The sequence below is a fragment of the Schistocerca piceifrons genome, chromosome 10 (assembly GCF_021461385.2).
Source record: "Schistocerca piceifrons isolate TAMUIC-IGC-003096 chromosome 10, iqSchPice1.1, whole genome shotgun sequence".
NCBI lineage: Eukaryota > Metazoa > Arthropoda > Insecta > Orthoptera > Acrididae > Schistocerca > Schistocerca piceifrons.
The window spans coordinates 53,741,287-53,813,375 of record NC_060147.1 but is presented as its reverse complement, the minus strand read 5'-3'; positions in this window follow the sequence as shown (position 1 = coordinate 53,813,375).

Sequence of the window (72,089 nt, the reverse complement as noted above, 5' to 3'; positions counted from 1 at the left end):
AAGCATTCTAACACAACTCAGTAACTATGTCAACAAAGAAGAACTAAAAGATCATTCTACATAAGCTGATATGAAAATATTTTAACACAATTGAATAAAAGAAACAATTTCTGATAGTGCTATAGAAGATTATCATAAAAAGTTACATAACATCAATATAGCTCTTAATAATGCTTTAGATAGATGTGGTGTACTGGAAAGAAATGCATATGATAATCAAGTACTTGAATTTACATTAACTTAGAAAGTAAGGTATACAAATGTAGATTTCAGTATGTTTTCATATTTGAAGAAATTTGTATTTCTAGAATTGATGTAGACAGAGAATTAACATTTAATAACTTGTTAATTGCTGTAAGTGGTGATAAGCAACAGGAGATAAATAATAGTCATCAGTCAATAATAGTATATACATCAAGTTTTCTAACTGTAAGATTGAAAAAAGATGCAATTAAAGCACTACCCACAGGTGTAAAAATAATTTTATTGAGTGAAATATATTAAGCTTATTAATATGGGTAACCATATCTGGTGCTTGAAGAGTAAAAAAAAATACTGAAATGCATCATCCACATAGAACAACAAAAAATGGAAGACAAAGTAGTGATCTTGTGTAACATATGAAACTAAGAACAGTATATTTGTTTAAAAAAATTTGTAGGTGATTGGACACAGTCTGAAGACTGATTCAGCAGTCGCTATCTGCATATTCATAAAGAAATTATTAATGAATTACGTAAACTGTTGAGAAAAAATTTTGAAAGGAGAAAAGTGATCCTCTGGGTATAGATGATTTATGGAAAGCTGATCTAGTAGAAATGGATTCTGGTAAACTGAAAGGAATTTCAAAAGTAAATAAAGGATATAAATGTTACTTGCAGCCAGCCGAAGTGGCCGTGCGGTTAAAGGCGCTGCAGTCTGGAACCGCAAGACTGCTACGGTCGCAGGTTCGAATCCTGCCTCGGGCATGGATGTTTGTGATGTCCTTAGGTTAGTTAGGTTTAACTAGTTCTAAGTTCTAGGGGACTAATGACCTCAGCAGTTGAGTCCCATAGTGCTCAAAGCCATTTGAACCTTTTTTTTGTTAATTGCAATCAATGTTATTCCGAAATTAGCTTGGGCTATTCCAGGTAAAATAAAACAGGTAAAAACGTAGATCATACTTTTTAAAAATTATTTAGAGAGAACCCCAAGGAATTTACGAACATATAATGGAAAAAATCTATTATAAAGATTTTCAAGAACTTATGAAAAAATATAATATTAATTACTGTTGAATTTTTACTGAAATAAACCTCAACTAACATGTATAATATCTCTCTTTTATCATGTTTTAGTCTGTTAGACCTCAAACGTTTATTTGAAATTAATATGAGCCATCTTTGCTGAAAGCTACTTTATTACCAAATAGTTATTATCAAGAAAAAAATATTACACATTGAATAAGAACGGGCACTTTAAACTTAAGTCTGACTGAATAAAAACACTTATTTTTCCGTTTCAAAGCACATTTTACACAGATTTTGTGCACATTGAAGACAAATTTCACATTCACACTGTTGACAAGGATACTTAATCCTCCTCTTCAGCTTTGGAGGGAAAAAGTTACAGGGTTTTCTTCTTTCAAAAGTGTCCTCAAGAGCCTGAAGTTGTAAATATTCATTATCTGGTATCTGCAGTCTTTAAATGCTTGAAACAATACGATCCCTTGGAAGACTTGTTATCTGCAGTCAGTGTGTAGAAGGGACTTGTTAGTCCCTTTGCTAACGATTTCATGAAATCAAGAAGTGTTATGTCTGGAGTCTTCTTGAAAGATTAGTATAGGCGATAAGCATTTATTCTGCAGGCAATATGTAATAGGTCCAAAAAAATTGCTATGGGCCATCTTCTTGTCCTTTGGCTTGCAGTATAAGCTGCATATTTTTGATCCACAGAATCCACACCGCCTATTGTTATGTTACAGAAAGTGATAATTTCTGATTTACCATTTTCTGGATAGAGGCTCCCACAGTGATACATACTGGAGACCAGGATTACAGCTTTCCCCTTCTTAGGAATATGTCAGTGCCGACAAATGTCAGTCCCATCTTAAGAAGTTGTTGAATCATGTCTATTGTATGGATCCAAACCAGTTATCTGCCATCAGATTTCTATGAGTTTCTTCTATTGGTTTCAACAGTCTCATTACAGCTTGAGTTGTTATTCTCGCCCTTTTATCTTCATTTGACAAAGTCAAACTGTCAGTCCCTCTTCCATAGTAAATGTATGCCTTACAAAGATAGTGAGTTCTTACCTCAGCCACACATATTACTTTTATGCTGTATCTTGCTGGTTTCTTTGGCATGTACACAATAAAGTTTCAACGTCCACTGAATGGTACCAATGTCTAATTCAGTCACTGTAGCCTCCAAGGAGTTGGCTGTTTTCAATAAACAGTTTAAAAATCTTTGAAATGATGCATCAAAATCTTCCTTCTTTCTTTCCTCCCTATCTTTTGGGTTATCAAACCTAAGAACAGCCAAAAGCAACATCATCCTAAATTTTGTCATGGTGCATGGGAAAAGTCATGTCTTGTCCTATCAGTTGCAAGGAGACAGACTAGGGACTCGGTTCCCGATTTGAAAATCAGTTGCATACACAAGAAGACCATTAATGATTTTGGTTTGGTCATATAAAGGTCATGAAGATAAATCAATCATTCATAGTTCTCATAATTTATTCTCACTTATGATAGTTACATTTGTCCATGTGATTACCTCTGATAGAATAATTTCAGAAAACAGAAGTTCCCAGATGGATTTTATTTCTGGATTTTCCCCACATATCTAGTCAGTGACTGAAGTCCAGGGACTTTAACGATTATGTTATGATGCACTGTCCTTACAGTCAATGGAGGCTATTCCTTCCTCCAGTTGAAGCACTTTTTTTCATAAAAATATGTACAGGAGTCAACATTCCTACTATAACTGTCAGTATTTTCGTCATCACTGCCATTATCATTACCATCAGTGGGCCTATATTTGATGTTTGAAAAGTTATCTAACTCTTCCTCCGAATCTGAGCTTCACTGCTTTCAATTTTGCAAGATTCTTCCATGTCACTATTATTGTCTAGACATTCAGCAAGCCAAGCCTGAAGACGAACCTCAAAATTAGGGTCATTTCCCTTTAGAATGCTCAATGTAGATTGTCTTTCTGCCAACATCTCTATAATGAATGTATTTGGAGCTGCGTTTCCACATTACACGATGTTTGAAGCTAAAGAAATAACATATGATTCAAGTATATAGAAAACAAATTACCTGAGAAAATTACGTAACTGCTACACCACAGTCTCACAGACCACTCCACACAATGAGAAAACTAACAATGGTAGAAACATAAGCCCTTCACTGCGTGGCCTCCACACTCAAAATGACAGGTAGGGAGAGTGCAAAGGTTGTAGTTCGAATATTTCAACAAAGGGAAGCAATAATAAAATTGTGTTGGTCTATGAGACTGCTGCATGTTAAAACCAACTGTTGTAGAAAGATTAAATAGAAAACTTAAGAAAATATGGTGAAAAACTTCACTCTTCAAGGGAATTTTGAATTGACTGGACACTGTCTGAAGTCTGCTTCAGCTGATGCTGAACTACTTGAAAAATTCGTGACTGAATACAGTAATATAAAACATTCAACATTAAAAATGAAGCCAATAGAAGTTAATAACAGAAATTATTAGCTAGCTGTCATTGTATGTAATGCAAAACCTAAACAGAAAGTTGGTGATAAAGTTAGAATCAACAAATTTAAAGGAGGTTTTGATAAAAGTTATACAACTAATTTGTCATCAGAAATTTTGAAATTGATGATGTTACTCATTCTGAACCAACTGCATACAAATTAAAGGCATAGGATGGAGAAAAATAAAAGGAAAGTTCTACGAGTATGAACTGGAGTAAACAAAACATCCAGATGTATATCTCGCTGAGAAAGTTTTAAGAAAGAAAGTCAATCAGCTATATATTAAATAATTGGGATTTGATAATTAACAAAGTAGTTGGGTGAGTAAGGATAATGTTACTTTATAAACTGTTTTATTAAAGTTTCTATATATAAAGGTATCATAAAATACGAATGAGAAAATTAACACTTTGAAGTGTTCTATCTGTATGTTATCCTGATAATTTATCTGGATTCATAGATCAATTAACTGATGAGAATGTAAAGTACGTATATAATCTGAGAGGAGCAGTAGTACATATTGTCCATGAATACTTTAAAAACAGAAGTAAAATTTGTATGCCACTACATACCCAAATATGACTTCAGTAAAATTTATGTCTATTTATCATGAATAATGAATGCATTTTTTCCAAATTTTAGTTTTATATGTTTCTAACAAAAAAGGTTTCTTATAAATGAACAGCCTAAAAATAAGTGAATTGAAACTTACAGAAAAACAGTTAGCAATAAGAGGTTATGCTAAACTTACAAAGTAATTTATTGATCTTATTTACAACAGAAAATGCATACAGTGTGGAGAATGCTTCTAATATAAAGCAACTAAAAGATAAAGAGAAAGAACTAGGAATTTAAGGATATTCTGTTCTAAGAAAGGAAAAATTTACTACACTGAATAATTATAATTTTGAAAATTTGTGTTTCGATTAATTAAAAAAATTACAGTCAACAACTGAAAAATATAGAAACAAAATTATTGGTTACATTAAAAGGGATAATCTGTATAATAACATAATAGAAATATATATCAGGACATTTTGCATTAGCTAGAGATTTTATGAGAGAATGTCAAGGTAAATTGGATTGGGAATTTAAATTATCACTATGCGAAGCTTTATCTGGAGATTTTATTACAGAACTTAAAATTAATTGATGTACTTTATCACAGACACAAAATTTATCTGAAGATTTTATGAGAGAATTTCAAGACAAATTAGATTTGAATGCAATATCATATCAAAAATAAAACTTTCAAAGGGATTTTCAAGATAAATCAGACTGGAGTACTATATCAAATAAAGAAAAATTATTTGTAGATATAAGAAAATTTCAACATAAAATTAAAAAATTAGAAACACTCAGCAAAAATTATATATTCAAAAAAAACTGTATCTGCCGAAAATTTCAATTCAGATATTTATCATCATCCTGATAAAGCAATAAAAATAAATATGTATAAAAATTGCCCGTATTTTGATGTAATTAACAGTTCATCATTTTTAGGATCATCATGTGTCTGTGATATATGTAACAAAACATATAACAGCAAGAACATAAACACAAGCAAGAGAGAAAAACATGTGCAGTATCAATGGTACAGAAGAAAAAAATATTGTTGAAAATAAGATATATTGTGAAAAATATATATTGTTACAATTAAGAACACTTAAGCTATCACCAAAAAGTTTATGAAAGAGCTTATAAATGTGAAGAATGTGAAAGGATATGTTTCAGATCTAATGAACATACGTGTGGCTTTGAAAAATGTAAAAACCAGAATCTAGTAGCAGAAATTAAATATCATAAATGTTACATACAATACAAAATACATACATATGAAAGAAACTTCACTGAAGAACATGTAGGAAAAGGTTGTCAACAATATGGTAAAAATAATGGTTATGTTAATGGAGAATTAATAGATTATAATGTTTTCCAGTGCTTCATATGCAAAAAAAATTTTTTCAGGAAGAGTTTAAATATTGTGAAAAAGAATTCACAAAGTAAATTCCTTGTACCTATATTGAAAATTATATATTGTTTGATTATAAACCTCAACAAGAAACAGGAATAATATTTGAAATCTAATAATAGCTCATAATTTTGTCATACTGTTTATAATTTTAAAATGATGAGTACTGTAGGTGGATGATATCTAATAAACATGATTATTGTACATTTATTGCTTTTTATCCTAAAGATTATGATTCAAAATTAATTCTGAAGTACTATGTTAAAATAATTAGGCCTAAAATTATAGGTAGCAGTAATTTTATACAAGGGAAACCTTTTGATTTCCTGAAACATTCAATACACAGAAAAATGCAAATTGTGTAGAACCAGTTCCTGATAGCAAATATTACTGTGATGATACCATGAAACTGAAACATGGGAAAATATTTCTCAAATGGCACTGTCAAAAAAAAAATATTGTGTGCAAAATAACACAGCTACAAATATTTTATAGCAGCATTCACTGCATCAAATGCAATGCTTACTTTATAGGAAATGTTAGGTAAGTGAGGAAAAGATTTTATATATTTTGATAGACAGTATAGTGTATGCTTAGAAAGATGAAAATGCTGTGGAAACAGGTTTTATGCTGGGTTAATGGACAGGTGAATTAAGGTACAACTGGATGACAGATTGGGCTTCAGCTGGACCTAACAGTTATTTTTTTCAGGAATAATGATAAAAATAAAGGGATTCGCTTTAAACTATGAGACTATTCAAAAGCTGAATGGAGAATCTATGATAAGGATAAAGTGAAAGAAAACCAAATAACAAGAATATTAATAATGAAACTTAAATAAACAAGACAGTTAAGAATGAATTCTAATTACAATATGATAAAACAATAGTTGTAGAAAATTATGATAGAGAACCATATGGATTTTAAATTTTATTAATAAATTTTATTCTGTACAAATGGAACCCTTACTGCAGGAGGTCAACAACAATAAGAATACTACTTTGCTTCTAAAGATTAGTGAGATACAAGTAAATTTTTTGTACGGTTTGAATACTAGACGTGGAGTTAAAATATGCTTGGACTAAATAACGAATTTAAAATTATTTTTCCAGACAAATATTTGAAATTAATTATTAGATGGGATTTTCAAGTTTTGAAAGAGGGCATATGAAACTCAGATATAAAGGAAAGAAGAAACTTAAAAATAACAGTAATGAATTCTATGATCTGAAATTTTAGCTCTGATTTTTTCTGAGCAATCTAGTATGAGATGACTATCCAACACTGAATAAAATGTAAAATATTAAATTCGTTTTAATTAATAATTGCTCAAAGCCTGTCCATCCTCCATTGAATTTGGCACACCAAAATAATTCTAGTGTGAGCAAAATGCCTATTTTCAGCTAAAATTATATTTCATTCAAGTATGTTCAAATTTGGCTTGAATTTTTATATATAGCAGTAAGTGGGTATTATGGGTGCACTTCACATAATTTAATTAATTATATGATATTAATAAAGATTTTTGGTACAAAGTTTCTTATAAAATAAAAAATCTTCCATGTTTTTTCTTATGAAAGTTTTCATACCGAAAACCTTCATAAATGTAATAAAATACATTGCCAAACAGAGGCTCCAACAGGTTGGTCCAGAAATTTATCGTGCGGGTATACACGCGCTGGTTCCAAGATGGCGTGAGGCAGTTGAGAGGGATGGAAATTATGTGGAGAAATGAAAATATTTTTCCTAAAAGATGTATCTACACACTGTAAAACTTTCAAACAAGTAGAACAAAAGATAGATTTTTTTTTTAAAATAGTGTGCATTTCTTTTGGAGTGACCCTTGTATAATTAATGTAATTAATCTGTAAAAAAGTTGTGCATTAAAAACATGCAAAGTGCACTCAATGTACCCACTTACTATTCGCGTAGAAAGCGTCAGATGCCCTTTAAGACTGTTCGCATATGCTGCGGTTGTCAAAAGTAGCGACACCAGAAGACAGTATGAATCTGCAGAATGCCCAGAATGACTGGTGCAGGCTCTGACAGTAAATAAATGTAACACATTGCATAAATGTAGCAAGAGAAACCCGCTCTGCACAACTACACTACTGACGAGCACAGTATCCACAGTAAAATATCTGGGATTAACTGTCCATAGCCGGCCGGAGTGGCCGTGCGGTTCTAGGTGCTACAGTCTGGAACCGAGCGGCCGCTACGGTCGCAGGTTCGAATCCTGCCTCGGGCATTGATGTGTGTGATGTCCTTAGGTTAGTTAGGTTTAATTAGTTCTAAGTTCTAGGCGACTGATGGCCTCAGAAGTTAAGTCACATAGTGCTCAGGGCCATTTGAAGCCAACTGTCCATAGTCACCTTAAGTGGAATGACTACATAAAAGAAACAGTAGGAAATGAAGATGTATGATAGATTCATGGGAAGATTCTTAAGAAAATTTAACTCAACTAAAAGAAGTGGCGCTTGTTCGACCGATTTCTGAGTATTGTTCCTACCAAGAACGGATCGTTTGGTCACGAGATCGCTTAGTCGGCGCGAGAGCGTTACAGAGATGCTCGACAAACTCCGGTGGCAGACGTTACAAGAGAGGCGTTGGGCATCACGGAAATTTACTGTTGGAATTTGGAGCGAATACGTTCCGGGAAGAGTCGAACAAAATATTACTTCCTCTCACACACACCCCGCGTAATGACCACGACGAGAAAATTCTTGAAATTAGAGCCAATATAGAGGATTATCGACAGTCGCTCTTCCCCCGCGCCATTCGCGAGTGGCACACGAGGGGGATGGATAAGCTCGTGGTGCCAGAAGTACCCTCTGCCATGCATCACTAGGTTGGCTTGCAGAGTGTGATGTAGAGGTAATCACTTTACGTAGTCCATTTTCGAAATATGAAAATTACAACATTCGAACTAACACCAGAAACTAGAAGGAAGTACTGTTAAGGACAGACTAATTTGTTATCTTTCGAGTGCGGGTAGGAGCATTACTGCGCACTATAGCACATACGTAATAAAAATTGATTCAGTTTATTTATTAGAAGAAATGGGTGCTGAAACCAACAGTATCCTCTGAAAAGGTTATAGAAAAACAAATTTTTCTACGTTCACGTGTTACTGCTTGCAACTATCAACAACCACCATCAAAAGGGAGCAATTAGTGCCATACTGACATCGCTATTCAGACCAACACACACAGTCGCTTCATAGGCTCAGTGGAGCATTCAAGTGTCAGATTCTTGTCAGTTACGTACAAAACGTAGCATTGCGAATATGGATGGCAGTTTCCAGTGTTAAATTTCGAGGACAACGATGAAAAGAGAGTTGAAACTTTGCTTTGCACATCTGCGAAGCAAAGCAGTGAAGCAAGAAATTTCTGAGAATAACACTGCATGGACATGAAACGGACTGTGCAAAAACTTGTGAAGAAGGTAACTGAAGAATTTGAGATATGGTGTTACAGAAAAATTTTGTATATTAGGCGGACAAACAAGGTGGTAAATGATGAGACTGTCAACAGAATCGCCGAGAAGAAGAACATGTTAAAGACACTGACATGAAGAAGGGAGATGAAGATAGGAGATGTGTATCTATCAAGGAATAACATCCATGGCACCTGAGTGAAATAGAGAGGCTAAAAACTGTGGGGGGAGACAGGGATTGGAATAAATTCAACAAGTAAGAGAGGACGTTCGGTGCAAGTGCTACTCCGACATGAAGAGTTTAGCAATGGAGAGGAATTCTTGGTTGGCCGCATCAGTCGCATCAGAAGACTGACAACCCAATTTTTATAAAAGCTAATGGTGATCTATCCTCAAGGTAGTCATAGTGGCAAAGGTGTCATAAGATATCATTCAACGTGTTTTAGTTGCTATTTATTTAGCGTATGGCTTACCGAATAGTATTTTATAAGCACATACATTGAAGTTGATACAAGGTAAGGTAAAATAATATGAATCAGTGCAAGTAGATATATGTCCATACACGGTGATTGAAGTGACGCTATTGACAGATTTGTTCAATGTGAAACGCCTTCAAAACCACACGTGAGATTTTCATATTCTCTAGCTAGGTACACGTAAACTGTTAGTACTACAGAGAAAATGAAGTTTTTCGTAGGAAATTTCATGTAGTCATATTTTGTACTTGGATATGTTTTTGCTGGTTTTTGAATTACTCAATAAAAATGATTTTGATGGTTACTTTTGTGCGTCTTTCTTCAGTAATTCGGAAGCTATGGCCTATAGTGAAAACGTATCCCAGTACAAAATTTATCTACATTAAATTTTCTACAAAAAAACTTGTATTCATTTTTTCTGTAGGACTAATGGTCTGCACGTAGCGAGTGAGAGAATATGAAAATCTTGCACAACGTATCTGACGGCGTTGCAGGTTGCATAAAACCTATGGGTAGCGACAGCAGGACCTCTATGCATAGTTGATAATGAAAGCTGGAGAGCCTGTAGTAGTTGAAAAATTTGAGATATCCATTTCCCATCATAGCTGAATGTCCAAAGACTCCATCCAGTTGATTGCCGCACCTGTTTTATCTACAAAGTCTTTCCACGTTTCCATGATTTTTTTTTTTTTTTTTTTTTTTTTTAGGGCAGTCGTGCAAAGGTTGATCCAGCATTTGTTCCGGTGTTTCTCAGTCGCATATGTCATCATCGGTAATGCCGATGCGCTGTTCTCGTCGGTGTGGCTAGTTCTGAGACGGTTGAGGGGGCTCCAAATTCTGCTTGGTTGGTTCGCCCCCGGGAATTCAGGGTCCGATCCGTTTTACCTGACTTCTTATGCCAGTGGACGTCCACTGGTTTATCCATTCAGCTCTTAGATTATAGCTTTCTAGAGCGAGTTTTCCCCTGTTTACCCAGATCGGTACTCTAGATTTGTGTCAGATGCTTTATTTTGTTTTGTTATGCTTTATGGCGCAAAAACAACTGGGGTCATACGCTGCCAAGTCAAAACTACAGAACACAGAGTTAAAAAACGCCTGTACGTCAATTTCAATTGACATAATAGAAGACAACTAAAAACAGGCACGTGGAAAAAGGGCTAAAAGAGACACCATACAGAACCGAAGGTCCAAAACTAAAAATTAAATGGCCTACGCCGTATTGCTTTGGCGCATAAAAGGTAAAACGCGGTCAACAGCCCGCGCGTCATTTGCCAAAGCGGCCGATAACTCTGAAGGCAAACCAAAGCGGGAACGTAAGCGGTTAAAAAATGGGCATCCATGACGAAGTGGCGGACAGCTAAAACTTGGGCTCAATGTGTACATTGTGGTAGGGTAGCACCACTTAGAAAATGACTGTGGTCAAAAAGGCAGTGCCCAATAATGCAGCCGAGTTAAAACAACCTCCTCCCGGTGGGAGGGCCGAGAGGAAGTAGTCCAAGCCGCTGGGAATTACCCGGATGCGTGATAGGTTATTCAGCGGTAAGTCCTTGGATCTCTTGACTTTCGTCAATTCTTGTATTACCGCTTGCTGCCGTCGGAGGTTACGGGGGGGGGGGGGGGGCAGTATAAGCGAGTACTGACAGCAATGGTATTGGTGGGATTTAAGATCCTTGTCACTATCCTCATCGCGTCATTTACTTGGATATCTTTTTGTTGACATGGCTGCTTCTGCTCCACACAGGAGACCATTATTCGTCGAGAGGATACCACCGTGCTTGTGCTGTAGTTCTTAGGGTGCATCACATCTCGAAAGGTGATCACGGTCGTAAGAATCAGTATTATATAAAGATGTGCTTTAGTGTCCATATTATACATCCATATTCAAGCGATAGCTCTGTTTTACAATGCAGCAATTCTGGTTATTCCTTAATACTGATTTTAGGCACTCCTTAATTATATCTCTAGCTACGTTTACAGTGCAATATGCTCAAGATGTACTGCGATTCTCGGCGTGTTTCGTCTCCTGTAGCATGAAGTCTTTTATTCCATCTTTCATTTCTTTTTTCTCTCACGAAAAGATGTGTTTCAAGCTATTGTGCGATCGCTGTAACTATATACATATGACCGTTGTCGAATCAGGTACGATGTTTGGCTAGGTTTACAGCACGATACCAATACAAACCGCATCGGTCCGTCCATGTCGACCGACTGCGGAGCTTAGCACGCGAGGCGGAAGAATGCATTCTGGGAGAAGGAACTCTTAGAAATGCTGGAATGGAAAGGAAAAATTAATTAAATTCTTGTCCTCAGAAAGCATTTCTCTCTCTCTCTCTCTCTCTCTCTCTCTCTCTCTCTGCCTCCCTTACTGCTGCTTTTCTTGTACGCATTCATCTGAAATAGAGCATTTTTTTATTCTGCCTCGCCCCACCTCTACTGGACCGTCGTGCACTTAATCAGATTTTAATTTGCGAAAAGCTAATAGCTTTCTATAAATGGCGGGGACGAGGGTGGTCCCATTCAGTGGGCGAACAGAACAGTTCGCTAAAAAGCACCAATATTAATCCTCGGGGAGTTTGACGAAATTTTTGTATATTTTATTCATGATCCAGTAACAAGAGGCCCCTCCCCTTCTCTTTTTTTGTCGCTGAGTCCTCTCGGTAAACCCTCGCGCTTCTGTCTTTGAGGAGTGTTTACCCTCACCCCCCCCCCCCCCCCCCCCGCCACCACTTCTCAGTCCCCCACCCCAACTTTTGCATTTCTCCCTCTTTCACTTTCCTCGCCGTCGACTCTGCTTTGTTCTATTACGATCAACGAAGCCTGTCGCATAGCTATGTTTCTCTAAAGCGCAGCCTTGGTGGAGCTGGTTCCAGCTGTCACGATCAGGTATTGGAATAACTCTTTCTACTCCGTTAATTACATTTTCAACCAACAATTCAGGACGGATAGTACTGTAGAAATAAAATTCACATAATATATCCTGTATTATTATTATTATTATTATTATTATTATTGTTATTATTATTATTATTATTATTAATCCTGCTATTTTCCGACTTTGGCCTTCTATGGACTACGTGAATAACTGTTCCTGACTGAACCTCCAATTTATCCATTACTCTTCACCAAACATAAAATTTTCGGTATTGGACGCACACTGCTAGTTCTGGTTGTGATTGATTACCCGTTTCGGCTGTCATAATCGTATCGGATACTTTAAAACATCCACGAAATGTATGTCAGATAATACGTAATAGTATGAAATGCTGCACGCACAAATCACACGAGTATGTACAGTCTGATGATATATGCTGTATTAATGTTTTAAAGTATTTGATCCGATGATGACAATTACCCGAAATGGATAATGTTGTGACTTGGCAAGACAGCCAAGTCACTATGCGAGGATGCCGAAAGGCACGCATTAAGCTCACGCAGACTGGTGTGAGGTCTGGAACAGTTAAGGGAATTTATAGCAGCAAATAAAGTACGTAATTGATGTAATACTTAACTTTAATCCATAATTGGAGAACATCGCTCTTGTTGATACATTAATAACAATCTCAATATAAACAGGTAATGGCGCCTTGCTAGGTCGTAGCAAATGACGTAGCTGAAGGCTATGCTAACTATCGTCTCGGCAAATGAGAGCGTATTTGTCAGTGAACCTTTCCTAGCCAAGTCGGCTGTACAACTGGGGCGAGTGCTAGGACGTCTCTTTATACCTGCCGTGTGGCGGCGCTCGGTCTGCAATCACTGACAGTGGCGACACGCGGGTCCGACTAATACTAATGGACCGCGGCCGATTTAAAGGCTACCACCTAGCAAGTGTGGTGTCTGGCGGTGACACCACAGATAATTTATCAAAATATGAAATAATGAAGTGTAGCCACGACTGAAAATTGTGTGCGTTTTTCATGATTATGGCCCTTGAAAAGTATCAAGACTTCCTGTCTGCCATTTCATTACTCTTCATTTGATCAAAATGTTCACCATTCGGGTCTTCTGCCCATAGACTTCTTCCAGTTTTCTTCGATCTTCTTTCACCATCTTGCAGCGTTATGTTTCCTTGAAATTTTTCGTAGTTGCTGCCAATCTTGCTTTTAAATTTCCCGCCTCCGATTCTTTAAAGAATCTAACTCCCATGTATAAAATATCCGATAACGTCTGATTACATATGAGTTAATATGTTGGATGCTTGACGTTAGGGGGATATGGAGGGCTGCATGTTTTCCTTGCTAAAACTACAAGTTTTAACTACTTTTTCTTGAAAACTACTTAAGATATTATGATATAATTTTTACAGGTTGTTAAAAACATTTTATTCAGTATTTAAAAACGTTCGGAGAGCAATGGACTGTAATATGAAAAATTAATTTTTTTATCTGAATACTAATATTTTAACAAAACAAATCACATAGAAATCTCATGCCATTTTTTCTGTAACATGATATTTAGCAGAAACATTTTAAAATGGTAAACACATATTACAACAAGCTGTGAAAGTTTGAGCCACGTGTGTATTAAAGTTTCAATGAAAATGGTACTTATAGTTTTAAAAAATGTAAATTTGAGAAACGAAGTTTTAAAATGTGTTACCTGTTTAGAACATGCCACCTGCATAGGATGGATTGTCAAGGTATTCAATCTCATCTAACAGTTTTCTTTTTACACTTTTTTCTGTTGAAGTTTGCTCTCACAAACATTTTGCCCCTTTTCAGGATTTCTTATTCTTTCAGAGTCTATCACAACCGTAGACTGAATTGTGAAGCATCCTGGTTTTATTCCTAGTCTCTTCAGAACTTCACACTTCATCACATTTCCTCTATAATAAACAGCTACTGCAGCCTAGACTCCAAAATGTAGATTGCTAATTTAAACAAAAACCCTTTCGGGAAAGCGACTCCAAATTACATTATTCACACTTTCATTGCAATGTTGTGTTTTTGCATGTAGAGATTTCTCCAATAATGTTCCATTTGATAATCGGCTTAATTTCTTCCATAATTGCTGCAGATAAAATGTGTTTGTGGTTACAGATTTCTCTTGTATTTTCCAAGTTATTGTACTTACACCACGACGAAGAACCAGATGGACATAAACTGTGCCCAGGTTTTGTATCTGTCGACATCCTATGAAAAAATACTCAAATTGCCTTTCTCATATCACTTACACATTTGGTATTCTGCCTTATACAAAGCCCATAATATCTCTGCAATATGTCTATGACATCGTCTGTCAGCCTGTTCCATCAGCAAGTTGCTTTATTCCCAATTTTGTTTTGAGCTGCCTCAGTGTTGACCCCTTTTTCTTATGAATTTGTTCAATACAATTTTTACTTGAATGTCATTACCAAAAGGTTTCAATTCTTCAGTCGTTTTGAAACTTTTTCCGTAACCATCATATAGAAAACTGACATGAGACAGACTTTTCAAAAATTTTCTTCACGCCTTCAACTTGCATACTAACACTGCTTCCATTATAATTTGCTTGACACCTTTCAGAATGTTTATTTTTAATTCTGTCAAGGCATCTGCAATATTTTGATGAAATTACATCATCAGTCATCTTTGCAGTGTCTCCACTGCTGGCTGTTACCACACCATTGAGTGACTGATGCCCTCTGTTTTGCTCAAGAGCTTCTTGGTTACATTTCTTACACCTGATACAGTTTCTCAAAATATCTGATAGTACATTAATATCAAATATTTCGTTTACATTGTTTTGATCTGTTTCCTGAGACATTTTATTGCTTCACTAGTACTCAGTTTTCTCTCGGATGCACTGCATTGAGTGGAAGAAGCCTCCCTACCTGCTTCAGACCTAACCTCTACATGTGCAGAAACGTTCTTCCAAACATGCTTCTTCCCTCTGTCTTTCCGTTTTTTTTAAATGTTCTATTACTCACTTGCGGGATTTTGGCTCAAGAAATGGTATTCAGACACGAATGCACCAACTCTGTCTACTTACTCAATACACTTCAGAACAAGACATTCAAGACCGCGCTCGAAAATTACTCAACAATAAACCTCGATGTGCAACTGTCTTATTTTCTGCCAGAGCTGTCAACCTCTGAATCCACATAACGCAAAAGCTCTATCCCTATCGACGAAGAAAATAGAAGTAAGTTTAAAAGTTGCAAAAATCTTTCTGAGACAAACAAAAACCTGTCAAACGGGTCCGGAAATGCCCAAAACAGCAGCGCAGGCCCTATTTATTTATTTATTTTTAAATACTTAGAAGTAAGGTAGATGTGACGGAAATAAAGTGAAATTTTAACACACAAAAAGCAAAAATTTCATATTTTTCAAGTTTTTCACCTTCCGGAGCTCTTAAGCAAGTAATAGAGAAAATGTTTGAAAAGCTTCCAATAATGTTTGAAATATATTGGAAGTCGTTAAGTCCTATCGTTAGAAGACGCTGGATAAGTGTAGTCTGGGTAATTTGCGCTCCATTTTAAGGAAAAACGGTTTTTCACCAATCTCACTCTTTATGTCGTCGTACTATGTGCCCTGCAAAGATGTCATTTTGCAGATATATAGGCTCGGTACTTGCGCAGCCTGAGTTTCGCATGCTCAAGACATATAGGGACCCAAACATTCTCGAACTATAACACATGACTGAGGTAAAATATTTAACGCATGATTACAGTTCTTAATGAGTACATTATGACAGCATTTTAACTTTTTAAATTCGGTCTATAATTATATGAAGTATTCAACTGACGCTGGGTGACTTTTACCAAGTTATTCGTTTAGTAATATAGACCATGCAAATGTGCACTACAACAGACTCGTTAACAGCTGCAAATGCTTTCAGTTTTCGTATTCCTTTTTAAAAGTTTTTATTCCTTTAATTTTTGCATTATGTTCAATGTGCCTAACTATACCTCTTTATGAACGAACCTTTTTAGTGGATTAACCACATCCGAAGATAGAAACTACTTGCCGAAACCGATAACGTGATTATTTCTTATATATCCAAGCGTTCGTGGCGTAATAAATTAAATTATTCCGCAAAAAAAAAAAAAAAAAAAAAAAAAAAAAAAAAAAAAAAAAAAAAAAAAAACGCTGAGTTTATCTTTGCTTCTCCAGAAAATATAGGTGGCGTTCGTCGTTTCAATTTCTTGTGGTTGCGCTGAAACGTTGATCCACGTATGTCAAGCATCCAGGTACGCTTCATTCCAGTTTGACGTTTATCGCTTGTCACCTTCCTTTTGTTGCAGTTTTAATGGTCAGCAGTACATATTAAAATCTGCACCACTATTCGTGCGACACAACAAGCGAGGTGTGTCTGAAATCACGCGGAGGCGTGCCACAGAAAACACGGCCGTGCGTGTGCCACGCAGTTCGTGGCTAGAATAGCAGCCGGCCGCCGGCGCAGTCCGTGCACCGTACATGATCAGCATGCATGCTAAGGCTGCTCGCACGCGCCACGGCACCACCCTGACTCTGCCACTAATTGTTATACGTACGTGCGCCGGCGATTGCAGATTCCCTAGCGGACATAAATGGCGACTTACAATCAGATTCAAAGTCAGTCTGTGAACGATGACTACACATCACTTTGCTGTCTGACTTTGTCCCTAAGTCATCAAACATACAGAGATACCGGAACGCGTCATAACAAGCGACGAAAAATGGCTTTATGGATATGAGCAGAGGCACGCACTCGTCCCAGTGGCGCTCTTGGTCGCCAAGAGCGACAGAAACTTGGCAAGTGCGGTCAAGTGTGAAGGTAAACTCACTGTGTTCTTCGATTTTAAGGGCATAGCGCACCATGAGTTATCGCCATAAAGTCGAAAGATCGGTACGGACAACCACTTACAAGTTTTACACCCTCTGCGTGGAGGAATCTGAAATAAACATCTGGATTTTTGGCGAAACAATTAATTGGTTTTGCACCATAATAATGCACCTGCTGACACGTCGTAGCTTATTGTTTTGTCCCAAAACAATATCATAATGATGACCTTAGTCTCGCTACTCGCAAGACATGGCCCCGTGTGACTTTTTGCTACAAAAAGTGAAGAATAATTTGAAGAGCCGTCGATTTTACAAGAATAGAAGAGATTAAAAGCGCATCGTTAAGGCAACTAATCCCAAGATTGAGTTCTAGAAGTGTTTTGGGGCTTTCAAAAATCTCTGGCATGCATTTGTATTACCTAATGAGGACCATTTATAAGGAGAACATTAATTTAGCGGAGTAAATAAAATTCTTTCGAAGAAAACTTTCGTTATTTTTTGAACACGCCTCGTATTTGCATATAAGGTCTGTGCCCTCTTCGACTATAGTCTCATACGACTATTTATCGATTTTCTGTTGCCAGATATACGTTTAAAAATATGATAGGGTCGATCAAATGTAATCACAAAAGCCAAACTTTTTGATCCAGGAAGGCAGCTTTGCCACCGCGTATTACAAGATTCTGTAGATTACAGGTCATCTTAAATATGTAACAGACTGACAGTTTTTGGCAGTTTGCAGTCACTTCTCTCATCTCCGTTCTGGTAACCTCATCCGGCAAGATGGGTCTCACATCTTGGAATTTCTCCCCTTGGTGGACTAATTGTTTTCAATTATTATGCAGCTCACTTTGTACACCAATGAATGACCCATATCACTTGTAACTTAAGTGAGCCGCGCGGTCTAGGGCGCTGCAGTCATGGACTGTGCGGCTGGTCCCGGCGGAGGTTCGAGTCCTCCCTCGGGCATGGGTGTGTGTGTTTGTCCTTAGGATGGCTGGTTCAAATGGCTCTGAGCACTATGGGACTTAACAGCTGTGGTCATCAGTCCCCTAGAACTTAGAACTACTTAAACCTAACTAACCTAAGGACATCACACACATCCATGCCCGAGGCAGGATTCGAACCTGCGACCGTAGCAGTCGCACGGTTCCGGACTGCGCGCCTAGAACCGCGAGACCACCGCGGCCGGCGTGTCCTTAGGATAATTTAGGTTAAGTAGTGTGTAAGCTTAGGGACTGATGACCTTAGCAGTTAAGTCCCATAAGATTTCACACAACTTAAGTGATATAGCATTAACTAAGAAAAAATCAATAAATTTTCTGATTATTAAAATATTGTTCCCTTGTCTTGTTGTATCTATATTAGGACTTATCAGCAAACTTCAGTATCTCTAAATCAGGGCAAAACGGGCGGTCGATTATACATACAATAACAAGTAGGAATTTCAATATCGAACCCTTTGAAACACCTGGAGTAATCTCCTTGAATATTTCATTTATTGTGTCTCCTGATGTTACACATTTATTCACACTGATTATGATGCGTTATTAGGAAAAGAGCTCCACTTCTTTTCCAGCAGTGTAAGACGGGATGAAGAGCAGGAGAGCTCCCAATATTGAACCTCGTGAAACCCAAGTAAACATTTTTCTGAATATGTCGCAATTTGTTCCTCGTGATGTTGCAACTCTGAAACTTGATTATGATGCTCGGATCATCATCAAGATATCATCGTTTCTATTTGATAGTGTAAGACACAATGGTATTTACACTGATCAATACCGAGGGAGGTGGCGCAGTGGTTAGCACACTGGACTCACATTCCGAGGACAACGGTTCAATCCCACGCCCGGTCACCCTGATTTAGGTTTCCCGTGATTTCCCTAAATCGCTCCACGCAAATGCCAGGATGGGCCTTTCAAAGGGCACTGCCAACGTCCTTCGCCGTCCTTCTCTAATCGATGACCTCGCAGTCTGGTCTCCTCCCTGAAAACAACCCAACCCACTGATCAACCAGAACATTATGACCACCGACATTCTCTTTACATAGATCCGTCCAAGCGACAGCAGCGTCACATGGCGAGGAATGAATGCTAGTCTCACACATACGCACAGTGCATGTTGTGGTGTCACCGCCAGACGCCACACTTGCTAGGTGGTAGCCTTTAAATCGGCCGCGGTCCGTTGGTATATGTCGGACCCGCGTGTCGCCACTGTCAGTGATTGCAGACCGAGCGCCGCCACACGGCAGGTCTAGAGAGACTTCCTAGCACTCGCCCCAGTTGTACAGCCGACTTTGCTAGCGATGGTTCACTGACAAATTACGCTCTCATTTCCCGAGACGATAGTTAGCATAGCCTTCAGCTACGTCATTTGCTACGACCTAGCAAGGCTCCATTATCATTTGCTATTTATCTTGTGATGCATGTACCGTCAGACCGATGTTCACCAATTATGGATTAAACTTAAGTATTCCAACAGCTACGTACTTTATTTGCTAGACTCAAATCCTTTAACTGTTCCAGACCTCACGCCAGCCTGCGCGAGCTTAAACGCGTGCCTTTCGGCTTCACCTCCTAGTGGCTTGGCTGTCTTGCCAAGTCACAACACATGTAGTATCAGTAAACGTGCTGTCCGTATGTAGAATGGAGAAGGCGCGCGATCTGTCCGAGTTTGACCGAGGGCGGATTGTGATGGTCCAGAGGCTCGGCACAAGCATTTGGACACGACTTGTCGGGTGTTCGAGAAGCGCTGTGTTGTCTTCAACACGTGGCCAAACCTAGATGAAACCACGTCCAGACGTAGTGGGGTTGGAACTAACATCAGACTTAAATGCTGGACAGAGTACAAGTGTGTCTGAACACACAGTGCTCCGAACACTCCTAACGACGGGCCTCCGCAGCCGAAGACCGATCCATGTGCCAAAGTTAACACCACGACATCCACAACTACGACTGAGATGGACACGTGACTAGCGGCACTGCGCACTAGCGCGGTGGCAGAGAATTACATGGTGTGATGAACCCCTTACCTTACCTCCTTCATCAAGCCAAAGAAACGGAGCGAGTACGTCGTCTTCCAGGAAAACAGCTCCTTGACACCTGAATGAAATCTTCACTCTGCAGCGCAGTGTGCGCTGATTTTGAAACTACCTGGCAGATTAAAACTGCGTGTCGGATCGAGACTCGAACTCGGGACCTCTGCCTTTCGCGGACAAGTGCTCTACCAACTGAGCTACCCAAGCACGACTCACGCCCCGTCCTCACAATTTTACTTCCGCCAGTACCTAGTCTCCTACCTTCCAATCTTCATAGAAGGTCCCGAGTTTGAGTCTCAGTCCGGCAGACAGCTTTAACCTGCCAGGAAGTTTCAAAATCAGCGCACACTCCGCTGCAGAGTGAAAATTTCATTCTGTAAACATCCCCCAGGCTGTGGCTAAGCCATATCTCCGCAATATCCTTTCTTCCGGTAGTGCTAGTCCTTCAAGTTTCGCAGGAGAACTACTGTGAAGTTTGGAAGGAGACGAGATACTGGCGGAAGTAAAATTGTGAGGACGGGGCGTGAGTTGTGCTTGAGAAGCTAAGTTGGTAGAGCGCTTGCCCGCGAAAGGCAAAGGTCCCGAGTTCGAGTCTTTGACACCTGTACGGCGGGACAGAGACAAGCTGGCGACGGCTCCATTATGCTCTTGACAACATTCACGTCGGCATTCATGGGTACAGTGGAGCTCGTGAAACGCATGACGACGGCCAAAGAGTATCGTACACTGGTTGCATACCACGTACATCCCTTCATAACTGTTGTGGACTGGCAAGACAGCCAATCCATAGGGACGGGTAGCCGAAAGGCACGCGTTTAAGCTCACGCAGGCTGGCGTGAGGTCTGAAACAGTTAAAGGAGTTATACCAGCAAGAAAAGTACGTAGCTGCTGGAATACTTAACTTTAATCCACAATTGGTGAACATCGGTCTGACGGTACATGCATCACAAGATAAATAGCAAATGATAATGGTGCCTTGCTAGGTCGTAACAAATGACGTAGCTGAAGGCTATGCTAACTATCGTCTCGGCAAATGAGAGCGTAATTTGTCAGTGAACCATCGCTAGCAAAGTCGGCTGTACAACTGGGGCGAGTGCTAGGAAGTCTCTCTAGACCTGCCGTGTGGCGGCGCTCGGTCTGCAATCACTGATAGTGGCGACACGCGGGTCCGACGTATACTACCGGACCGCGGTCGATTTAAAGGCTACCACCTAGCAAGTGTGGTGTCTGGCGGTGACACCACAATAACCATCATGTGTCCCGATGGCAGTGGTATTTTTCAAGAAGATAATGCGCCATGTCTTAAGGCCAGGAGTGTGATGGAATGGTTCGAGGAACACAGTAGCGAGGTCCAGTTGATATGCTGGCCCCCAACTCGTCTGCTCTGAACCCGATCAACACATGAGGGACGTGACTGAACGAGGCGCCAGAGCTCATCACCAGACTCCCTGGAATTTACGGGAATTACGTGACGAGTGCGAAGGTGTGCCAACTCCCTACAGCGATCTACCAAGGTCGCATTGCTTTCATGCCATGAAGCGCGATGCTGCCGAGCCAAAGTGGACATATGGACATACTGGCTATTATGTAGGTGGTCATAACGTTCTGACTGATCAGGGTACATAAAGCGAGAGCAGAAGGGGTCCGAAATTTGAGACATATCGAACACTTACAGTATTTTTTTCTCGATCATTCAATTCGTTCTACGTCCTGCCTTTGCACCTCTAATGATGTAACTTATAACGTTGCATCATCAACGAACATGGTCAGTACGATTACATCATCGGAAAAAGAGCATTATTTCTTCTTTATCATAGGGAGATGGAACATCATTCATATAAAGTAGAAGCAGGAGATGTCGCAATAATGAAACATGTGCTGAACATTTCGTTTGTTGCTGTTTGTGTTGTGACATCTCTTTCGGGCTTCGTTAAGAGGTTCCGTGGTCAGTAGAGAGCATTCAGTGATTGTTACATCAGTCTACAATGAAACAAAGTTATAAAAAGCAAGAACTGTACAACGCCTGTACCTCCGCGGACATAAATCGAGATGTATGTAGGTTAGCTAGATAGATATGGTCAAGCTGTTTTCAGTTTAACCTTACACGGGTAGTGGTTCAGACGAAGCCAACCGATTCGGCAGGTCGTTTTGTATAACCTAAAATGAAAGGCTAAGGTATTTTGGCTCAACACCCCAACGTTTTTGAGAAAAACACCCTTAATGTTCGTGAGGAGTAACCGACTCAAAATTCACAGGATCGATAGACAGTTGAAAACTGAGCATTTTTCGTCATCATATATGGGCCAGGAAACGCAAATTTTCCTGAAAATCGAGGAAAGAAACCATTATGATAGTAAGTCATGTACCTATAGGATATGCGCTGATCAGCGAAAGTCCACCCCGACTAAGGCATCTGTCTGGGAGTCAGTGGACCCGTGTTCGATTCTCACATGAATGCTGCTTTTTTTATATGCCTTTTTTCAGTATCGACACTGGTAGTAATAGGAGAATTAATAAGGTAATCAATAACGAATAATGACAAGGTAGGTACACAGATTTCTGAAACGATTATGATTAGTAAAGAACGACTTCGGACCAACTTGCTTCCGCCGCGTTTTTATTCCAATATTACATTTTTTTAGCACGGCTCGAATTAGATTCCATAAAATAACACTGGGTTGTAGGATAAATCAAATTCTACAACGGTGTACCAGCTCTACGGCCAGTATTTAATGAGGACGTCATAAGAGTATGCGAATGTAAATAATTAAATTATGAAAGACCTAATAGCTAATCCTCTGTGCTCGCCCGCACTTCCCTTCCATTCTCTCCCCTTCTCTGCCGCCGGACTTGAAACAGAGGTATTGAGATAAAGATGGGAAGCACTGGAAATCCGGAGCTGAAGATGCAACATAACTTGTATACGCTCTGTAGTGCCAACGTAAATTGACAGAATGCTTTTAGAGCAGAAATACCGCATTTAGGAGGAGGGACGGCTGGTGATAACTCTCTCTCTCTCTCTCTCTCTCTCTCTCTCTCTCTCTCTCTCTCCCTCCCTCCCTCCCTCTCCACTCTGCTGTTCTCGTCCTGACTCACTTTCTGTTTTACCCGCTCGTCCGGGAAGTCCTGTAGAAAAGAGCTATTCACCAAAAAATCTGCGTGGAAACGTTGCCGATAGCATTATCGACCCACGAACGGCTTATACAAGGGGCGCTGTGTATACAGTAGCGACGCCCCGTATATTCAGTTCCCTGTAGATCTCCCTCGGTTCGTTTGCCTGTCCTCCCCCCGCCACCCCCACCCTCTTCGCACAGCAACAGTCTGTTTACATACGCCGCGACCATGCGAAGCAGACGAAGGTGTGAGAAATACAGAGGAAAGATAGTGAGAGAAAATTTAGAAGGCTTTCTAACCAATACTCAACTTCTGTTAGCAGTCGGGGCCATGATGTAGTGATTCAAGGGTCTGGATTACTGTTCGAGAAGACTAGGGTTCAAATACCAGTCCAGCCATGCAGTTTTAGATCTACTGTACAATGCTGCCCAAAACTTAAGATGAACTTGACTTTGGGAGGATGTGTTACTGGCAAATGATATAGCTCGATGAAACGTAGGAAGAATTGCTGCAGTATAGTACAGAAGGCAACTGAATAAATACGGAATGAGAAAAAAAATGTTTTATTCAAAGACAGTAACTACACTGAGGTCACCTTAATTCATGATAGGCCCATATACTTTGCAAAAGAGAGGACATGGTTCGTAATAGGGTGTGTGATCAGCACAGACGCCAGTGCTCTGCAGCGTGATACTGGTCACAAGGTTGGTAGTGAGTCATTGTTGTAGGGCGTTCCATTCCTCCACCAGCAGAGTTGACACAGCTGGATGGTCGATAGTGCGTATGGACGAGCTGCAATACATCTCCCCAACGCACCTCACACGTGCTTGATGGGATTTAAGTCGGGTAACGGTCAGGTCAGTCCATTCGCTGAATATCCTCCACATGCGCTGTTCAGTGCGGTCGCGCATTGTAATCCACACAAATTAAGTCATGTAAGACAGATGGATGGTTGGATGGTTGGTTGTTTGGGGGAGGAAGCCAGACAGCGAGGTCACCGGTCTAATCGGGTTAGGGAAGGATGGGGAAGGGAGTCGGCCGTGCCGTTTCAAAGGAACCATTCCTGCATTTGCCTGGAGTGATTTAGGGAAATCATGCTAAATCAGGATGGCCGGACGCGGGATTGAACCGTCGTCGTACCGAATTCCCTGTAAGATGTACAAAGAGGAGTAATATAATGTCACAATAACATTGACTGGTAAGTGTGTCCACAGATCTGCAGGTCGTTACACCCTGTCATGAGTATGCCTCTCCACACCATAACACATGGACCACCAAAACGATCGTGTTAGATAATGCTGGACATACACTCACATGGGAAGAGGTGGGAATTCGTAACGCACCAGGAAGACTGTTGCTTACGAGAGTTATGGAAATGCCGTGATAGGGTCCCGTGAACATTACCGTTCACGATAATGCACCATGAACTGTGATGCTGACTCCATATTCCACACGAAACTCCAGTATTTATGAATACAATACATATACTCTGGTTCAACAGACACGGCAAATTGCTAGTGAAACTACGTACATTTGACGCGTCTTCCACACTAGGAGAGTAAAGGCCAACCGACTGCCAACAGTTTGATGTTGCCCTCGGCTGTCTGAACCGCAACCATGACCAACCACTTCACTGGATCCAATTTGTCATCTGTTGACCTTCGCTGGCACGTAGAGGGTGCTCGACTATTGCCACGACCAGCACATCGGGTTGCCAAGACCCTGTCATGCAACGATGCGCCGGCCGGTGTGACCGTGCGGTCTCGGCGCTTCAGTCTGGAACCGCGTGACCGCTCCGGTCGCAGGTTCGAATCCTGCCTCAGGCATGGATGTGTGTCATGTCCTTAGGTTAGGTTAGGTTTAAGTAGTTCTAAGTTCTAGGGGACTGATGACCACAGATGTTAAGTCCCATAGTGCTCAGAGCCATTTGAACCATTTTTTGCAACGATGCACCAGCCACTAAAAGTGATGAACTCTGGTATAAATTGAATCATTGTAGCATGATACCAAAATTCAGTTGAACTCAGTGCCCACCGAGGATAGAACCATGCTTGCTGACATAGGTGGCAGATTTTTCTGCAAATATTCCCACCCTGTAACAAATTTGATCATGTTTTCTTCCTACTGTGTTGTATAAGAACAATAAGTAAAATTTCTTTCCTGTCCTTCCTTGTGTTGCAGTTTTAATGACCAGTTGAGTACATTTGGCTGACGAGATATCCATCCACAGAATAACGATTCCAAAAATCTGAAACGTCAAGTATGAGATTTGTCATTTTCCATCATTATCCGTAACCGCCGCCACGTGAAGCAGCAGAAAGAACGTACGAGCACAGCCTCTGCTTGCACCCTCACTGAACTTGCAGATTATCCGCCACAGAATATTCGGCCGGTGTTCCTTCTTCCCCGCTATTCTTTTCGCGTTACCTCCCACAGAGTAACCCCCCGCGCACGACGTATTTTCTTTTTTGAGTTCTACTTTTACATTCTCATTCAGATGCATAAGGCAGAGGTTGCGCCATCTGTCCGTCGTTAACTCGCCGCGCCGAACAACAGATGGCAGCACGCGCTGTATCGGCTTTCCCATTACGCGCGCGTAAAACTTTCAGCCTCTGCTCTCGGAATATCGATGGCGCTTTCCGCTGCCCCTGTTCTTCCCCCAAAAATCGGGTTCCAGTATTTATTTTTGGTCCCGCGGAATAATGAAACTGTTTCGAATTTATGTAAATAAATTCGCACTCACCGTCTGTCGCATTAGAAACGCGTTTTCCGCTACGTTGATTTTGCACAAACACTCTCAGTAGAAACAACTTGGAACAGTTTGCTAATCTGGTAGAAGTAATTTTCTTTTTTGACTGAAAAAAACATAAACAAAGATTTGTCAATACAGCGCCGTTTGACACTGCTAACCAATAAAACTGCAACAACTGGAAGAAGAGCAGATTAGAAAAATTTAAATACTGTGCATATTCAGCATGTAGGGAGAATAGATGAATCAATTTATAGTTATATTGGGTCGCACAATTTAGTAGGCAGAGTGGTGGCGTGCCAGTATCTCGACAACCCATGACCTGTTGTTTTCAGTGGCTGAGAAATCTGGAGATCCTACAGCCCAGGGCAGAATTCGGAAAGCCTCTGTGTCGAGATAGGTCAGGCTAGCACGGGTAACACGCAGTCTTGCATTACCTTGTTGGAAGATAAGGTCACAGCGATCTCTGGGACGGGATGGAGCACCGGACTCAACACGTCGTATCTATAACGGCTGCTCTCCATCCAATTTGCTGCGCCATTTCCAAGTTGGTGGCTTGGCCGGACCTTTCGGTTTTTTGGGTTGCATACGAAACATTCGCTCGTCCTCTCCACGAATGCATCTGGCACTTTTCTGTCAGTTTCATTAAATTTCGATATCAAAGCACAATGCTCTGTTTACGTGGTGCTTCTTTGCCATAATGTCTTCTGAATGAACGATGTACTGTTGTAACAGATAAACATCTCGAATATTCCAACACACTAAAACCCTTTTCTTGCCTTATAGCCATTTTGTAAAGATGCTACCCACGTAACGCCAGCTAGTGGGCACAATGCAAATTCGGTGTGTTTGCAGTTTTATTCATGTATCAGTCATTTTGAACATGCAATACTTTGGAAATTATACAGCTTTGAAATCGGATGAGTCATTTATAGTAGCGCTGTACGTTGTGCGCTCTCGTCAGTTCAAAAAAATAAAAAAATGGCTCTGAGCAATATGGGACTTAACTGCTATGGTCATCAGCCCCCTAGAACTTACAACTAGTTAAACCTAACTAACCTAAGGAAATCACACACATCCATGCCGGAGGCAGGATTCGAACCTGCGACCGCAGCGGTCACGCGGTTCCAGACTGTAGCGCCTAGAACCGCACGGCCACTCCGGCCGGCACTCTCGTCAGTAAATCGAGCAAATGAACTAGTAAGATATTAATCGCAAGGCACAGTAAGGGGAAGAAAGCGCAAAGTGTAGTGATATTGTGGCTCTGAGCACTATGGGACTCAACTGCTGAGGTCATTAGTCCCCTAGAACTTAGAACTACTTAAACCTAACTAACCTAAGGACATCACAAACATCCATGCCCGAGGCAGGATTCGAACCTGCGACCGTAGCGGTCTTGCGGTTCCAGACTGCAGCGCCTTTAACCGCACGGCCACTTCGGCCGGCAGTGTAGTGATAAGCAGAGATGGGCATTATCTGAGTGAATTTCTCTCTGGATAGTTATTCGAATAAATGGATCATTCACACAGATTTGTGAATAAGTTATAAATAAATAACGAATAAAGTAGAATGCCACTGTATTTCCCTCGTGCTTTTTGTACCCAATTCCGTGGCTAGCCTTTGTGCCCTTAGCTCAGCGCATTGCCTTGACAATAAACAATTTATTCGCGGATTGAACCAAAATATTCCTCGGTGACATCGTGGGACCCGGCACTGCAGCTCAGCGTGCTAGGTTAAGATACTGACCACCGCATGCAATGGAAAACTGAGTGAAAATGCGATTACTTACATACATCTCTGAAAGAACACACAGCGTTGAGGATCGACATCTGTACGAAATACTTGGAAATTAATTCGCTGACTGCGAATTCCTTCACATCAGCTGTATTAGGTACACAACAGCAAACCGGGACTCGAGCCGGATTTCCCGCTTAGCGCGAGCAGTCGCCTTAACCACTTCGGGTATCTGCGCGCACTCCACTAATGCAGCTGATTTCAAGGAATTCACAGTCAGCGAAATCACTTGGAAATATTTCGTACATCTGCGGATCGTCCACACTGCGTGTTCCTTCAGACGCATGCAAGTACGTGCTTTACAAGGCTAGGCGGGCACGCAACGATCACAACACCGGGCTCGGTTCCTCGCTGTCTCCTCCTCTCTGTTGCAGGAATCCAAGTCACGTTGCCAGCATCAGAAATGAATTTTGTTGACTACGATATAAGGCTGTTAAGAGTGTGACATATGGAAGTTTCAGTCGGTCCGGGGAGGCACGGATATCATGCTATTGGGAGCGTACATCCGAACCGGCATGCTCTTCAAAGTCAGTTATTAATCGCTCATCACCCAGACTTCACGTCCACGACAGAGCGGCAGTCCTGTTTGTCAGCTCGCACATCAAGCTGTGCGCCAGCGCCCGGACTGTTTGAAGGTTCAAAAATGGTTCAAATGCCTCTGAGCACTATGGGACTTAACTTCAGAGGTCATCAGTCCCCTAGACCTTAGAACTACTTAAACCTAACTAACCTAAGGACATCACACACATCCATGCCCTAGGCAGAATTCGAACCTGCGACCGTAGCGGTCGCGTGGTTCCAGAGTGTAGCGCCTAGAACCGCTCGGCCACTCCGGCCGGCCAGTTTGAAGGGTTTTTCTGCCGGAGTCCCTGGCTCCACCCTCCCTTACCTTCTCACCCACGACGCGAGACATACCCCGACTCCCTACTATTTAGGTCACTTTTACCTAAAACACAGTAATGTCCGCGTCGCACTACCAATTACAAACCAGGCGACGGCGCACGAGAGACATCTTGCCGTACAATGGAGGCGCCCACCCATCGTCATGGAGCCAAAGAACCCGCACGTGGTGTGGCAGACGATACACGCGGTTACAATGGATACACATGTCCGATCAACATGGGATAACACGGCAACGGAGTAGTCTGTGTGTGGGAAATGCAGAGTACCAGACACGGACGAGCAACATGTCAGATGTGGCCTAGCAAAAGGCGTATGGTGCTTCGTGCGACAAATTTTGGTTGCACTTTCTACGAGTGACCCCGGAACACGTCGTACTTCGGCTTCTACTTTTTCGGGGTGAACTGTATTTCCCGCCCACCAAACCAACGCAGTCGCTTTGGTCTCTGGACACGCGGTGAACTATTTATTTTAAGTTGGAGCTAATCATGTACCGAACCTCTGGAACTAACTATAAAAACGCCATAGTAAGATTGTAGGGAACCCGAAGTACAGGGAATAATTTTGTAATTACACAGGGAGTGCCCTAGACGACCCTTCACGCAACTGCATGATCAACAGGTAGGAAACAATACCCGTTGACGGAGCTGGCGGCAACACGATCAGCTGTCGGCGGAATAGCCTACGACCTGCGTGAAGACATACTTTAATGATCAAGCGTAAGGAGATCAGCGGTGCGTCCCCCTGCATCGTGCTACAAACCACATTTTACGTTCCCCCATATATATTGTCTCGACGCAGGGTAGTCCCGGGATTATTTATTTCTTTACTTAGTACGCCATGTGGTACTAGTAGCATGTATTCTAGGTGCGGCTTATAAATAAATAAAATTAATTTTATTTTTTATTTTATTTAGTCCTCAAGTTCCGTAGGACCATATTAAGGAGCAAATCCCCAAGGTCATGGAACGTGTCAGTACATGAAATTACAGCATAAAAGTAATAATAGATAAAAATAAATGTTTATGAACTCTAAAAACGTCAAGCCATAAGTTTCAGTAAACGCAATCAACAATACAACAAGAGTCTGATTAGTTTTTCAAGGAACTCCTCGACAGAATATATGAATTGACCCACGGGGAAACACTTCAGTTTCGTTTTGAAAGCGCGTAGTTTACTGGTAACATTTTTGAATTCTTGTGGTAGCTTATTGAAATTGGATGCAGCAGTATACTACACACCTTTCTGCACAAGAGTTAAGGAAGTCCGATCCAAATGCGGGTTTGATTTTTGGCGAATATTAACTGAATGAAAGCTGCTTATTCTTGGGAATAAGCTAGTATAGTTAACAAGAAATGAAAGTATATATATATATATATATATATATATATATATATATATATATATATATATATATATATATATATTATTTTGAGAGGCCAATGTCAAAATATCCAGACTCGTTAACACGGACCGACAAGGGTTCGTGAACTTACACCACCTATTGCACGAACCCATCGCTTCTGAGCCAAAAATGTCCTTTTAGAACAGGAAGAGTTACCCCAAAATATAATACCATACGCCATAACCGAATGAAAATCAGCAAAGAAGACTAATTTCCGTGTCCAACGATCACTTACTTGAGACACCGTTCGAACAGTAAAAACGGCAGCATTAAGTCTTTGAACCAGATCCTGAACGTGGACTTTCCACGACAGCTTACTATCTATCCCAACACCTAGAAATTTGAAGTGTTCAGTTTCACTTATCATATGCCCGTTCTGTGAAATTTAACGGTAAGGTTTTGTTGAATTGTGTGTTAGAAACTATAAAAACTGAGTCTTACTGTGATTTAGCGTTACTTTATTTTCCACAAGCCATGAACATGGCATGAACTGCGCTATTTGAAACAGAGGCAATGTTGCACACAACATCCTTTACTACCAAGCAAACAGAAATGTTTTAGAGTTACCCGTAATACTAGAGGGCATATGATTTATAAAAATAAGGAACAGGAGTGGCCCCAACACTGATCCCTGGGGCAGCCCCCCCCCCCCCTATTTGACCGTACCCCACTCAGACCCCACTTCACTGCCATTCTCAAGACTGAATAATGTCGTTTTGCTGCCTGTTGCTAAAGTAAGAGGTGAACCAGTTGTGAGCCACTTCCCGTATTCCGTAATGGTCCAACTTCTGGAAAAATATTTATGACCAACACAATCAAACGCCTAAGTTAAATCAAAAAATATGCCTAGCGTTCGAAACCTTTTGTTTAACACATCCGGTACTTCACAGAGAAAAGAGAATGTAGCATTTTCAGTTGTTAAACCGCTTCTAAAGCCGAACTGCACATATGATAACAAATCGCGTGATATAAAATGATCAATTATCCTTACATGCACAGCCTTTTCAATAACTAGCAAACACTGATGCATAGATACAAGTCAAAAATTATCTGCATTATCCCTTTCTCCCTTTTTATAAAGCGGCTTTACTACTGAATACTTTAACCGTTCAGGAAACTGACCATTCCTAAAGGAAAAATTAGAAATATGGCTAAATACAGGGCTAACATGTGCAGCACAGTACTTAAATATTCTGCTAGGCACTCCATCATAGCCATTTGAGTCCTTTGTCTTCAGTGATTTAATTATTGAATCAATCTCCCCTTGTCTGTATCACAGAGTATTTCAAACATCAGTATCGGAAAGGCATCTGCCAAGAGTGTTATACGATTCCCTGTAGAAACTAAATTTTTATTTAATTCAACAGCAATGCTCAGAAAATTATTGTTAAATATTGTTCGTATATCTGATTTATCAGTAACAGAAACATTTTTACTACGAACTGACTTTATATCGTCGACCTTGTGCTGTTGAACAGGCACTTCCTTCACAACTGACCATATGGCTTTAATTTTATCCTGTGAATTAGCGATTCTATTTTCATACCACATACTCTTTGCCTTCCTAATAACATTTTAAGCACCTTACGTCGCTCTATTGATTTCCCTTCACCAGTCCTAATCCGCTGAATGCTAGGGGCACTGTGGCCAGGACACGAGTTACAACCCCTGACCGCTCAGATATTGCCCCCCTCCCCCACTCCTCCTCCTTATATATATTACATAAAAACTTTAAAATAAAAATGAAAAGCAATGTCAATTAACAGAATCTTTCATGCGTATTTTCATATCAACAAAGGATCGAGTCTCCACTCGGTAACAATGCTTTTCTTCGTTTATTTAAAAAAATAGCCGAATTCTTTAAGGCGATTGCTAGCGGTAAGTGGGCAATCAGGCTGTAAGTCACGGTCTGGCACATATCCTCGTATGTCGCTATTGGGTTATACAGGGTGTTACAAAAAGGTACGGCCAAACTTTCAGGAAACATTCCTCACACACAAATAAAGAAAACATGTTATGTGGACATGTGTCCGGAAACGCTTAATTTCCATGTCAGAGCTCATTATAATTTCGTCAGTATGTACTGTACTTCCTCGATTCACTGCCAGTTGGCCCAATTGAAGGAAGGTAATGTTGACTTCGGTGCTTGTGTTGACATGCGACTAATTGCTCTACAGTACTAGCATCAAGCACATCAGTACGTAGCATCAACAGGTTAGTGTTCATCACGAACGTGGTTTTGCAGTCAGTGCAATGTTTACAAATGCGGAGTTGGCAGATGCCCATCTGATGTATGGATTAGCACGGGGTGATAGCCGTGGCGCGGTACGTTTGTATCGAGACAGATTTCCAGAACGAAGGTGTCCCGACAGGAAGACGTTCGAAGCAATTGATCGGCGTCTTAGGGAGCACGGAACATTCCAGCCTATGACTCGCGACTGGGGAAGACCTAGAACGACGAGGACACCTGCAATGGACGAGGCAATTCTTCGTGCAGTTGACGATAACCCTAATGTCAGCGTCAGAGAAGTTGCTGCTGTACAAGGTAACGTTGACCACGTCACTGTAGGGAGAGTGCTACGGGAGAACCAGTTGTTTCCGTGCCATGTACAGCGTGTGCAGGCACTATCAGCAGCTAATTGGTCTCCACGGGTACACTTCTGCGAATGGTTCATCCAACAATGTGTCAATCCTCATTTCAGTGCAAATGTTCTCTTTACGGATGAAGCTTCATTCCAACGTGATCAAATTGTAAATTTTCACAATCAACATGTGTGGACTGACGAGAATCCGCACGCAATTGTGCAATCAAGTCATCAACACAGATTTTCTGTGAACGTTTGGGCAGGCACTGTTGGTGATGTCTTGATTAGGCCCCATGTTCATCCACCTACGCTCAATGGAACACGTTATCATGATTTCATACGGGATACTCTACCTGTGCTGCTAGAACATGTGCCTTTACAAGTACGACACAACATGCGGTTCATGCACGATGGAGCTCCTGCACATTTCAGTCGAAGTGTTCGTACGCTTCTCAACAACAGATTCGCTGACCGATGGATTGGTAGAGGCGGACCAATTCCATGGCCTCCACGCTCTCCTGACCTCAACCTTCTTGACTTTCATTTATGGGGGCATTTGAAAGCTCTTGTCTACGCAACCCCGGTACCAAATGTAAAGACTCTTCGTGCTCGTATTGTGGACGGCTGTGATACAATACGCCATTCTCCAGGGCTGCATCAGCGCATCAGGGATTCCATGCGACGGAGGGTGGATGCATGTATCCTCACTAACGGAGGACATTTTGAACATTTCCGGTAACAAAGTGTTTGAAGTCACGCTGGTACGTTCTGTTGCTGTGTTTCCATTCCATGATTAATGCAATTTGAAGAGAAGTAATAAAATGAGCTCTAACGTGGAAAGTAAGCGTTTCCGGACACATATCCACATACCATATTTTCTTTCTTTGTGTGTGAGGAACGTTTCCTGAAAGTTTGGCCGTACCTTTTTGTAACAGCCTGTAGATCTACACCTAATACAGCTGATGCAAGGAATTCGTAGTCAGCGAATTAATTTCGGAAACGCGAGTATTCACGATAACTTAAATTTGGCACCAAAGTGTGAAACATCAAATAAAAGACTTTTTTAACTATAAACACTGACAAAGTGATTTTTTTTCATTTTTCTATAAAGTATTTCGCATGTCAGCATCAAATTTTCATTAATTTTTTTGCGATTAATAAATTAAAAAAAAGATGACATATTCATTAAAAGTTATGATTCAGAATCTGATAATTAACGTTTCAATTTGATAATAAGTAAAGAATTTAAATAAAAGTGAAAACGTATTTCACCTACCGACTGTCGCACCTGAGGAGTATGAGGCTCCTCACTCAGCTACCAGTGACTTTGGTAATAAGGCGACTGATCTTCAAAGGCAGTTCCTTACAATTTTTCTGAGAATAGCGTCGCACTACTTTAGAAAATTGGTTTCCGAGCCCTGAGCTTCATACACTCCTGGAAATGGAAAAAAGAACACATTGACACCGGTGTGTCAGACCCACCATACTTGCTCCGGACACTGCGAGAGGGCTGTACAAGCAATGATCACACGCACGGCACAGCGGACACACCAGGAACCGCGGTGTTGGCCGTCGAATGGCGCTAGCTGCGCAGCATTTGTGCACCGCCGCCGTCAGTGTCAGCCAGTTTGCCGTGGAATACGGAGCTCCATCGCAGTCTTTAACACTGGTAGCATGCCGCGACAGCGTGGACGTGAACCGTATGTGCAGTTGACGGACTTTGAGCGAGGGCGTATAGTGGGCATGCGGGAGGCCGGGTGGACGTACCGCCGAATTGCTCAACACGTGGGGCGTGAGGTCTCCACAGTACATCGATGTTGTCGCCAGTGGTCGGCGGAAGGTGCACGTGCCCGTCGACCTGGGACCGGACCGCAGCGACGCACGGATGCACGCCAAGACCGCAGGATCCTACGCAGTGCCGTAGGGGACCGCACCGCCACTTCCCAGCAAATTAGGGACACTGTTGCTCCTGGGGTATCGGCGAGGACCATTCGCAACCGTCTCCATGAAGCTGGGCTACGGTCCCGCACTCCGTTAGGCCGTCTTCCGCTCACGCCCCAACATCGTGCAGCCCGCCTCCAGTGGTGTCGCGACAGGCGTGAATGGAGGGACGAATGGAGACGTGTCGTCTTCAGCGATGAGAGTCGCTTCTGCCTTGGTGCCAATGATGGTCGTATGCGTGTTTGGCGCCGTGCAGGTGAGCGCCACAATCAGGACTGCATACGACCGAGGCACACAGGGCCAACACCCGGCATCATGGTGTGGGGAGCGATCTCCTACACTGGCCGTACACCACTGGTGATCGTCGAGGGGACACTGAATAGTGCGCGGTACATCCAAACCGTCATCGAACCCATCGTTCTACCATTCCTAGACCGGCAAGGGAACTTGCTGTTCCAACAGGACAATGCACGTCCGCATGTATCCCGTGCCACCCAACGTGCTCTAGAAGGTGTAAGTCAACTACCCTGGCCAGCAAGATCTCCAGATCTGTCCCCCATTGAGCATGTTTGGGACTGGATGAAGCGTCGTCTCAAGCGGTCTGCACGTCCAGCACGAACGCTGGTCCAACTGAGGCGCCAGGTGGAAATGGCATGGCAAGCCGTTCCACAGGACTACATCCAGCATCTCTACGATCGTCTCCATGGGAGAATAGCAGCCTGCATTGCTGCGAAAGGTGGATATACACTGTACTAGTGCCGACATTGTGCATGCTCTGTTGCCTGTGTCTATGTGCCTGTGGTTCTGTCAGTGTGATCATGTGATGTATCTGACCCCAGGAATGTGTCAATAAAGTTTCCCCTTCCTGGGACAATGAATTCACGGTGTTCTTATTTCAATTTCCAGGAGTGTATTTCCTAAGTAACCCAAAGCGGGTCAGTTCGTGGGGTCCCGCTGTGAGCTGAAGCGCCTATAGCGTTGATTCTTCGGCAACCCGCAAGACGGTTCTGCGTTGCGGGTTTGTCTGCCACCCCAGTCTAGCCTGTGCTGCGCTGGACAACAATCATTCTTTTTCGGCTTCCTATCGCTCTCTTTATTTACGCATCGTATTCTGACGTAGTAGATCTAGCCGAACAGTGATAAGCTTCATATTAATGTGTGCGGCAGACAATGCAGTTGTAGGGCCCAACTTCAAACTGGAACCCTGCGTTCTAGTCATTTTTAATCTTCCACGAAGATTCCAGCACAGCGCGTACTCCGCTGCAGAGTGAAAGATTCACTCTACGACATTGTTTTCAATATTGGTTTATTGTCCGCACAATCACATACAATCTCAACATAAAGTCATTGATTTCGATAAACAATAGGGTTTTTCAGCGTGCTAAGGAATAAATTACATCTCTCTTTTATGATCTTAAGATTACTGCTGGCACCTGAAAGTGGTAAATAACCTCTGAAAGTATTTGCGACTGTGCCGGACCAGAAACGATTTTTAAGAAGCATTTCAAACATTGACGAGACAGAACTTAAGAACTACATCGGTCTGTTCGTCCACTAGACCCAGTAGGCAGTAGAGACAGGCGCCCAGTTAGATGCCGGGATCCTTGACTATCGTAAGCCATTCCATACAGTTTTGCGTTGCCGCCTCATGAACAATATACTAGAGTCCGGTATGCCAGACCAGCTGTGTGATTGGACTGAAGGGTTTCTAGCAAACAGAGCACACTATGTCATTCTCGACGGAGAGACATCTTCAGACCTAATTTTTTTTTTGGAAATTTTTGATAAGTTCCTATGGGTCCAAACTGGGACTCGAACCTCCGACGCAAGGCGCCGCGCGAACCGTTACAAGGCGCCTTGGACCACGCGGCTACCCCGTGCGGCTTCAGACCTAAAACAACTTCGAGCGTTCCCCAGTGGAGTGTTATAGGGTAATTACTTTTCACAATCTATATAAATGAACTAACTGCTAGTTTCGGTATTTCCATGAGGCTTTTCGCGGATGGCGTTGCTGCTGTATACAGAGCAGTCGCCACGCTTGAAAACTGTAGCGTAATGCAGGAAGACCTGCAGAGGATCGACGCTTGGTGCAGGGAATGCAGTTCACGCTCAGCAATAGCAAATGTAACGTATTGCGCATTAAAAGCCAGATAGATGCCTTACTATATGACTGAGCGATTCCAGAACGATTACTGGAAGCAGTCACATGGATTACATACCTGGGCGTCTGAGTGCGGACCGACTTTAAGGGCAACGACCACGTAAAAGAAATCGTAATTAAGCCAGATGCCTGACTCGTAGTCATTGAAAGACTCCTCGGGAAGTTTAGTCCAACTGCGAAGGAGGTAGCTCGTAGATGAGTTGTCGACCAATACTTCAACACCGCCCGTCACTCTGCGATCTGAATGTAATGGGATTAATGGACGAAATATTCAAAGAAAAGCCGCGCGTTTCGCCACTGATTCATTAATTAACCGTGGAAACGTAGCGGAGCTCTTCGTCCAACTCCAGTAGCAGACGCAGAAAGAGATGCGTTGTGCATCGCCGTCTACATCTACGTGATTACTCTGCTATTCACAATAAAATGCATGGCAGAGGGTTCAATGAATCACTTTCATGCTGTCTCTCTACCGTTCCACTCTCGAAAGACACGCGGGAAAAACGAGCGCTTAAATTTTTCGGTGCGAGCCCTGATTTATTTTATCGTGATGATCATTTCTCCTTATGTAGGTGGGGGCCAACAGAATATTTTCGCAATCGAAGGAAAAAACTGGTGATTGAAATTTCGTGAGAAGATCCCGTTACAACGAAAAACGCCTTTGTTTTAATGATTGCCACCAATTCACGTATCACGTCTGTGACGCTATCTCCCCTATTTCACGATAATACAAAACGGCCTGCCCTTCTTTGTACTTTTTCGATGTCATCCGTCAGTCCCACCTGATGCGGATCCCACTAAGCACAGCAGTACTCCAGAATAGGGCGGACAAGCGTAGTGTAAGCAGTCTCTTTGGTAGACCTGTTGCACCATCTAAGTGTTCTCCCAATGAATCGCAGTCTTTGGTTTGCTCTACCCACAATATTTTCTATGTGATCGTTCCAATTTAGGTTGTTTGTAATTGTAATCCCTAAGTATTTACTTGAATTTACAGCCCTCAGATTTGTGTGACGTACCGCGTAATCGAAATTTAGCTGATTTCTTTTAGTACTCATGTGAATAACTTCACACTTTTCTTTATCCAGGGTCAATTGCCACTTTTCGCATCATACAGACATCTTATCTAAATCATTTTGCAAGTCGTTTTGATCATCTGATGACTTTACAAGACGGTAAATGACAGCATCATCTGCAAACAGCCTAAGACGGCTACTCAGATTGTCTCCTATGTCGTTAATATAGATCAGGAACAATAGAGGGCCTATAATACTTCCTTGGGGAACGCCGGATATTACTTACGTTTTACTCTATGACTTTCCGTCTATTACTACGAACTGTGACCTTTCTGACAGGAAATCATGAATCCAGTCGCACAACTGAGGCGATACTCCATAGGCACACAGTTTGGATAGAAGACGCTTGAGAGGAACGGTGTCGAAAGTCTTCTGGAAACCTAAAACTATGAATTTGATATCCCCTGTCAATAGCACTTTATGGGTATAAAGAGCTAGTTGTGTTTCACAAGAACGATATTTTCTGAACCCGTGCTGACTATATGTCAATAAATCGTTTTCTTCGAGGTACTTCATAATGTTCGAATACAGTATATGTTCTAAAACCCTACTGCAAATCGACGTTAGTGATATGGGCCTGTAATTCAGGGGATTACACCTATTTCACTTTTTGGGTATTGGTGTGACTTGAGCAGTTTTCCAGTCTTTAGGTACGGATCTTTCTATGAGCGACCGGTTGTATATAATTGCTAAATATGGAGCTATTTTATCAGCATCCTCTGAGAGGATGCCTTAATAAAGGCAAGACCTCCGGTCCGGAGGTCTTGCCTTTATTAAGTTATTTAAGCTGCTTTGTTACGCCGAGGATATCTACTTCTATGTTTCTCATCTTGGCAGTTGTTCTTGATTTATTGCCGAAATTCCGAGAGCCTGCGATCCGAGAAGTGTCAACCAACACATTCCTTCATCCTACGTGTATCTCGCGGGAACACCATGAAGATAAAATTAGAGATTCCTCGCGGAGGTTTACCAGCAGTCGTTCTTCCCGCGAACCATACGCGACTGGGACAGGAAGGCGGAGAAGTGGTGCACGAAGTACTATCCGCCATACGCAAGGTGGCTTGCAGAGTACAGATATTCTGGAGGGAATGGGTGGGGATGGACAAAAATATGGAAACACCATAAACAAAATCTTACCATGCCTAATGCGATGTAGGAAACCCCTTTGACGTTGTAAACAACTTTCAGTCTTTTCGCAATGGACCAGTACAGGTCCTCTACGTTTTTCAAGGCAATCATATATCATCCTTCATGGAAAATAGTGGTAAGTTCAGGTAACGATGGTGGAGGTGGATAGGAACCACGCAACCTTCTCTCCAAAGTAGACCACAAAAGCTCAGTAATATAGACATTCGATGCCGTGGTGACCAAGGAAGATTTGACAATTCTTCCTCACGGTCTCAAAATTAGCAGTGGACGATGTGAGCTATGTGAAAATGGGGCCTGCCATCAGGGAACACATCAAGGAACGAACTCTGTACAGTGGGACGGACTTCACAATCAGACCTAGAGAAAATAATGCATTTGTTTCAAGTCTTGATTTAAACTTTCTGGTCTATTGTAGCATCTGCGAACAGACTTTGAAGGCCGAAACCGTTTTACGTATTTCTGCTCAACTCCGGCCATTTCCCATTGTACCATTCCTTCCGCATAAAATATCCATTTACAAAGAAAAGGAGGGCAAAAAAATGTATCAGAGTTGACGAAGTCTCACACGGTGGTCACTTTCGGGCCGTTTTTTAAGCAGCAACTAAAGAGACAGCACGACAACAAAAAAAGAAAAGAAGTAAGCAGCATCTGGGACCTGACGGAGAAGTTATTCGAGAGCCTTTCTTAAACGACGACAAGAAACAAGCAAAGAACTTGACTGTGCCGACTCGGATTAAAAGCTACTTCCGTGAAAGCCTAATTGGGCGTTAACGATTCGCCCGCCGGAACACTCGTTACGTCTCTTTTGAAAGTCGCCTCCTCGGCCGGACCGCCCCTAATCCCGCGCCTCCCCTCCCCTCCTCCCCCACCACCCACACCCCAACCAGTACCTCGCGTGTGGAGAGGGGCAGCCGCCGCACAAAGAAACGGAAAAGCATAAATACGCATAAGGCGAAGGCGGCGCGGATCTTTGCACCGCGAAGGCCTTCGAGTCCGCCTCAAAGGCGACACTCCATTCCCCACCCTCCCTCACCCTCTCACTCCTCCCTCCTCCCTTCTCCTCTGGGACATTTTTGCACCGCTTCAGACACACAGCCGCCCTTTCCTCCTTTTTTCCTGTCTAAAGTTCTCGAGGCTGAGGTGAAATCTCCTCCTTTTCGCGAGAGTTCGTCGCCAGTCGAAACTGTCTCCGCTGCAGTGCTGTCCTAACGAATCCCTTTCCCCCTCCACTTCCATAACTCCACCTCCCTACCTCCCCCCAATCCCGCCACATTCTACACTCACACCACACCTCCCCCGACCTTTTCCCAACGCCTGTAGTTCCATCGTACTCTTACAAGATGTTCGCCCCCTTGCAACGATCGGAACAAACAAACAGAATTTCTCTCCGAGCAGTCTAGGTAAAAGGAACGCCACGCAACACGGTATTCACAGCAACTTTCTCAGGAACATCGCCCCCCCCCCGCCCCCCACCCTCTTGCAGTGTCTTCTTTGCGAATGGTGTCCCGACCGATGTTTCGCTTCCCACCTCGGAGAGTTTGGCTTGAGTCTCAGCTGGATCCCGTCTCCACCCGCATTTCCCTCGTATTGTCACAGGAACTTAAACAGATTTCAGCGCACTTCGTTTGCCTACTTTCTAAAACCTAGAGCACCTGAAGCGTGGTTTTAGACCTCCTAATGACTTAAATCTGAACGGAAACAGGCACATAAGACAATCAAAGACAAAAAAGGCAGGAGTGTAAATGATTACAGTTTTACTGTCTGCGACAAGTAGAACATCCATGCGCGTGTTTTAGTGTCGCTCGCATTTACTGTAATTACCAGGGCTGGTAGGCGATGTAAGAGGCGTGCACAGCGTCGGATGTTGTGAGAAGTCAAGGAGATGCCGCGTAATGTGAGACAGTGACACCAACACCTAGCAGAGCTTGAAAAGGACCTCATTTTGGGTCTCCATCTAGTCAGCTGGTCGAATCGTGCTATATCCTGATTCGTAGGGCGTTCAGGTGAGACAGTGGCGCGATGTTGGGATTGCACGGCAAACATACTCGTCGCCAAGGTTCCGGTCGGCGAAGTCTGACCACCACAAGATGGATCGTATTATGCACCAAGCACATCGTAACCCCTTCACGTCCACGTCTGCCATCCCACAATAAGTAATGGTCTCCCTATAGTATTCTGTGTCACCCTATACTATGCGCTGCAGACTAGCAGCACCCAGAAGAGGGAATTATCGTTTCATGCGTAGGCTGCTGTTAACAACAAAACATAAAAGGCAACGAAACTTCCTGGCAGATTAAAACTGTGTGCCCGACCGAGACTCGAACTCGGGACCTTTGCCTTTCGCGGGCAAGTGCTCTACCGTCTGAGCTACCCAAGCACGACTCACGCCCGGTCCTCACAAATTTACTTCTGCCAGTATCTCGTATCCTACCTTCCAAACTTTACAGAAGCTCTCCTGCGAACCTTGCAGAACCAGCACTCCTGAAAGAAACGATATTGCAGAGACATGACTTCGCCACAGCCTGGGGGACGTTTCCAGAATGAGATTTTCACTCTGCAGCGGAGTGTGCGCTGATATGAAACTTCATTCTGGAAACATCCCCCAGGCTGTGGCTAAGCCATGTCTCCGCAGTATCCTTTCTTTCAGGAGTGCTAGTTCTGCAAGGTTCGCAGGAGAGCTTCTGTAAAGTTTGGAAGGTAGGAGACGAGATACTGGCAGAAGTAAAGCTGTGAGGACCGGGCGTGAGTCGTGCTTCGGTAGCTCAGACGGTAGAGCACTTTCCCGCGAAAGGCAAAGGTCCCGAGTTCGAGTCTCGGTCGGGCACACAGTTTTAATCTGCCAGGAAGTTTCATATCAGCGCACACTCCGCTGCAGAGTGAAAATCTCATTCTGGAAACATCCCCCAGGCTGTGGCTAAGCCATGTCTCCGCAGTATCCTTTCTTTCAGGAGTGCTAGTTCTGCAAGGTTCGCAGGAGAGCTTCTGTAAAGTTTGGAAGGTAGGAGACGAGATACTGGCAGAAGTAAAGCTGTGAGGACCGGGCGTGAGTCGTGCTTCGGTAGCTCAGACGGTAGAGCACTTTCCCGCGAAAGGCAAATGTCCCGAGTTCGAGTCTCGGTCGGGCACACAGTTTTAATCTGCCAGTAAGTTTCATATCAGCGCACACTCCGCTGCAGAGTGAAAATCTCTTTCTTCATAAAAGGCAAAGTTTGGAATAGTGTCACGACCAGGGAGAACGGACTGATGATGAATGGCATCATATTGCATTCAGCGATGAATCACGTTTGTGCACTACCATCGATAGCTATCATCGTCGATTACGTCGGCACTCTGGGGAGAGGTCCCAATCTGCCAAAGTTTTGGAGACACACAGCGGCGTGAATCATGGAATCAAGTTGTGGGGAACTATTGGGTATTACTTCGTGTCACAGCTGGCATTGACTGAAGCAACTCTGATGGCACCCTGCTACGTCATGGATATCCGTCTTCCTAATGTGTTTTACATGCCGCACATCTCTATGAAATGTCTATGTTGAGGTACTCCTCCGTCCAGTAAGTTTCCCAGATCTGACCAGAACTGATGTCAACTCCTCCTCAGTGCCCGTATCCAGAGCATGACCTTACCTAAGGGGTGGTGCAACGGCGCTGTCACACCCGTCCCAAACGAATCTGTACATGCATCCAGACCAGGATGGGTCGGCAGTTCTTGTGTCAGGCATTTCGCAGTTAGCAAGGAATAATATCTAGGCAGAAAGAAAATGTTTCATATCACTCTGTAAGGGCTCCAATCTAGGGTAGGGAACTACTCTTGTTTCCTGCTTCCAAAGCGATGTAGTGCGTACGTAAACTACCGGGACTCGTATAAAAGATGCTATCTCAGTGATGCGAGGCATCACTGAGATAATTCCTTCTGGCAATTCAGGGGCACTGCTGAAAAGACGCTAATGGCCAGGTGCTATCTCGGACTATGTCTTCAGTGATCCGGGAGCACCAGTGGGAGAATACATTTTGGTATTCAGAGACTATAGCAGAATGCGAACTTCGGGATAATGGCCAGGGACTAGCCTAGAATGAAGTTTCATTGTTCCTAGGGCGTCCCTGAAAGGTTACAACACAGAACAATGAAACTTCATTCTAGGCTAGTCCCTGGCCATTATCCCGAAGTTCGCATTCTGGTATAGTCTCTGAATACCAAAATGTATTCTCCCACTGGTGCTCCTGGATCACTGAAGAGACAGTCCGAGATAGCACCTGGCCATTAGCGTCTTTGCAGCAGTGCCCCTGAATTGCCAGAAGGAATTATTTCAGTGATGCCTCGCATCACTGAGATAGCATCTTTCGTTAGCCCTTGGTACTGCAATATAATTTCTCAGTTGCACCATTCTGAAATCACACATTTATAACGGCTCCCGGAGCTTTTTCCATTATAATTTATAGTACCGTTACTTACCGTGAAGGTCCTGGGCATTTGAGCAAACGAACTTGTATTTGTTAACTCACCTGCAAAAAAAAAAAAAAAAAGAGAGAATAAAAGATAAGGTTACTTTATTTACCATCAACAGGCAGAAAAAAATGAAATAGGCTGATGAGACAAAATAGAAAACAGGCATTGTAGTGAATCACTGGAAATGGGAGAAACATGGCCACTACTGCTACATGATAGCAAGTTGTTAACTGGATGTAGCCGAGACTAATACGAACGCTGTATAAAAGATGAAGAAAGAGGAAAATTTAATGCAGTCATTTGGAGACAAATAGTTCGCTCACAAAAATATTAAAATTATTTTCAGAAATTTACTATGAGACATTTTATTAATTACATAATCATAAAAGGTTTCATGCTAAACCTTTTATTAAATGTAACTAAACTTAATAATGCCTTCTTAAAATGTCAGAAAGACTTTATGGTAGCTTTTCCTTAAACAGTATGGACACCAAAACAATGATTTCGCGCATAGTCGCTCGTTTCAGAAAAAGTGGTAGTGTAAATGAATGTGCACGTTCCAGCCGACATTCGGTGATGCCTCACTGGATGACATCTGCGCATCCTTACTACGTTGATCAAGGCAGCTGATACGAAAGCTGTCAGCAAACCGGAACGTCTTACGGGAGTGTTCGGAGAGTCACAATGAAGCCATAAGTCCGTCGGTATCGCATTCACGTTGTGTATGAGCGTTGAGAATCTGATAGAAGAAAAAGATTACATTCCCCTCAATGGTTTTTGCATTTTATTCGCATCAATGTTTGTCTATTGGATGTTTTTTATTCTGTTAATGCATGGTTTCATCTAGCTGGTTATTTAAACAGCCAGAACGAAAGACATCAGAGTTCAGAAAACCCTCAAATTTTCCCCGAGACCCCACTATAATGAGGGCAGGTTTATGTTTGGTGTGCAATTTCCCGCATAAGAGTTATAGAGCCAATTGTTTTCTCGGAAACGACAGCAGCTGAAAGTTACCAGTACATCGTCATAGAGTTCGTAGCACTGTTGGAGTCTAACGAACGTCACTGCCGGCTGCAGCAAGATGATCCAGCAGCGCACCCGGCGAATAGCACCCCGATAATGTTGCGCGAGTTCTTTGGAAGACATATGATTTCACGTGACCAGTGGCCTTCTAGATGCCCAGTCCACCAACTGAAGCATAACATCGAAGCATCTACACTCATGTTCATAAATTAAGGATAATTACAGAATGTGGTGCCACACAACGTGGCACTACACAAAACTGGCTCTAACACCATAGGCACCTAGGGAACACATACGACACAGATCTGTGAGTCCACGGTATTGGTGATAAGTTGAGAAAACCGTCCTGAAACAGATGTGCTACAAAACGCCACTGTTTCCTGTGCATGTACCCCGACGTTAATATGAGATACGATCACCATGCACACGTACACAGGCCGCACAACGGGTTAGCATACTCTGGACCAGGTGGTCGAGTAGCCGCTGGGGTATAGCCTCCCATTCTTGCACCAGTGCCTGTCGGAGTTCCTGAAGTGTCGTAGGGGTTTGAAGACGTGCAGCGATACGTCGACCGAGAGCATGCCAAACGTGCTCGATGGGGTTTAGGTCTGGAGAACAGGCAGGCCACTCCATTCGCCTGATATCTTCTGTTTCAAGGTACTCTTCCACGATGGCAGCTCGGTGTGGCCGTGCATTATCATCCATCAGGAGGAAGGTGGGGCCCACTGCACCCCTGAAAAGGCGGAAATACTGGTACAAAATGACGTCCCTACACACCTGACCTGTTACAGTTCCCCTGTCAAAGACATGCAGGGGTGTACGTGTACCAATCATAATCCCATCCCACACCATCAAACCACGACCTTCATATAGGTTCCTTTCAAGGACATTAAGGGGTTGGTATCTGGTTCCAGAGCAGCAAACAGAGCAGGCTAGGAAAAAATGGCTAAAAGAGGAATGTGACGAAATTGAAGAACTGGACAGGAAAGGAAGATACGACTTACTATACAACAGAGTAAAGACTATGACATGGGAACAAAACAGAGTAGGAAGTGCTACTATGGAAATTTTGAGTAAAGACGAAGAGGTAGTGTATAAAGATCGTGACGATGTCCTCCACAGATGGGAAGAATATATAAAAGAGCTATATGACACAAATAGCAAACCAGAAACTCTGGAACTTGAATCACACAACAGTGTAATTGATGAAGAGAAAGGACCGACCATCATAATGGAAGAAGTAAAGTCTGCCATTGCTGCAATGAAAAATGGCAAAGCAGTTAGGTACAGATACAATACCGGGAGAACTACTAAAATGCTTGAACCACAATGGAATAAGAGAAATATTGAGGTTATGTAATAAAATATATGACGGTGGTGAATGGCCTGAGGACTTTTTGACAACAGTAATGATTCTATTACCGAAAAAACAAGGAACCAAGAAATGCAGCGAGCACAGGACAATCAGCCTCATTTCACATGCAGCCAAAGTGATGTTAAGAATAATTAATAAAAGACTTGAAAAAGTAATAGAGGAGAATCTCGGCGAGGAGCAGTTTGGCTTTAGACGGAATACGGGCACCAGAGATGCAATAGGGCTCCTACGAATCTTGGGAGAAAGGTTTATTGAAAAAGGAAGAGACCTATATATGTGCTTCATCCATTTAGAAAAGGCATTTGACAATGTGGTTTGGGACAAGCTGTTGACTATTATGAGGGAAAAAAGAGAGTGGACTGGAAAACCAGAAGACTTATAAACTCATTGTACCTTGATCAAAAAGTTTCTGTTAAAGTGAGAGGAGAAAGTACAAACTGGATCAGACTAGGGAAAGGAGTAAGACAAGGATGCTGTTTATCACCAACTCTTTTCAACCTGTACTTGGAAAATATGATTGACCAATGCTCATTAGATGACAAAGGAGTAGAAATTGGAGGAAGAAAAGTAGGGTGCTTGAGATTTGCTGATGACATGGTCCTTCTAGCCACAGGGGAAAAAGAATTACAGGATTTGGTGGACACCACTGCAACTAACGGAAAAAAATATGGAATGAAACAAAAGTATCGGCAATAGGAGGAAATAAGGAAATAAAAATTGTGCTGAATGGAGAAACACTAGAACAGGTGCAAAATTTTAAGTATCTTGGAAGCAGGATGGACACCGACTGGAAGTGCACCACAGAAATTAAAACAACGGTAGCAATGGCAAAAGGGGCATTTTATAAGAAAAGGAGAATCTTCTGCAGCGGTATGGACAGAGAACTCAGAAAGAGACTCATAAAATGTCTTGTATGGAGTGTTCTTCTATATGGCGCTGAAACATGGACTATGAGGAAAAAAAACAGAGAAAGGCTGGAGGCTTTTGAGATCTGGACATGGCGGAAGATGGAAAGAATAAGTTGGATGGACAGAGTAAAAAATGAAGAGGTACTGAGAAGAGTGGGAGAGAAAAGGCAGTTACTAGATGTAATAAAGAGAAGAAAAAGAAATTGGATTGGGCATGTATTAAGAAAGAATGATGGACTGATAAAAACAGTTTTAGAAGGTTATGTAGAAGGGAAAAGGAAGCGAGGAAGGAAGAGATTCCAGATACTGGATGACATGATGGACGGTACAACATACACCAGCCTTAAGAAGGAAGCAATGGATCGCAGAAAATGGAGAGGCAAAGGACCTGCTAATAAAGCAGATAACTGATGATGATCTGGTTCCTGGTTCACGCCAGATGAAAACCCGGCGATAATCACTGTTCATACTACACCTGGACTCGTCCAACCTGTTCCAGTGACCATGTACTGTGTTCTTGAAACCAGGCTTTACGGGCTCTCTTGTCACCAGGGGTCAGTGGAATGCACCTTGCAGGTTTTCGGGCGAATAAACCGTGTCTGTTCAGTCGTCTGTAGACTGTGTGTCTGGAGACAAGTCTTCCAGTGGCTGCGGTAAGGTCTCGAGCAAGGCTACCTGCGGTACTCCGTGGCCGTCTGCGGGCACTGATCGTGAGATATTGGTCTTCTTGCACACTGTGGACGTCCCGTACTGTAGCGCCTGGACACGTTTCCTGTCTGCCGAAATCGTTGTTATAATCTTGAGATCACACTTTGTGGCACACCAAGGGCCCGTGCCACGACCCGCTGTGTTTGACCAGCATCCAGTCGCCCTTTTATTCTACCCCTCATAACGTCATCAATATGTGTTCTTTGAGTCATTTTCAACACACATTCGCCATTAGCACGTCTGAAAACGTCTGCACACTCACTCGCTGCACTGTACTCTGACTTGCAGCGACACACGTCTGCGTATGTGGACTGCTGCCAGCGCCACCGTGCGACGACCGCAGGTCAAATGCACCGCATCATCATACCCCGAGGTGATTTAAACCCGCAAAGCGCCCACCAGAGCGTTCTTCCACCATGTAACAGCATTATCCAGGTGGCAGCACTAGCAGTAGAGTGCATACAAAGCGTGCCGGTGGGGGTCAGAGGGGGGGGGCGTACGACATTGCAGTCGTTGTAATGTGGAAATTGAGCGATTTATCCGACGTCGCAAACGGCACGGTCAGTGGCTTGCGGGCCAAAGGTGGAAGCATTTAAGAAACGGCTATGTTTGTAAACTGATCGCGTGCCGCCGTGGTTAAAAGATTTAAGTATACCATGCATGGCAAAATGGCGCTATCCAAAACTAGCGACGAGCCAACTGCGGTGCACAACGGGCCATAGATGACAGGGGTGCGCGGTCGAAGAAACGTGGAGTTGTTGAGCAACTGGCCATCCAGATGAGCCAAGGGATACGAACAGTGTCTCCTCAACGGCCATTCAGCGAACGTTGCTGCGTACAATCCTACATCTACATCTACGTTTATACTCCGCAAGCCACTCAACGGTGTGTGGCGGAGGACAGTTTAAGTGCCACTGTCATCACCTCCCTTTCCTGTTCCAGTCGCGTATGGTTCGCGGGAAGAACGACTGCCGGAAAGCCTCCGTGCGCGCTCGAATCTCTCTAATTTTACATTCGTGAACTCCTCGGGAGGTATAAGTAGGGGGAAGCAATATATTCGATACCTCATCCAGAAACGCACCCTCGAGAAACCTGGACAGCAAGCTACACCGCGATGCAGAGCGCCTCTCTTGCAGAGTCTGCCAGTCGATTTCGCTAAATATCTCCGTAACGCTATCACGCTTACCAAATAACCCTGTGACGAAACGCGCCGCTCTTCTTTGGATCTTCTCTATCTCGTCCGTCAACTTCACCAGGTAAGAACCCCACACTGATGAGCAATACTCAAGTATACGTCGAACGAATGTTTTGTAAGCCACCTCTTTTGTTGATGGACTACATTTTCTAAGGACTCTCCCAATGAATCTCAACCTGGCACCCGCCTTACCAACAATTAATTTATTACGATCATTCCACTTCAAATCGTTCCGCGCGCATACTCCCAGATTGTTACAGAAGTAACTGCTGCCAGTGTTTGTTCCGCTACCATATAATAAAGGATCCTTCTTTCTATGTATTCGCAATCCTCTGCAGCAGGCGCCTGGTTCGTGCACCCATGCTGACTGCGCTTCATCGGCGACGAAAGCTGGAATTTGCACGCCAATATCGTAACTGAACGTCCACTGAGTGACGACAGGTGGCCTATTTAGATGAATTAAGTTTCGTGCTGCATCACACAAACGGCCGTTGGCATGTACTGCGTGAAACATTTGAAACCAAAACACCCTGCAACAATCGTCGGAAGGGTCCACGCCGGAAGAGGTTCCCTGGGTAATCTCGTCATTCCTGGAGGCACAATGGATCAACGAAAGTATGAATTTATCCTTGTGGAGCACTTCTACCCCTACATGCAGTTCGTTTTTCCTCAGCAGTATGGCACCTACCAGCAGGACAACGCAACGTGTCGCAGCTCGCAGTATACGTGCGTGGTTAGAAGAACACCAGGATGCGCTTACCGTACTCCCCTGGCCACCAAAATCCCTGGATTTGAACCCAATCGAGAATCTGTGGGACCAACTCGGTGGGCTGTTCGCGCCACGGATCCTCGACCGAGCAACCCAACGCACCCGGCCACGACATGGCTCCACATCCCTGTCGGTATTTCCTGCACGTCTGTCAGAGGTTTACTCCGCAAAACGCTTTTGACAGGTGGTCATATTAACGTGACTGGACTGTCTATTATAAGAAAATATAGCAGAGGGGCCCAAAAAATACATCCACTGTTTACAAGTTCATAACTGGAAAACTAATTGACGGAGCTGTCTCATCTTTGGTAGTGTAATAGTTTGTAGTTCCGGCAATCGCCACACAAGCGTTGTATTGCGTTGGTTTGTTTTGTCAGATGACAGTCGCCAAATAGTGTTTTGTTCTTAGTTGCACCTAGTTACTCGAGGAAACATGGCTGGCAGAAGGCTTACATTCCATGAAAGGAAGTCAGTTTTGAAGTGGTATTTTAAGTACGAAAACATTAATGAGGTTCAACGACAATGGCGAAATGAGAATCAAACAGAGCCACCGACACGTTTAACGGTTCGTCGCATTCGAGACAAATTTGAAGCCGAAGGCTGTGTTAAAGATGTACACAAACAACGATCTGGACCACCTGTGACAGTAATAAGTCCAGCTAACTCCCGTCCTGTGTTACAACAATTCACTCGCTCACCACAGAAGTCTGTGAGACAGTGTGCCCGTGAAACTGGAGTGGGTCGCTCAAGTGTTCTGAGCATTTTGAAGACAGCAAAGTGGCAGTGCTCATCCCACGATTGCTACACGCAATGAACGAGGACGACCCAGATCGTAGAATGGAGCACTGCGAGTGGTTTACTAACATGGTGCGCAACGATGAAGAGTTTGCAGAGATGATTGTGTGGTCTGATGAGGCACAGTTCACACTCAATGGTACAGTAAATCCCCACAATTGCATCTACTGGGCCGCCGAAAATCCGAACGTCCATGTAGACAAAGCCGTGAATTTGCAAGGAGTAAATGTGTGGTGTGAGTTGTCTTACCGGGGCTTCGTTGGGCCATTCTTCTTTGACGGCACAGTTACCGGTGAGGTGCACCTTCAGATGCTTCAGACATCCATTTTACCTACCATCCGAGACTTGTATGGATACGGAAGAGTTTACTTTCAACAAGATGGTGCCCCAGCCCACTACCAAAATCGTGTTAGGGCGTATCCAGACGAAAATCTACCAGGAAGATGGATAGGCCGTAGAGGTGCTGTGGAGTACCCACCACGTTCCCCAGACCTAAATCCTCTGGACTTTTACCTGTGGGGACCACTAAAGGACGTCGTTTATCGACAAAAGCCACGCACATTGGATGAACTTCGAGAATCCATCGTACATTTGTGTGCAAGTACCCAGCTGAACACGTTGCAGTCCGTAGTTAGTGCTGCAGTTCGGCGGCATCGTTTGTGCGTGGATGTTAATGGTGACCATTTCGAACACCTACAGTGATATCTTTAAGTTGGACTTTAAGCTACATTTTCACCAAAAATGAGACAACTCCGTCAAGTTATGGACTTTTAAACAGTCGATACATTTTTTTGGACCCCTCTGTATATTTTGAATATATACGTTACTAGCGAACATGGCAGTGCTTCGAAATTGCTAAACACGTATGGTAATTTGGTATACTCCCTATCTCAATCTCTCTGTCCATCACTTCCTCCCCTCTGTCTGTCAGTCTCCTCTTCCCTCCTTTCCTCTCTCTATGTTCATTTTCTCCTCGTCCTTTTCTCTTCATCTCCTCTTCCCTCCCTGCGACCTTCAACTTTGTTAATTATTACTGTGAGCAAAATCTCGATTGGTAATTGACGTCATTTAAAATGATGGGTAAATGGGTTGGCGTATGAGAGACATCTCACTAGCTGCTGTGTCTGTGAGAATAATAGCTTCAACGATAGTATTTCGCATAGTTTCAATATGTAAATCGGTAGGGTTTCAGAGTTTCGGATGATTCAGATTCACTAGTAATATTCTAATCATAAGCAGACAAGCCATGAATACAGCTTTCCTGTTTTCTGTTAAAACCGACCGAGAGGAAGAAAACGAAACAACACCAGTTGTGTATACGATTTTTGTTTAAAATTATGTATAAGGAGAAAGAACTATGCATGAAGGAAACAGTTTGTCTAATGTTTTAAATAGCCTGAGAAAGAAATCGTAACCCTACATTTTCGAAGCACAGCATTTTCTTTCTGGCAACTGTAACTGAAAACCTTTACGTTTTATATATATTTTGCTAGCAAAGTTTCATCTCCTATACATCATATTCTTGTGTCAAAGCAGTACTTCTGAAGATGAATAGACGAATGTAACGTGGGCAACAGATTCTTAAATGACGCAAACGAAATTGCTCGCAAATAAAAACTGCAACAACTCTTTCACACTGAAATTACATCGCACTTGAATTTTGCCACATTTCTGCAACATCTCCTTTCCAGCAACCTCCAGACTGCAACTCTGCTTGTCCTTAATCGACTGCGACTGCCAGTGATTGCCGCTGCCGTATCGTGCAGTAACACTCTAGAAAGCAGACAGGATTAACTGCGCAGCTCGGCTACTGTTGAACGTTTTCCGGGCTCCCGTCCCATCTATGCGCCGGGAACAGAGGGCCGTAAACTGAAGTTTTACAGCCGTCAGCTGAAGCTGAAACCGGCTGAGCTGCGACCGTCTTTACCTGCGCTGCGCCCGACTGTCTCCCATAACAGCGGAGCATAAAGGCGGCGTCCCGCCAGTCTTTACGAACTCTGTCCAGTTAAAATGTAGCCGCTGGCCAAAGTGTCTGCAGCAGAGCAGCTGGAAACGGGGCCACGCCAATCTGGTTAACAACGAATGCAATTCACACTCGTTACGAAGCCAGATCCGCAGTTGAGCAGGCCTCTGATCAAACTGTACATTCGTATTAAATATTTGTTTACTTATGCTCTTAGTACACCTGGCAACGTCAGGGCCTTAACGCCCTATCTGACATTCGAACATTCTTCTTTCTTCTTCTTCTTTTGCTTACGCCATAGTCCCGCAGCGATCGCGGGGTCGCTGTCGTTACAATGAATTTGGCAATGTTAGTGTTAGAGATGGCCAGATGCCCTTCCTGCCGCCACCCCATACCCCCCCAGGACGGAATCAGTGTACCCCAACTGTCTGCGTGTAGTGTAAATCGTGAAATGGTGCGGATGTGTTCCAAATATCTGCGACGCGTATAACTGAGGCGGAACGTGGGGAACAGCCCGGTATTCACCTAGCAGTATGTGGAAAACCGCCCAAAAACCACATCCTGGCCGGCCGGCACACCGGCCCTCGTCATTAATCCGCCCTGCGGATTCGATGCAGGGCCGGCGCGCCTACCCGAGTCCAGGAAGCAGCGCGTTAGCACTCTCGGCTACCCTGGAGGGTTATCTGACATTCGAAGAGTAATTCTTAGTAAATCTACATTACATTCGCCCCTCTATTTCGAAATTCATGGAAGAAGGAAAAAACTGTCTCTGAGGCATGAGTATTTATTCACCAACAGAAAAATGCTCTATTGGAGCACAAAAAATGCGAATGTGTTCTCGTTTATTTAAAAGACTGACTGAAAAAATTGGGTACCAGCTCTCTCAGTCTACTTTCCTCATCACGTTTAAAAATTTTCCCAGAAATTTTTGCATGCGAACATATTCGCGCTTTTTTTTTTAACAAGGAGCTTAACTCATACTCCCACAAGTTCACCTAACTGTAACGCACTCGCGTCCGCTAGTCCATCGCTGTTAGACGTTCATACCAGTTACTCCCAGTTGCCCATTCTGTTCACTCATTCAGCGCAACTCATTGTCATTGTCTCTGTGCCTCTCTCTGTCATTGTCTCCCGTGTCACAGCGCTTTTTTTTTAACAAGGAGCTTAACTCATACTCCCACAAGTTCACCTAACTGTAACGCACTCGCGTCCGCTAGTCCATCGCTGTTAGACGCTCATACCAGTTACTCCCAGTTGCCCATTCTGTTCACTCATTCAGCGCAACTCATTGTCATTGTCTCTGTGCCTCTCTCTGTCATTGTCTCCCGTGTCACAGCCACAGTTCCCTTCGTTCTGTCTTAATGCTACAGTCTCCTATTACTGTCAGCGTCTCCCTCTTCCCCTCTCTTACTGCTACTATCTCACACATTCCTTCCCACTGCTGCTGTCTCTTCTCACTGTCTCTCTCTCTCTCTCTCTCTCTCTCTCTCTTGGTCGTTGTGATTGTCATATACTTTGTTTCTCATTATGGCTGGCTCTCATCCTCCTCCACTTCCTCCTCCTCCTCTATTTCTCTCCCACTGGCACTGTGTCTTTCTCTCTTTTTCCTGTTCCGTCACTCTCAACTAAGTTCCGCTGCCACTGTGTCCCGCTCTTTCTGTCACACTGTAACTGCATCGTTTGCTCTTTCTGTAACAGAACCACTGGCTACCATTATTACTTTTTCACTGCCACTAACTTCTCTCTCCACATAAATAATAGCGAATATATTCGCATGCCAAAATTTTTGGGAAAAATTTTACAGGTCTTGAGGAACGTAGAAGAGGCAGCTGGTACGCCACTTCTCAGTCAGTCTTTCAAACAAAAAGGAACACATTCGCATTTTTTGTGCTGCGATAGGAGCATTTTTCTTCTGGTTCCCTTGTTTACCTTGTAACTCATATGAACAGAAATGTATCCGTCAGTAAAATTTAGATAGTTTACTTACGTGAAATTCGAATAACACAAAACAAATTTTACCCCCGAGACCGGATTTTATGTGCAAAAAAATTTTGCACGTGCTTCAGTACTACGACACAGGGTTACCATACGATAACGGAAACATTTTAGAGCATATTTTTCCGTGCTACGTCACTTTATAAACTACGTTTTCGCCTCGCACCTGATTTTGCGTGCGTATTTTACGTGTACAAGTAGAGTAAAAAGGTTGTTCGAAATCGCGATCTTAGGAGTATAGCGTAAAAATTACAGCCGCTTGGTGTGCATAGCCATCTCTAAGTCCGAGGCTGGATTATACTCCAATGGTGACGGCGAAAATATAGACCGATTTGTGGGGTTTTCCGAAAAACAAATGGTTCATATGACTCTGAGAACTATGGGACTTAACATCTTAGGTCATCAGTCCCCTAGAACTTAGAACTACTTAAACCTAACTAACCTAAGGACATCACACACATCCATGCCCGAGGCAGGATTCGAACCTGCGATAGTAGCGGTCGCGCGGTTCCAGACTGAAGCGCCTAGATCCGCTCGGCCACACCGGCCAGCCAAGGGATATCCAGAACAATGGAGCCTACCTTTCATCACCAATAAAACTCGAGGTATAAGCACCAGAAATCCAGTTTTATGCACGGCGTTCGGGAACATGTTAGGCAGGCATGCTGTGGCATGCATACCGATTTCGAATTTGTTCAGATCACCAAATTAAAAAAATTAATATTTGTGTAAGAAGAAAATCCTCTGTTTCCCATAGTGGGTTATTCAGAGCATCCATGAGCAACATCAGGTTGTCTGTAATTCCGGTAAATTTTCACGAAAGATTGGAACATTTTTGTTACGCTTTCATGGTTGGTAGACCAGATTATTCCAAGGGCCGCAAGAGAATTTCAACAATGTGCAGCGTATGGTTCACTGTTGACAGCTATCTGTATTTGTCAGTGCGCTGGCCGCGACTGGAAATGGAGAAATCCAAGTTACATGCTGTTATTGAAGAGTTTTCATTTCAAGATTTGCACTGCCGCACAAATCGAAACAGAATTTGACGAAGTTCGCGCGGAAAGACCATTAACTTTTGGTTTAATGAATTTAATCCTGGTCAGACAAGCACCGAAGACGAAGAGTGCTCCAACTGATCAACTGATGTCATCACAAAGGAAACCATCGACAAAAACCATCATGTGGTAATGCGAGACAGGCAAATAAAAATTCGTGAAATTTCTGTAACTTTAGGGGTCTCACGTAAGCGAATGAATAATATCCTGTTCGAAGAATTGGCTATGAAGTAGCTGCGTGCGAGGTGGGTGACGCGATTGCTTATAGTCGACCAAAAGCGTATCCGGCACAAAATTTCAACACAATGTCTAGAGGCAAGACTTTTGTGACTGTTGATGAAACCAGGATCTATCATGCCACATCAGAGTAAAAAAAAAAAAATGGACAAATGTTGGTGAAAGTGCACCAAAGAAGTTAACACTGGTAAGTTGATGGCCACTGTTTTTTTGAAATTCCGAAGGATTAATCCTGAGATCACTTGGAAAAAGGCAGAACCATAAACAGACCTCATTACGTTTCATCGTTCGAAACTTACGTTGGCTGAAAAAATAAGATTGGCACGCATGAAAGTGCTCCTATACCAGATTGGTTGGTTGGTTTAAAAGGGGGTTGGGGGGAGGAAGGGACCAACTGCTAGGTCGTCGGTCCCTCGTTCCGATTAAAATAATTCCACAAGGGCGGGAGCAAAATAATCGAGACATACAAAACACAGCTGAAAGAAACGAGAAAACCACAAGAATGACTGAAGGGCAACAAACACTAAAATGGACAAAATCGGACAATAAAACCACAGAGACACGCAAGAAACCTGTAGAAGAGATCAATACAAGAGAGCAGATTACCATTGCTGGCTGACTATGGGAATAAAAAGGAGAAGATAGGCACTCTGCAGTACATTGAAACATCCACCCTAAAAGCACTAGGGTGGAGGACACAGAGGGACAAAGGACATGCGCTAAAACTTAGATAAAATGATAAAATCCATCCTCACGAATAAAACGTAAAACTAAAGCTGCTGTTCAGGCATTGTCGTCCGAAAACGAAGGTAGGGTGCTGGGAAAGTTAAAAGTCCGCCGCAGAGCGGCTAAAAGTGGGCAGTCGAGCAAGAGGTGGAAGACCGTCATTTGTGAGCCACAGCGACACCGAGGTGGGTTCTCGCGTCGGGGGAGGTAACCATGCATTAGCCGTGTATGGCTAATGCGGAGCCGGCAGAGAGCAACTGATTCCCTGCGAGAGAATGGCTTGGAAGACTTCCACACATTCGCGGTCTCCTTAATGACACGCTGTTTCTTGTGCATACTGTTATGCCACTCCGTCTCCCAAAGCCGAAAAACCTTGCGGCATAAGACAGAACGCAGGTCAGTTTCAGAGATGCCCATCTCCAGGAGCGGTTTCCACGTGGCCTGTTTGGCCAGCCTGTCAGCAAGTTGCCTGGGATTCCGACGTGTTCTGGGGTCCACACAAACACCACGTAACGACTGGACCGTCAACACTACAGTCTTCAAATGATTCTTTCATTCAGTTTCAAACAGTTCACTGGGATAGCGATATACACATATACAGATGGCGGTAGTGTCGCGCACACGAGGTCTAAAAGAGCAGTGAATTGGTGGAGGTGTCATTTGTACTCGGATGATTCGTGTGAGAAGGTTTCCGACATAATTATGGCCGGACGATGGAAGTTAACAGACTTCGAATGCGGATTGGCAAATGGAGCTAGACGCACGGGACATCGTTAGGGGATCCAATATTCCGAGATCCACAGTGTCAAGAGTGTGCCGGGAATACGAAATTTCAGGCACTACCTCACCACGGACAGTGAAGTGGCCAATGGCCTTTACTTAAAGACAAAGACCAGCAGCTATTGGGTAGAGTTGCCAGTGGTAACAGACAAGCAACCGCAAAAATCAATGTGGGACGTACGACGAACGAATCCGTTAGGACAGTGCGGGAAATCTGGCGCTAATCCGCTGTGGCAGCAGACGTCCGACGCGAGTGCCTTTGCTAACAGCACGAAATCTTCTGCAACGACTTTTCTGTGATCGTGACCATACGGGTTGGGCACTAGACGACTGGAAAACCGTGGGATGGTCTGATTTAAGTAGGTAAGAAGTGACTAGGGTTCGAGTATGGCCCAGACCCCACGAAACCACGAACCCAAGTTGTCAACACGGCACTGTGCATGCTGGTGGCGCGCTATGTTTACATGGAACTGACCGAGTCCCCTGATTGTTCGGCTACTTGGAGACCGTTTGTAACCATTCATGGACTTTATGTTACAAAAAAAAGTGCGGCATGTCACCAAGAGACAATTGTTCGCAATTGGTGTGACGAACGTTCTGGACAACTGGAGCGAGTGGTTTGCTATCCACATCGCACGATATGAATGACATCGAACAGTTATGGGACGTAATGGAGATGTCAGTTCGTATACCAACTTGTGCACCAGCAACCAGCAATACGTTTGCATTTACAGACAGCTACCGAGGCTCCGTATTTCTGCAACGGATTTCCAAAGACTTGTTGAGTCCATGCCCTGTCGAGCTGCTGCACTACGCCTAGGAGGCATCCCATAACTTACCACCTCAGTGTAATACGGTGTAGGAAAACTGGTGGCAATTAAACCAGCCTGCAGTCGTCTCGAATTGGATAAATACAGGTCCTGTATGGTTTTCAAGTTAATCTTACACAGCTGTTTCTGAAAATTGTGGGAAGTTTAGGTAATGATGATGGAAGTTAAAAATGATCATGCACACTTCTCTGCAAACTAAACCACAAAGATTTAAATAGTACGAGATGTGGGGGACAGTGGTGGCCACGGGAGATGCGACAATTCATCCTCGTGCTCACGTAACCAGTCGCGGACGATGCGAGCTATGTGAACAGGGGGGCCTTACCGTCTTTTAACACAGCGTCACCACAGGGGAGCAAACATTGTACCACTGGATGGACCTTATTAGCCGAAACAATCACATAATCCGTGGCAGTAATGCGACCTAGCACAGTAACCGTGGGCTCCTCGCATATCACGATAAGGCAGCCGAAATAATCACCGAATTTCTGCCGTGTTCCAACTCTTGGGGCAGAAACTCGGCCGTAAGTTGGAAACAATGTAAAACAAGACTCATCCAATCAAATTATTTTCCTCCCTTGTTGCATAGTCCACATTCGAGATTTCGACACCACATTCGAGATTTCGACACCACATTCGAGATTTCGACACCACATTCGAGATTTCGACACCACGTTATCCTGTTACATTATCTGTTACATTATTTGTATCGCTGATGTGTTGTTTTCGAATTCCAGCTCGCCTACAATTCCCTGCTTATGGAAATACCTTCCTGTTTCGGTGCGAATGCGAAATTCAGTTCTCGAATGACCTTTTCAGGTATCGTCGTCCTATATTTCTTCAATGACCGTCCGCAACGAGCACTCATCATCACAGATTTTAGTCCGCGTTGTGATTTAGCGCACGATGTTTTTCCGTGTTGCCTGTATGCGATACAAATTGCGAAGTCCCGCTGGTGGTTATATTCACAGCACCTCAAAACTAATTGTGGGTTAGCCACTTCTTTAAGTTCCATCCTCTAAATTTAAACTTTGCGCAAAGTCAAACGGATAACGCGAAATTACGGACCTCGGTATAGACTTTAAAGTGGGGAATTTTCATAAATCTGAATGTGATTGACGCTATCCGACTGGGATAGTATCTATTTCCATACGATTTACTGTGATTGAAAATATCTCACTGCACACTGTTTGACTGCATCTAACTTAATATAGTGAAGGTACCAGACAGAAAACCCTCTTAGTTAAGTATTGAAAATTATTCACGAACACATCTATTTAACAACATATAAATTCTACTATGGAAACCGTAACAATTCTGTTTTCAACTCCGGTGTAAGTTTAGTTGTATAGCGGAGTTACCTACCCATCTATGAATTTACTATTTGCCTACTTGAGAATTTACGATCTAATAAAGTATACAACGACAATTTCTGTCGGTATAATTCTACAAATGCCTGACCGACAGTGCCTGTAAGATAGTGAATGTCCTCAGATGCTAAAACATTCAGTACAAGTGTGATTATCTTCAGACAAGATGTCGTCTTGGATTCAAGTACGAAATCGAACTGAAATGATCTGCTGGTGCTGTGAATTACGCTGACCGTAAATGTTACGGTGTTACGTCGATCTGTACGCTGCAGATGCGCTGGCCTCTTCGTGAAGACGGCGTCGTCGGCTCTATATCGCCACTGTAACGCATTGCAAACTCAACCACGCTGCAACGCCAAGCCGATCCGTCCTCGTATTGGACCCGGACACCTAAGCGAACAAAGCCCAAGATGATCCAGACACCTCCGTGACCGAGCCGCAAGTTGGTGCAGACATTTCCGCTACCAAACCTGAGGTGCCTCTCTTGATGTATTCACTGACGCCTTCTTAATTGCTTCCCACCAAACAGTGCTCGTTGCCTACTGCAAAATTAAGAAGCACCGCCATCCAATAGTGGGGATTCCTTCCAACTAGAGAATCCTACCAAATTAGCACGTTTCTTCAGATCCCAATCACATCATCAAAATCTCCTCTACTACTACTACTACTACTACTACTACTACAAAAAACACTGGCTTCAGCACTGCGCTCTCGACATCACGCACTAGTACGTCAAGCGCCTACGCCGTTAGCCTCGCAACAGAGCCTCAGAAATAAAGAAAGAGCTGCTACGAGGCTAGATTGTTTCCCGTGGCCCACGTTTCCTACAAATAGTAGATGGTTATCTTCAAAAGCTGTCCGCAAAACACGGAAACCTCCCCCTCCTTCAGTGGCGCACTGCTCTCCAGCCGGACATTAGCCTGTGTAGTCGTGTAGGTGGCCAATAGCTTCCCGTCCCGGGCTCCCTTCTTAGTATTCACCACCCGGGTGACTGGTCCTTGACCTTGGCCAGTCCTGTCTCAAATACAACGTTGCGTTTATTTGCACTCGCACCGAAACTTTCACAACCCAGTGAGCCCGTCACTGTGTTAATAAAGGATAAAAATGAGAATCATATAGAGCACAGTACTCCCAGTCGTCGCGATTACGTCTCATCAATAAACGTTCTCATTCCGACTTACCCTGTTGTCTGTTTCTGAATCTCAAAATCACAATCAAATTTTTTGAAAACGGCATGCAGAATTACCTACTGCTTTTTAAAATTCTTGATTTGTGCCTCTCGAAACACCGAACACTTTTGCCCTCTCGGTTACGGAAACATCAAGCACCATACGACCACCAACAATTTGCCCATGTTTGACTTCACTTAGTTCCGACATACCCAGTGACACAGAACACTGTTCTGGCCACGACTGCCACTTTCAGTGTATTGAGGGCATTGTGTGCGTGCCGTTCGTGGTCAAATACAACAGCCCTGTCTGCAGGCTTGGCTAGCAAAGGTATTTATCTTCAAGTATACATTTCTCACAACATACCGTAGTATTTCTCACGGTGTTTCCATATTTTTATCCAAACTCTCTACCTCTGTTCTTAAACTGAAGAGTAAGAAATCAAAGGGAAACTTCACATCGCACTGAACATCAGCTAGCGAACCGTTTCGTGCAAAAGTTTCTGCCACCACCGTGATCTTGATGAGCAAGTTAATTGGTGAAAAAATACTCACTTTTGTTAATTTTTTAAATAGCTTTGTCTCTTGTTTCAAAGCTATTTTTACAGTCATGTTTTGAACACCATCACCCGTCAGTATTTCCTGTGATACGTGATGCAACATTGTTCGACCCTGTACTTCTGTTTCCTCCGCCCTCCATCCGTTCCTCCTCACTGAAGGACGGAAGACTCCTGAATGTTCGCTCTTTACAGCCCTCATCAGAGACTGTAAAACGCGCCACGTTTTCTTCAGAGGATCTTCACCTCGCAACCAGCACACTGCCCGAGTTATACGGCCTCTGCGCTAACGCAGCGTAATGTTCCTGAGAGTTACTGCTGCCGTTCTGCGGGAACAGCGAGGTACCAACTTGGTGGTGCAGAGTGGAATGAGTGGGTTTCTGCGTTCCTGTCCGGCAGTACTCAACACTACAGTGAAGCAGCGGGTATTAAACCCCAGGCACGGTCGCTAGACGAGTTCCAAATGACACCAACAACTCCACCTCCCAAATTACTACCAAAGTACACAGTGCACTGTTGACGGCGTAGAAAGAATACTCTAGAGAGAAAAAATTAAGTATCAAAAACTTTCTTAATGTTCTGTGCTAAACATTATTTTATTACGTTGGTGGTTTCGGCTTCTTACGCCATCTTCAGGTGACATTTGAACCTTGGAACATGAATTAAATGATGTGGTGTCAGCAACAAATACCTCTCCTGTACCTCGCTCTTCATCTCAGGGCAGCACTTGCGCCTAACGTCCTGTATTATTTGCTGTATAGATCGCAATCTCGTACAGTTTCTGCTCCCCGAGGCTCTCAGGTACCGTGAAGCTGTTCCTTGACTGAATTATGAATTATGAATTTGAATTTCCTTTCCTGAACCAATTGGCTGTGGTAGAACACACACAGCATGAGACCAGCAACGTAACAAAATTGAATGCATTAGTGCACTAACCGGTTATGTCCATTTTTGGCCGAGGATAACATTTTAATACTGCTGTAGTTCGAAAATTGCTCAACAGTACGGTGCAAGAATGGGACTTGTCCATGGGACCAATTCAAAATAACATAGGGAACTGCCTTTTCGACGTCATCTGTTGAGAACATGAACCAGATATTTGGACGGCTTGGATTGTCATTGTATTAAAAAGTTCAAATGTGTGTGACCAAATTACTGAGGCCATCAGTCCCTAGACTTACACACTCACACTACTTAAACCAACTTAATGCTAGGAACAACAACAACAAACACACACACACACACACACACACACACACACACACACACACACACACACACACACACGCCCACGCCCGAGGGAGGACTCCAACCTCTAACAGCGCGGTCACTTCACGCGGCCATTGTGTCAAACAGTAGTCATATTCTGACATACGAAATACATCCAAGAACTTCGCTGTGGTTGATCTTACACAAGATCTACTTTTAGACTTCTCGTCCCACCGGAAAAGGCTGTTTCGATCCAATATTAATACCGCTGAAAATGACAGGTTTACTATTTTGAAGTACGGGTTTTTGAATGCTCCACTGAACGTAAGCACGTACTTCCATGTAATACACCATTATCACAACTTATCTATCATGACATTCACTGAGGAAAGACTTTATAAACTGCCTCTGCCAGTTACATTTGAACCGAGCGAGGCGGCGCAGTGGTTAGCACACTGGACTCGTATTTGGGAGGACGACGGTTCAAACACGCGTCTGTCCATCCAGATTTAGGCTTTCCGTGATTTTCCGAAATCGCTCTAGGCAAATGCCCTTTGAAAGAACACAGCCGATTACCTTGACACAATTTGAGCTTGTGCTTTGTCTCTAATGACCTCGATGTCGACGGGACGCTAAATCCAATCTTCCTTCCATCCAGTTAAATTTGAGAAACAGAGAGACGCTACGAAGCTTGTCAAGAGGTATGTGCCAGCTTCAGACATGGTATTTTACGAGTATAATAAATTAGTCTGTGACATAGCTGTCACAGTCGCTACATCCAGTTCCTGTATGGATGCCGTAATTTTCTTCCACAAAACCGCGAAAAATATTTCACACTTCAGTAACGCCGGTCAGTTATCACGATATCAGACAGTTTGAGGGTTCCTCACAGATACTTCTTCAAACGCAGAACGCTGAACAAAATTCTTTCCCGTACTCCAATTGAAATGGTAGCGATAACGCCAGAATCACATAGAAAGAGGCTATAATTCCTTTGATTACTTACTACATCATTAAGGCAATGAGTTATCTATAATTAATTAATCTAAGTTTGAAGGGTTCTGGCTCACATTTAAAATGTATTTTCTCTGTATCTCTGTAAAGGGATTAAAAAACCGAGCCTTTTGCTCAGCAAGACAGGACATTATTTACACCACTCGAATCTGGGACAACCCCGGTTTTCCAGGACGTATGGAAACCCTGTAATCATCAGAAGCAGAAGCATGGTGAAATACTTATTTGTCTTTCACAGTTATGACTTATTCTCGGACTTAGCATATTCAGTAAACCTCTAAAGTGCTAGTAGTTACGGTTTCTTTAGTTACTTATCTATTTCATATCATATTCAAAAAGCAACATTCTTTGGTGCAAGGGCGAAGCAAGAACAGCTGTTTGTGTCTCTCTCTCTCTCTCTCTCTCTCTCTCTCTCTCTCTCTCTCTCTCTCTCTCTCAAAAATATTTTCCAATTTTTGGGGAGTTTGTGTTTTACTGGAATGTAGACGTGAATTTACGTGATTACTGCATCAATGCCTTCAATTCTTCGAGGTGCAGATTCTCGCTGTGGAGAATAGCTACCACAGCCGTTTGTTCGGGAAACGCACAGGAAGTCGTAGGCCAACTTTCTTTTTTTTTTTTAAAGTCTCTAAGTAAGCGGATCCCGGATTCCTGTGCTGCAGAGAACGATCACATCGATAATCACCAGAGAAAGGCCTTCAGACTTTGATGCGACACGTACATACTATAATATATTCGATTCCAGACCGCCACCAGCAATGGAGGCTGAAGCCTTGAAAATGCCAGCCACTAGTCTGGCGAAACGTCAGATAAAATGTTAAGTATACGCCGACCAATGATTCTGAGTCGAAAGCCATTAGCCATTACGACAAAAAGGCCATAACAGCCTTAACAATTTTGCATTATTGAACATGTTTGTGTATTCATTGTCGGTGAAAATGTAGAGCTATGACATCCCGTGTAACTACTCTTTTTTTATTTTTTTACCTTTCCGCTGGCAGTTCCGACGTATTCGTTACTCACCGAGCGTGGTACTTGCGGCATTAAACGCCACGACATAAAAGCCGATAGAACGAAACGGGGCGTGGATATACACGGTGAGAGCGGCAGAAACGTTGAGACCGACAAGAGGTGGACGGTGAGTTCTGGAGGGGGGCGGGGTAGTCTGTGCACTGGACGGCCAACGGGAGAGATTTTAACAGAGCGAAACTTCCGGCAGAGCGAACAAGCGAAACGCAACGCAACGCAGCGCGGGCGCAAATCGAGCGTGCTAGCGGCGCTGTAGCGCAGCATGGGAGCGGCAGCTAGCCTCAGGTAGCAGGTAGCAGCCGGCAGCCGCCGGCTGTTAATAAAGTAATGGAGCGAGCCGTTCAAACAGCCGCGGACTGCTAAATTGGCCGTGCACGGGACGCCTCGTTAGTTCAGCGCGGCGGCCGCTAGCTGGCGGGCACGGCGGATCGCTGCCGCTCAGCTAGCGGAGTGGGGGCGGAGAGGAGGAGGTGCAAGCGCCCGACGGCCGCTTGGCGGCAGCACCGGCGCTCCATAGCATCCATGTTTGTTATGCCAGAATTACTGCCTAGCGCTCGGAATGCTGAAAATACGTTACCACAGTAGAGTCTGCGTCCAGTTTCTCGTTAGCTTTCCTTTTTTTTGAGCGGGGGAGGGAGCTAGCTGGGCACTAGATTTTCCGTGATTAACATAAATAGATCTTTCTGTTACTATAGTTTAGCATACTGTGGTGTGCATACTGTAAGACCTTCAGTACACACACCATCAGATTATTTGACTTGTCGCTCTAACGAAGTAGGCGAGAGTCAGCAATATGTCTCGTGATGTGTGTATCTTCTGCCATTAGGTCAGACGATAGAAATGCCACTTGCACGCTTAGAGTAGCAGATTGACGGTGACCAACTTTAAACAGAACTTGATTAATTTTCACACACATTTATTAAAATAAGAACAAGCATGAAAATTACTTAACTTGGTTCTGCATGCTATTTACAATTGACAATCTGAAGTTCCTTTGGTCTTGGTATGTTAATCTTATTCTCACATATCTCTGATACTTGACAAAGTGTCTATTCATTTATCTTCATGGCTATGTACAGGAATATGGTAATCTTATTAGGCGCAGACAAACTTGACTATAGACTGGTATAGGCTAATGCAGACTGATGCTGACTGACTAATTGGATGTCTGTACACTCGTTATAATATCTCGCACATTCAGTTAACACTGCATGAGTGTGATCCATGAGGAGAAAAGGTTCTACGTTAGCAGCGATCCTATTGGCTGTGTTACATATTAATACATGGATCGGCGGAAGCAGAATTTGGTCCGTCTCTAAGACAGCGCCATCTCGTAGTGCAGAGACGGATGAGCGCTGCGCCTGCGCTGTTGTGCTTAATGGGGTACGCTCTAGTGGGAAAGTTGTGTATGCGCTGACTACGCGGAACTATGTACACAACACATACCATGAGTCACGAAATAAGAAATGGTAAAGAATTTGGTCTGTCTCTAAGACAGCGCCATCTCGTAGTGCAGAGACGGATGAGCACTGTGCCTGCGCTGTTGTGCTTAGTGGGGTACGCTCTAGTGGGAAAATTGTGTATGCGCTGACTACGCGGAACTATGTACACAACACATACCATGAGTCACGAAATAAGAAATGGTTGAGGTTATGTTTATTACTATTTACAGTACTAACAACAACAACATCAATACTAATAAGTTATCCTTCATTGCTCATTTTGTATAATAATAATAACTGGAATGTTCTCACCACTTACTTTCCTACACCATAACTACTCAATGAAGAAGCAGTTTAGATGACATTTGTTGTTAAAAATAATAATAATAATATTTATACTTTTTCTGATCATTTTCGTGTTTTATAATAATGATAATGCTGATGGAGATATTGCAAATCTTTGAAAGAAAGCTATTAAATAAAATGTAGAAAAATTGGGTATTTATTTTGGAAATTGTGGACTTGTGGGGGGAACAGCTGGAAAGGGCATGGAAGAGCTCAAAATTAATCATAGAAAGTTATCATATTGTTAAAGTTTCTTATAAAATCCTATAAAGAAGACAATTGGAAGCTGAACTGAAGAAAGAGAGAACTATAAGGTGAATGAATGAAAGAAGTGCAGATGATAACAAAAGAAAGGAAAAAAATCGAACATTATGTAGTCAACTGTGGCTGATACAAATAAATAAATAAAGCATTTTTCAGCATTGATCATTTTGTACAACTGTACAGACCAATTACTTGCAAAGAGGTTCACAATATTCAAAATGTAGACAGCAAAAAACAAAAAAAAAAAGTTTCTATCTCAATAATTATTTTCAAAAACAGTAAAAATCTTGTTATTTTCTTCCACAGATTACTGACAAGTAATAAGTACAATGGGCTAGCAACTGAAATTAATTTATATTATAATTAATTGATTCAGTCCTGTAACCAATTAACCAGCCGTAGTATACTATTCAAACTCACTTCCCAGACTATCTGGAGCAGCTAGTGTTATTTTGTTGATGCCTGATGGCCCATAGCTGTTAACTGATTTAGATAACCCATGATATGGCATATAAATAGGTCATTTTTTCTTACACTATATTTGTTGAGGTTTTTTGGAGATTTACTTCTGTTCATTCTTTCTTTATCTGATTTAAAATATGGTCTATATATAAATTGATACACTGCAAGCTGCTCCTCCATTCTATTGATGCTTAAATCAAAATTTCAAATTTTACAGAGGAAGTCTGAACTATGAAAATTAATTTTTAATGTCCAAGTTATATCTTCTTAATGAGTCATTCTATTCCATTTGAAAAATAAATTGGCAAATAATAAATCATTACTAAGAGTTCTGTTTCTCAGTGCAATGAAACAAACATCTATGAAATATAATTATACAGTTGATGAATGGAAAACCATCAAGGAGCGAAAATTTAATACATTATGTTAAACACATGTAAGTGCTGATTTTGCTTTCTTCATTGCTCTGAAACACACTTTGCACATGATAAAGTGACAGTAGTTTATAATGCAATACATTGTAGATATGGTACACTAGCCTGTATAGCATATCTGGGGTGAAACTAAGTCATACAATTGTTGAAGAAATTCATATAAATCACTGAAACAAACTTATAATGTCAGAAGACAGTCTGAGTAACTAGCTCCTTAATACAAGTCAGTGGCTACCATCAATCCTCAACTGATTTATCTGAATTTGACTAAGAACACCAGAACTGTGCAATAGGGACTTCGTTATTTACCTCCATTAAAACTGTAAATAAAACAGTTTTTCAGCTGTTATTGTAACAGAAGGAAACAAACAGTACAGTTAACTTCCAAAAATTATCTCACCCCATATTCTTTCTACACTATCAGAACAGAACCTGAGAGGATAGAAATTAAAGCATATCCTCTCCAGATTAAATTTCTGTATACCTCAGTAACTAAGTTTTTAAATTATTTGCAATTCAGTAGAATTCAATTACAGCTATTTTTGTGATATACACGCCAATAAAAAAAGGGCAATGTTTTCTAAGTATCTATCTTTCTGTTTACCATGCTCCAATTACACTGCATATAATAAATCCAATTTAATAACTCATTTGTACCTCCACAGTTTCTATTTCACATCCAGACACCATTCAATAATCTGTCATTGACAAACAATGTCACATTGTTAGTCCACTTTCATAAATTGTTCTTCAAATTGCTGCTGTGCCAATACCTGTTTCACTGTCAATTTATGTAGCTAATGAATATTTGGACTTGTGATCATTTTGAGTAATTTTACAGTTCTAACATTTCATTACATGATAACTTGTTGGTGTTGTAGCAGTATTGTTTTGGAGTCTTTCAGCTTCAGGTACTGAGCCTCTATTCCCTGAGAGAAAACAATTAACTTCATCTCAAGAAGATTAATATCTCTTTTATGTACTGCCATATTAAATTGTCTCTTCCCAACACCAGTGTTCTAATCGAAAATTGTATGGAGTCACTAGAAAGTATATTAGCTATCAGTTTCACTATATTGTCAAGTAAATGTAATGCCCTCTACAATTTCTGAAATGGTTTATATGTAGTTATCATATCTGGATCTCTTATTACTGTTGATATAAACAATAAGACAGTAAGAATTATCTTGTTATATACGTAATCACCCATACCACAAATTTTGTTGGTGATGCATGAAGCCTATCAGGAAGGAAAAATACAATGGCTGAAAATAGACTAGTAGTTGACAGCATTGCTTTTATTGATACCAAGTCATACTATAGTACATTACAACTGTTTATTGATGATATAGCATGACATTGTACTTAGTTATCAGGTGTACTGTTAAAATGCCAAGGATAGTGCAAGAGTTCAAAATTTGTTCACATTTGCCCTTACATTAAATTCTTCAATGTGGAAGCTGACCAAATGAATCTTACATCAAAGGAAAGAAACGTTCTGTTGTCAAGTATACTAGTTTGTTTAAGTAATGGTACCATCATTTCATCATCTGCACCACACATTAAATACAGTATAAAATTAGCAGAGCACTGTTCTGTTATCTGGGTCTGCATTATACCTATATTAACAACAACTTCAGCTTAATTACCCTCAGTTTTGTTCTGCATTCAGATAAACACGTGAGAGGAGCAGAATAATTGCCGATATCGCAGCACGGTTGTCAGCTACATATGCCCGTCCTCTGCTTTTCACTGACAGCGCCCCCACAAGCTCTTCCAGCCTTATTAGTGGGAACTGAAGCACACACATAGCAGAGAGAGCGATAACACTGGCGGCCATTTTGCGCGCCAGAGGTTATCTGGCACCAGCGATGTTAGCTACCTCTGAAACAAATGAGCTCCGGCTTAAACGCGAGCCGACAAGAAACGAGAGCAGTGTGCAGGGCGGCGACAGTCTATTGTCTGCCTGGGGCGTCAGTTGGCACCACTGAGAGGGAGAAATTAATCCTCACCCCCACCCTCTACGCAGCCGCCGCAGCGACAGTCGCTTGTTCTTCTGTCCCAGCACTGGAATAAATAACAAAAAAGGATCGTTCGCTTCTGCTCGCGGCGGGTACTCAATCTCGCGGGTGTCGGCTCTCTTTCAGTCGAAACACACACACACACACACACACACACACACACACACACACAACGCGCGCGTATTCTGCCCCTTTGAGGCGGTAGGCGCTCCGTACCAGTGACAACAATAAAGCCCGGTGTTTGGGTCAATCAGTGACTCTTTGTGTATTGCGCTGCAGTCGGAATGGAATACAAAGGGAACATACACCTGTGTTTTGGTCCCACTTTTAAACTCCTGGCAGAAATTGTCCTCCCCGCAACTCCCTCACCCATAACAAAATGAAGTATTGCATTGGCTCGTGTCCAACATCGCTACCTCTTTTTCTTGCCACCTATATCTACATCCATAGTCCCAAAAACACTGCAATCCGTGGCAGTGGGTACTTCACCTTGTTACATGTTAGGAGTTCTTCCACTTCCACACGCATGAAGAACGCGGGAATAATGACTGCTTAAATGCTTCTATGTGCATTGTAGTTAGTCTAATCTTAACTTCGCGTTTCGTTGAGCCATACATAGAGGGCTCCAATACAATGTATGATCAAAAAGTTTGTTTCAAGGCCGAACAGTCCAGGATCAGTATGCCAATCGCGTAAGAATGACCATCAGTATTTAGGCAATCATCCCACGACGCATCAGGTCGATGAAACCCATTTCGTAAAACGCTGAGTCCTGCTGTGTGACATATCCGTACCTGCCTGCTGCACATCCTTCCCCAATGGGAGTCGTCACCCCCTTCAAGTCCTTTTCGAAGGGACCGAAGGCATGATAATCGCTTGCAGAGAGATTAGGGCCACAAAGCATCATCAACTTCCGGGTAGTTGTCTATAATGGACTAGGCTGGCCTCCCAGATCGGCCAGCGTCTAGTGTGGAATACCAGTCAGCACGTAACTTGGCGCTCCAGTCTACCACGGCGCTTTGCGACAGGCATGCTGCCCCATCACATTCTTCATTCTCTGATGGATGGCTATCAGTGCTTGTCCTTCGGCAATCAGCAAAGAGTAATATCGCGTTGATCCTTTTTGGATTTCCATTTGATAATAACGTCGCCATAGTTCACGTTTCCGCATTTACTGTAATTACGTGGGGCACACACGAAAGCCGCACTGATCCCTTACCTACATGTCCATGACTATATACCCACATCAGAGTCGCACCACGTTGAATATACGCTGCAGCAACGCCCTCCAACAGTAACTTTTAGAGCAATCCTTACATATTAGGTTGGTACATAGGTTCATAGAGTTTTTTGATAAGTTTAATACACACAACAGATACAAGTAAGAGACTTTAGTCGTCAATAACATATTCTCCTTCACTGTCTCCAGGAGTCTGACAACGCTGTGGTAACTTTTAGATTCAGCAACCGTTGAAATTATTTGGTTTTGAGGCGAAGAACTCGTCGGGTCATGTTTGGAGAGCATTTTCATCCGGAAAGGAAGTTTGTTCAAGGTAGTTCAATAGACAGGAAAAGGTGAAAATCTGAGAGCGCAATGGCTTCCCAGCTCAACTCCTGTATAGTGTGTATCAGCCTGGCAGGATGCAAGCGGGCGTTATCGTGTAGTAGCAACACTTCAGTCAGTCTTTCTGGTCGTTGTTCATGCCACCTGTGGTGTCACCGCCAGACACCACACTTGCTAGGTGGTAGCCTTTAAATCGGCCGCGGTCCGGTAGTATACGTCGGACCCGCGTGTCGCCACTGTCAGTGATTGCAGACCGAGCGCCGCCACACGGCAGGTCTAGAGAGACGTCCTAGCACTCGCCCCAGTTGTACAGCCGACTTTGCTAGCGATGGTTCACTGACAAATTGCGCTCTCATTTGCCGAGACGATAGTTAGCATAGCCTTCAGCTACGTCATTTGCTACGACCTAGCAAGGCGCCATTATCATTAGCTATTTATCTTGTGATGCATGTACCGTCAGACCGATGTTCACCAATTGTGGATTAAAGTTAAGTATTCCAGCAGCTACGTACGTTATTGGCTATATTAATTACCTTGTCCAGTTCCAGACCTCACGCCAGCCTGCGTGAGCTTAAACGCGTGCCTTTCAGCTTCACCTCCTAGTGGCTTGGCTGTCTTGCCAAGTCACAACACATAACATGGTCTTTTGTGGATGCGCACAGGTCTTCATACGGCGAGTTGCTAATTAGTTTGGGCTCATTCCTTTATACTCCCCTATGTTAGCATAATAATATATTCTCGTACCCAGGAACAATACAGGATATGAAAGGTCGGTTTGTTCACGAGCCAACTGATGAGAAGCAAGCAGAGAAGCACATAAAGCCACCAGCTGAATTTTTGGTTTTGGCTTATAGCAAGCAGTACCCACCAGATTTATGAACCTCCCCCGTTGCATGGAAAATTCTCCAGTGCAATAGCGTGAATCATTGTGGATAGTCGCGTTTAAACGATCTTCATCAAGCCCTAAGTTCCCCCTGAAAGCGGAGAAACACTGATGCCAAACGGTCGTCCTTAAAACGAGAAAACCATTTTCTTGCCGTGCTCTGTCCGATGGCATTATCCCCAAACACAGCGCAAATGTACCCGGCTGCTGTCGCCCCTCTATTGAAGATTTCTCCACTCGGTACTCCATTTTCTAGCGTCCACAGCTCGAC